General features: G+C 32.3%; 2 protein-coding genes across 2 annotated transcripts; one reads left to right on the top strand and one right to left on the bottom strand.

Moving 5' to 3' along the window:
- The first annotated feature begins 30,031 nt into the window (after positions 1-30,031).
- On the top strand, positions 30,032-36,695 carry LOC111311519 (uncharacterized). Its single transcript, XM_022910961.2, has 7 exons — positions 30,032-30,920; positions 33,219-33,257; positions 33,362-33,432; positions 35,325-35,389; positions 35,479-35,568; positions 35,743-35,835; positions 36,034-36,695. The coding sequence occupies exons 1-7, from the start codon at positions 30,337-30,339 to the stop codon at positions 36,433-36,435; spliced, it is 1,344 nt and encodes a 447-aa protein (XP_022766696.2). The 5' UTR covers positions 30,032-30,336; the 3' UTR covers positions 36,436-36,695.
- Positions 36,696-67,028: 30,333 nt separating this feature from the next.
- Positions 67,029-69,930, bottom strand: OCT1 (organic cation/carnitine transporter1). Its single transcript, XM_022899471.2, is given in 3 exon segments — positions 67,029-68,238; positions 68,241-68,441; positions 69,426-69,930. Coding segments are annotated over 3 exon segments (1,722 nt in total). The 5' UTR covers positions 69,904-69,930; the 3' UTR covers positions 67,029-67,195.
- Positions 69,931-72,089: the final 2,159 nt, after the last annotated feature.

The raw sequence follows: 72,089 nt of genomic DNA, 5'->3' as shown, positions 1-72,089 counted from the left end.
CATTTTCTCTTACCCTAGGACAAGATTTAGATTACGGTACCAATCATTGAAGTTAGACCATGTAAACTTATTAGTAACAAGTATGCTATGAAATGACAATTTATTACTCAATTTGTAACCCATAAAATTGAACAAGTATCAATCATATTATTCAATACTAATATAGATAAGGTCCAAATCTATATATTGGTTGCTCTCACTATTTTAATCAAATCAATAGCCCTCACTATCAATTCGAAAAAAATCATATTTTTCAAATGGACTAAGATCCTATTTAGTTTAACATAACCTTGAGGTTTGTCTCAACAAGCCATGATAAGTAAATTAGGTAGATAACTTGCTTATTACTCACATCTTCATGTGACTCTTGGATTAAATAGGTGACAACTCCTTGTCTAATCACATCTTATGTGATTTGCCCAATCATTGCCTCTATCATTATATAGTCAAGTTTTTGGTATCCAAACAATACAATGATAGTTAACTAAGACCCATTAACTATAACATAACCTTATTTCAAATAATGAGTGCTTTGAGTTTTGTCTTAACAAACCCCACTAGTAGAAAGTTCAATTGTTTATGTTAATGAAAAGCATCAAGACTTAATATTTTTCATGAGAGATTTTTTATTCATCACAAGTTTCATCAAGCATGTATAAGAATTCATCATATATCAAATACATGTACTTTTATCATGCATTTCAAAATTATACATGGCATTTATTTCATATAAACTCAAGCATGTATAACAATAAATCAATATAGTATACATAGTATTTATCTCATAACTAACATACATACTACAACAATCATCATGTTTGGTTCAAATTCATGATCTTCCACATCTATTCTATGATAAAATACCAATATCATATATCAATCATCAATCTAACTCAATGTGATACAAGGCACAGACATGTTTAGCTAGCATGGTTGAATATGTCTAACTATTATCTTAGGAACAAGTAATTTGCAATGATAATTTTCTAAACAATTAAGGAATTATAAGTTTACATAAATTTAAATTTAATATGGTTGACATCACTTTAAACCATTTAGGAATGCCAATTAATTAAAATCTAGTCAAAGTATTTGCATTGGGATTTTCCTAATCCAACTAGGTGTTGTGGTGAAATAGTTTCTTATTAATTTAAAGTTCTAAACAATTTAGAAAGTCCAATTCAATTTGGATTTTAAATGAAATCTTATTTCTCAAACCCAAACTATTTAGGAATCCAAATTCAATAAGAAATATCACCAATTTAGGGTTTGCGTAAAACCCAATTAAGAAGGAAAGCAAATTGTGATTAGGGTAGTTTTTATGAAAAATAGGTAGTTTTGGCCATCTTTTACTATGCCACCCCTACTAGCCACCATCCAAGAGTTATGTGGTCTTTCCCATGCTTTCTTATGCCTTTGGTCATATAAGTAACAATTACTTTGACTTTTATAAAAATAGTCCACTAAACTTGGTGATCAAGAAAATCTTGAAATCTTGGTGAACAAATTTCCTAAGATTCCCAATATTGATCACCAATTAATTTTCATTAAAATCTTAGTAAGTTTTTAAAGTCTCTTAACTTTTAAGAATGCTAACTGCATCAAGAAAACCAATTATCACAATCATATTAAAGTAACCATGCATCTTATATATATTTTACATGCCCAGCCACCACTAGTTGATTTCTGGGCTGAACTTGTTATTAACTTTTGAATGACAAAATCAACTCCAGAAATTCTAAAATTTTTACACAATGATCACCAATATGTTTATTTCCATGTTTTAAAATTTTGTAACCAAATAATATCCATAAAATGAGAAACAATTTTCAACATATTACTACAACAAAATTTTCCTTATATGGACAAATTGCAAACAAAAAATTCATTGAGCATGCAAACTATATCTATAAATCATAAAATTCAAACCCAATCATCTTGATATTTTAAACGAATCCAATCAAAAAAATACAAAAAAAAATTAATTTTTCAGCCTCTACATCACAAAAACATAATGCAATCAAAACAGTTTTGATATTATGACCAACCAAACGAACTTTTAATTTGTATAATCTATATTGACAAGGCTCTAAAACCATTTGTAAGGAATTATGCATCATTATACAGAGTTAAAGTAGTGGAATTTTTAAAATTTTAATTTCCTAAAGCCAAGATCAATCAACCAGATTATACAAATAACATATATATAAAAGCATGCATAGTTTTGGCTAAGGGTGTTACCTTGAATGCCTAAAATCCCTTGTTTCAATTTGGTGACCTTGTAAATAGATTCCAAGCCAAGAAGCTACCTAAGTGATCAGCCTCTAATGGTGATCCACATGAACTCATGAAAGAACTTTCTCTAAGGTTTGGTAAAACTCAAAGCCACACTCTAGCTAGTAAATATTTGCAAGACCTCTTATTTTTTCTTAAGTGAGACTTCTTTCTCTTAGTTTTTCTTATTTCTTCTCTAGATTCTTCCTTGGATACAAGAGGGGGTGGCTTGATGTTCCTTTTATAGGGGAAGCAATCAGCCACATTAGCTTTAATGCTTAGAATGCAAATTTTCATAATCAACACTATGCTAGCCGAATGTACCAAAGAAGGGAAACTTTTTCTCTTGTTTTTATTTCCTCTATTTTTGGTCATACTAAAATCAAATTAAGTCCAACTTAATTTATCCTAATTTTAATCTTTCACAATTGTCCTATTGTGTGTGATCCATTATGTTTTTTAGCATGTTAAGAATAAATAAAAGCATTGTAAGCCTTAGTATTTGACTATGGATGAAACAAACTTTTTATCCTCAACACCAATTCTCCAATTAGCCAATCTTATATTTATAGATCATTATTAATGCTAACTTTATTGCCACTACCCCCAATTGCTAAAGAAAAGTCAATATGATTTGACAACCTATTCATGAATGGTCTTAGTGTATAATTATTATTCTTTCATCACATAGTATCTCGATTTGAACATCGAGTATGGTTTAGTGTCTACTCAATTTTGTTCAATCATGTTTAGTCTTGTCTTTGACATTAACTCACAAATAAGCTTTAGAATAATTCTAAACTCTTATTTCACTTTAGCCGAAGATTTCTCAAGCTAATTCAATCAAGACTAGTTGGGATACTCTCTTGATCATTGATTGCACTAAAATTTTAGTATTTTCATGCTCATTTTTAGTGCAATTTTACTCATATTTTAGCTTGTTCCTTAAGGTTTTTGGCAAAACTACTCCTAAATGCATGTTTATCTCATGTGTAGGTACAAATATTGAAATTGAGGAATTTTGAACATTTTTATACAAATTTGGAGAATTTTTGGTGTAATTTGTAAAAGTGGCCTAAATCAATGTCATTGAATTTTCTTGATTAATCTAAAATAATTTTTTAGTATTATTTTCGTAGTTTTTTTTTAAATAAAATTTAGGATAGACATGATCATAAAATTTTTGAAATTTTTTTCAAGAAAAAAAAAGAAAAAAAATGAAAGATGAAAAAAGAAGGACATGTATAGTTGTATGGAAGATCACGCAAATGCTAGGCATTTCAAGTTTTGATCAAGCACCAAGAAGAGGAGCTGATATGGCAATTTTAAGAGCTGTAATTGGTCATTAAATTGACTTCTTAAACTAGCCATTACATGTGAAAATCACAACTAGCAATGTTTGTTGAAGAGGATCCAAACAACCAGTCCACCAGCCAAACAAACCAGTGTGAACTACTGTGTACCAAGAGAAGAAAAAGGCTCTAAGGGCCCAACCATTTGAAGATCTTTTTCAAAATTTTTTTAGATCTTAAGTTGTGTCTGCTTTTCCTATAAATAGGGGGAGAGGGCCAGACATTAAAGGGAGTTAGATTAAGATTTAGATTTTTAGTTCTTTACTTTCCAGAATTTTCTTTATGCACTTTTTATTTTCTTAGCTACCAAACAGATTTATTTCTAGCATTTCCTCTTTAAATTTCATTGCAATATTACTGTTTCTTAAGTTTTTTTAAGTGTTCTTTCACAATATTTCAATACAATTTGCATTTGAATTCATTTTCTAGCTCAAATATAATGATTTCTCATTGATACTCAAATTTGTTTTTGAATCTGCTAGTTTTGGCATAGTTGTAGTTTTTGGATGATATCTCATTCAAATCTTACTTTTTTTTGCTCAAATTCATTTTTTCATAGTTTCTAATTCATTTAGCTACAACATATTAAAATTCAAGCTTCAAACTTGCACCACAATGTTCTAGATCAAGCTTGGAAAATTCGACTGGATGTAGTGATAATGTAGTTCCAGTTTTAATCCATCAAGTTTGGCATGGACTTCTCTCCACTTTGACTATATGTTTGCATTATTTTCTTCTTTAGATCTTGATTTTTATGAGTTGTCTTTTTAATTTCACTTTGTACAATTTATTTCACATTTTTAAGTGCTATTTAGTTAATTTTCTTAGATGATGTTATGTTTTTCTAAATTATGCACTATTTTTTTAATTCAAGTTTGTTGAGCTAATTTCTTTATTGATTCATGCTATTTTCTTATTGATTTAGGTAGTAAACTCATAGATCTAGGTTTTACTGGGTTAAATGAATTTCATTTTCAATAGATAAATGTCAGTTGAATTTTTTTTTCTATAATTTTATGCATTTTGGTCCATGCTAGATGCCACTTTAGTTTTTTTGCACTATTTGTATATTTTCTTGCATGCTTTCTTCTGCAAATTGTTTTTTCATTTAGTTCTTTACTCTTTTACATGTACAAGTTAATTGGAGGCCCAGTTGATTAGATTAGGAGACAAAGCAAACTCTAGGTTTCATTTTCACATGTAGCATTGTATGTTTACTATATAGGTATCATTTCTAGTTTCCATTTGTTCCTTTTTCGTTGGTTCTATTTTAATGTTTTAAATCATTGTTTCTTTTATATTCTTCTTAGTTCTAAATTTTTTAATTCTTGTTTTCCATATAGGATGATTAATGGTTGTTCGAATTCATTGTATTTTCAGAAAGAATGGTCTGTTAGCTTGCTCGCATGTGGTAGATTTCATTTCCCTTTTCATGTTCATGCTTAGATGTTAATTTTAGCTTTGGTATGACCTTCAATTTTTTATGTTCACTTCACTTTTATACATGCATTCTATGTTTGATTTCAACTTTGCATTTTATTTTAGCTACTAGTTGCTTTTTGCATTTTAGGACTATTTTTAAATTCAGTTGTGATGCATTTATTATTTAATGAAATTTTCATGCATTTTTACATATTGGTTGATTTTATTTTATTTTTAGTTAGTTTAGTTCCATAGATTTTTTTTTATCAAACCAACTTTAGAAGTGTATGGGGATAATAGGTACTTAACTTAGGAACGTCTTTAACTAATTCTCATGAGATTGACATCTAGACTTTTGTAGTCTCTATTATAACTTGAACGGCCTAGACTTTTATAGTTTTATTATTACTTGAATGGCCTGTGCACTTGGAAATTTGTCTAATCAATTAGACAAGATGATAAATCCCATCTTGATTATTTCATATATCCTCATATGCCTCATGTTTTACCTAACAATACTTGATTGGAGCATTCTTGGTTAGAACTTTAAGCAAAGTCAAAGTATAACATTCATTATATAAGATCATAAGTAATCTTAAGTCAAAGGATCATTTATACAACTACCACACGAGAATGTAGCTATAGACAATATATGAACTATCATATAATATTCTCATATTGGGTCATATTCAGTGAACTTGTTCTTGTACCAAGCATTAATATGTTAGCTTAAGTTTATCCAAACTTCAACTTATGAGATCTGTTACTTGCTTTATAAGCAAGAGCATAACTATATACAATCTCAATAGCTTTTGTCAATGTTTTCTTATTGATAAAGTATCGACTATGAACAATTTTGGAACATTTAACTTTTATGCAATGATGATCTCATAATTACAATCTTATTATAATTCCCTTGCAAAGCTTTATTTATATTCCAAGGACTTTATCATTAAGCATCAACATTGAAATATATGTACACAAGCTCAATGATAAAGAAATAAGACCTTTATAAGAAATCAAATATCAAAGTAACTACAAGTATAACAATATCTTAGCCAAAATATGTTCAGCTTGAAGGACAAATACCAACACACCTATCACTAAAGTGATCTCTACCACAACTATCACAACATGGAAATGGGCTCAAAGATGGTTGCATAAGACTAGGGTCATACTGAGCTCTAGTAGCATCTATTTTATCAACTAAAGTTACCATTTGAGAGATCAAGGCTTTAATGGGATTTAATTCATGTTCATTAATAGCGTTTTTAGACATTGGACTTTAATATGACCACTGGTTTTGAAATTCAGACTCAAAAGGAAAAGTGAAATCTCTAAAAGTATTGTGCCCTAAAGGTTTCGCCATAATGTTTGAAATCCAACAACATGAGATAGGGTATAATCTCTCCAAAACCTAGGCTTAGAAGGACTTGACAGGTTATCCCTATTCATTAAAAAGAAACTAAAAGCTAAAAGGATATGTACAAAAACTAAGAAAAGAAATTATCTCAACTACACCTAAGCATGCTTGGTATTAGTATTAGAACTAAACTACGCCTACAGTCCTAGGCAACAACACTAAAAACTTGATGTTGTCATCACAAGTTTATAGGCTGCTTAAGTAATAAAATGGAAGAATTAACTCTGAGTATCATCTCTCAAGGACAACAATGGTATTTAGAGCTAACTATTAAAATAGGGCACTCTAGGTAAATTCAAATTTAAAAAAAATTAAATGGTGCTTGAAAATTTAAATGAACCTTAAATTTAAATTGCATAAAATTAAATTGAATGAAAATTTAAATTGCATAAATTTAAAGTGCATGGAAAATAAATTACATCAAATGTAAATTAAAGCATGAAATTAAATAACATGAAATTAAATTACATTAACAAAAAGTTTATATTTGATACACTATCAATGTATAGATTCTATACATTGTTAATGAATCAGATGATAAAAACTCATTAATGATGTGAATCAGATGATAATACCTCATTAATGAGTAAGTTATTTTAATTTTTGTACAATTATTTTAAGGATTAATATTTACTCACTAATGAGTTGTCATTATCTAATTCACTAACAGTGTATCAAATATAAACTCTAATATATATATATATAGAAATTTAAAGTGCATGGAAATTAATTAGGCAAGAAAGTTAAATAACAAGGAAATTAAAAATGACTGAAATTTAAATTACAATAAACTTAATTAACATTGAAATTTTAGTGCTTCAAAAGTAAATTGCAAGAATTTAAAATGCATGAGTTTTAAAGAGAACAAACAACACTTGAATTTAAAGTAATTAGAGCTTTTAATCTAAGCAAATCGGATACTATTTACAAACTCAAAGACTTGAAAATTTACACATAAAGTAAAGAATAACATAGCCCCTAATCGAATTGCCCAAGCTGGATAAAAATGTTAAGGCAACAACTAAGTAGCATAAAAGAAAAGGAAAACAATTTAGAAATTTAAAGGAGAATCAAGTGAACATTAATCATAATATCATTGAAATTAAAAGAGCAACTTACAAATAAATTCTACTAAGAAAGTAAGCTCAATGGATTGACTACAAAGCTGAAACTAAAAAATAACATAGCAACCAATAAACTCACAAATAAATCAAACACTATAAGAAAATGAAAGATTAGTGGTAGTTTTGTAGTGGCATTTCACTTACAAATGCTGCTAGTTTCCATGTTTTTATAAAACTTAAGGCATTTATTATCAAAACGCCATTAAATATTCAAATAGCAGTGTTTTTACTTATAAATGCCACCCAAGACAAAAATTAGCGACGTTTATCAACTAAAATGCCTTGAATAATCCTCTGTAAAAAATTGAAGTGATTATTGAAGGTGTTTTAGGCAAAAAACACCTTATATAATCTCATTATAAAAATAGATAAGGGATTACAAAAGGCATTTTTGGCAGACAATGCCTTGAATAATCTCCTCATAAAAAAAGTAAAAGATTATTGAAGGTGTTTTATGCAAGAATTCCTTTAATAATTTTGCTAAAAAATTTTAGAGGATTATTGAAGGCATTTTTGGTCAAAAAATGCCTTCAATAAATATTCTATCAAATTTTAAGAATCATCCGATTGTTAACCATAAGGTCATAGGTTCGATCCCTTATTTTAGCATTTTTTAAGTTTTTGAAGGAATTATTTGTAAGGGATTATTCAAGGCATTTTTTAGACAAAAACGCCATCACTAATCCATTTAAAAAAAATTGGAAAGAGAATATTGAAGGTGTTTTTGGCAAAAAAAATGCTTTAATAATCCATAGAAAACATTTTGAACGGATTCTTAAAGGCGTTTTTGGCTGAAAGTGGCTTTAATAATCCAAGTAATAAATTTTTGTGAAGAATTATTGAAGGTGGTTTTAGTTAAAAACACCTTCAAGAATCTATACAAAAAAAATTAGAACAGATTCTTAAAAGCATTTTTGGCCCAAAACGCCTTCGATAATCCACTCAATAAATTTTTATATTGGATTATTGAAGGCGGTTTTGGTCAAAAACGCCTTCAATAACATTTTGTTAGCGATTATTTAAGGTGTTTTTTGGTTAAAAATGCCTTTAGTAATCCCATAAAAAAATTTGGTTTAATTATATATATGAAGTTAGTTGCAGGTTTATGTCCAAAAAACATTTGAAATGAGTTGTAGGTTTATGCCCAGAAAATATTTGCTTTATATATGTGATACTACAAATTACATTTTGATATTTACATTATGAACATTGTTGTATTTCAATAAATTGACCACACATCTGAATTTAAAACTAATAACGTTGCCATATAAATATACTTTTCTCAAATAATCGTACTCAATATATGTGTATTCATATAAAACAAATATATACCTATAATATTAAACCAATATCCCAATCTACAAAATTAAATTATCCATTCAACATGGCATGTTAAAAACATTATAACAAATGATCCTTAGATATTTACATTCAACCAACAATGTCCAACCTCAAGGTTTATCAATAAATGACAATGCATACTCACACCACTCTTTATGGACTTCATCAAGTTCCTCCACCGTGAAGCTTTCTTTACTCTCCCACTATAAAAAATATTAGAAGTAAATGTTAATAAACGAGGATATAATTTAGCTTTATTTTTTTTAAGATATAATGATTTTATGAAATTTATACTAACCTTGAATAGTGTGATCATAAAATCATATAAAAACTACCTCCCGTATAAAATGAAGGACATAATATTCATGTTTAGTATATCCAGGTTGACGAGGTACCTGAAAATTAAATTTAGTGGGTTTAGGAAACATTTATCTATACAAACTCAGCGTAAAAGAATAAATTTCACATTTATCGATAATGACACCTAGTTTATCTTTACCTTCTTATCAAATGCAAATATTACATTAAATTGAAAAGAAAAAAATTACTTAATACATAAATAAAATTACTTATGAAGAAATAAAAGATATATAATATAATAATATGTAATAGCTCTTTATAAAAGTTTTAATTTCGGGGTTAGGCATCATCGTTTGTTGAGCTAAATTATGTAAGTATGGTGTTAAGGAATTAGTATTAATCACAACAAGCTACCAATGACAACTATAAAATAATAAGAATGATAAACTCAGATTAGGCATCATATCAGATTTAGGTAAGGTTGAAATAATTATTTGTATGAATATAACTTACTACACATTATATAGGAGCAAATAATAATCAACCCATTTTTTCATACATTCAATCACATGATTAGCACGAAATGCGACTGTGCCACTCTGCTTACTAATGAAGTTAGGGTCAATGAATCTAAATTTGTGGGTTGTTTGTCTCGCCTTGACCTTTCTATATAGGAAGTTGCACAATAGCAATCAACAATACTAGTTAGTAATACACTGTAATATAGATTAATACATATTGAGTTTGCATATTTATATTTATAAGCTAACCTCATATAAGCAACAATATCAATAGCTGATATTTCATCCAGTTCACAAAATTCTTTAACTTTATCCACACCAATGTAAGAAAATGATGGTTTATCAAATAACCCTTCCTCAGACTCAATGGTTATGCAGTTTCCTCTGAATAAATGATCGAGTAAATAATTAGATAACTTATCCATGGCAACCTAAGCAAAGGTCATACTTTAAGTCCCAAATTCCTACTACAATATATAATTAAATATAAGTATTAAAACCAAATCAATAAATATAATAAACAAATTAATATTAAACTTATAAACAAAATCATACTTCATGGTTGGTAGCAGAGGTTGGGTTCCCTGCCTGACTTGCAATGGAAGCTTGTCCTAGGTGGATGATGCTATCCAACTGGCCTACAGGCATGCTATGCTGCATTACTGCCAATATGGCCTCTAAAGCAACAAGTCTTTGCTGTTGTTCATTGAGGCGTTGCTCTTGGTCATCGAGTCGTTGTTCTTGTTACTCAATGATTGCTTCATATTGTGTATTTGTGATTCGAGAGGTTTTGGGTTGATTATTAAAAAACTTTGATGGCAATGCAAATTTACCAACCCCACGAACTCGATTAGGCCTTTCTTTAGCTCATAATGCTAAAGACAATGAATCTTCATCATACTGGGTTACCAGTTCACCAAATTTAACTTTACAGCATAATCATCCTAAAAGACAATAATAAGATGGGCTGTAACAATAAATCTATACAAGCTAGTATAAAGTCATTCATACAACTACAATGCCAATCATACGTAATTTAATTAATATTTATACATACAATATTTTTTGCTAATTCTTCAGTTGCTTCATCTGTAAAGGATACATCCTTTAGCGGATGTCTTTGTTTCCAGACATCCCATCTAGAAACTTCGATGCTAAAGCTTGCTGATTCCTAATAAATTACTACAATATAAGAATCAAAATCTATGAAATGAATTTTTCATAAATATTCATTTATGAGTATAAAACAAGTGTACAAATACTTACAAGCTCATACTTGATATTTGCATATCCTTTTCTTGCTGTTCGATGGTAATATATTTTTTTGGCCTAAATGTTCCTTTGGTTTTCTTTGATTTTCTATAAAAGAAAGAAATTACATAAATCACATATGAAGATATCGAATATATTACATAAAATCTTATGAACAATTTTTTTGGTAATGTGTTTGCGTGCTGAAAAATATCGAATAGTCCATCTCGAACAAAATTGCTCCAATCTTCAACACTTATAAAATCTACATATGATGTAGGTGGAACAGCCAACACATCACCTTGATCAACGAACGGTAAAATATATTGGGTTGTCAAATGCTTTTAAAGTCTTTCAATGCTTTCTCAGTAGATTGCATCACAAGCTTTTTACAATCAATTGGGATTTCAAACCATTCTTAAATAATTTAATACAATTAGTATGAACACATTGAATTTCAATTAAATGATCATTTAACAAATTTTATGAAATAGTTGAATAAACATACCATAACCGACTGCTATATACCATCTTTTAGATCATCAGAAACTAGTCACCAATTGGTATAGTAATTGAAATGCTACTATGGATGACGACAGCACTAACTTGGTAGCTCCATCAGACACAGGTGCCCACTTTGATTAAAATCTATGTGAATTTTTGTGTCACTCATTTTAATTTATTTATGTTGTCCCCTTTCTTTTTTTTTGGCCTACAGATGTGTCTTTGCATGTTCAGTAAAAGGAGAAGTATGTTGTTCGGAATCCATAATATCTATGATTTTGATTATAATTATACAAAATACACCAACTGACTGTCTAAATTTAATACTGTACGTAATAAAATACAACAAATATCATACTACGTATAGAAACACCCTTCAGCAAATCAATCAACAATGTGTTCAGAAACACAATTCAGCAAACCATTCAGAAACACCATTCAGGAAACCATTCAAAAACACCATTCGACAAACCATTCAGCAAACCAATATCATACAATACCATTCAGCAAAACACAATATTTAAATTAAACTACACAAAAACACCATACATGCAATGAAAAAGAGCTTGGATGACTAAGGTTACAATGAAATGAGTAACAATATATATGCAGATGTTAATAGTAAGGAACAAAAAAAAAACCTCTATTGAAGAATATAAATAATACAATAAACAAAAAATACCTTGTTATCGGTAAACAAAGAGGTGCGCGGCATTGAGTTATTGAAGGTCGGTGGCGACAATAGAGACAAAGAAACCAAAAGTCAAACTAAAAGTGTTTATGGAGTTTGGTTTGATTGATTAATGCAACTTTTAATCATTCTCTATGCTAGCAATTTGTGATTCTGAAGTTTAAGATAGGGGAATGAATATAAAAATTATAAGCAAAGGCATTTTTTTTGGCAAAAACACCTTCAATAGTCCTATTAAAATTTGACTACCAGCTTATTGAAGGCGTTTTTACTGAAAGACGCCTTTAATAATCCAAAAAAAGTTTTGACAAAAAATTATTAAAGGCATTTTTTTAGAAAACGCGTTCAATAATTTTGTGCAAAAATATTAGGAGGATTATTGAAGGCATTTTATAAAAAAAATGCCTCTAATAATTTCTTGTAAAAATTTTGAAGAAGAGATTATTGAAGGCATTGTTAGTAAAAAATACCTTTAAAAATCTCCTCATTAAAATTTAAGAAGATTATTGAAGGTGTATTATGGAAAAAATGCCTTCAATAAATTCCTCTAAAAAATTGGAGTGAATTATTGAAGCCACTTTTAGTATAAAATCGTCTTCACTGATATTCTTCTAATAAAAATGGAAGGGATTATTGAAGACGTATTATGCAAAAAACGTCTTTAATAAATTCCTTCAAAAATTTTGAGGGAATTAGTGAAGGCATTTATAGTAAAAAATGCCTTCAATAATCTCCTTAAAATTTTACTATGAGATTGTTGAATGTGTTTTTCACTAAAAGACACTTTTAATAATCCTAAAAAAATTTTAAAAAGAATTTATTAAAGGCATTTTTTTAAGAAAATGCCTTCAATAATCGACCTATTTTTTCAATACCTTGTTTATTAGAGGCATTTTATGCGAAAAACGTCTTCAATAATCCTTCCCAAACACATTACGAGTATTATTAAAGGCATTTTATAAAAAAATGCCTCTAATAAATTCTTTTAAAAAATTAGAGTGGGTTATTGAAGGTATTTTTGGTAGAAAACGACCTTCATTGATATTCTCCTGATAAAAATGAAGGGGATTATTAAAGGTGTATTATGCAAAAAATACCTTCAATAAATTCTCTAAAAAAACTTGAAGGAATTAGTAAAGGTATTTGTAGTCAAAAATATCTTCAATAATCTATTTAAAATTTTACTATAAGATTATTAAAGGCAGTTTTTTTACTAAAAGATGCCTTTAATAATATTAAAAAATATTTAAAAAATATTTATTTAAGGTATTTTTTTACAAAATGCCTTCAATAATCTAGTCCATTTTTTCAATACCTTATTTATTAGAGGTGCTTTATGCCAAAAACGCCTGAAATAATCCTACCTAAAAATATTATGAGGATTATTGAAGGCATTTTTAGTCAAAAATACCTTTAAAAATCATCTCTTTAAAATTTAAGGGGATTATTGAAGACGTATTATGCAAAAAATGCCTTTAATAAATAATCTATTAAAAATTTGAGTCAATTAATAAAGGTGTTTGTAGTAAAAAATGCCTATAATAATCTCGTAGTCAAAATTTATTACGAGCATCGAAGACGTTTTTGGTAGAAAACTACCTTCATTGATAAAAAATAAGTGAAGGCATTTTTCTAACAAAAACACCTTCAATAAAAAATTATTAAAGGCGTTTTTACTAAAAGATGCCTTGAATAATCCCAAAAAATTTTTAAAAGAAAATTATTAAAGACGTTTTTCTTGGAAAACGCCTTCAATAATCCATTTCAAAAATATTACAGGGATTATTGAAGGCGTTTGTTTGTTGAAAACGCCTCTATTTGTCAAATGTATGCGCATGTGTCTTACAAACTCCAATAAAATTATCCCCAAACTTAGCGCATCCAATCCCAAACTTCAAGCTTTATCTTTATTAATCTACTATTTCTTTTTCCAAACGAACTATAATTTACTTTCCCTTTCCTTCAGCTTTTACTATTCGAGCTTTGTCTTTTAGAACCCTATTTTGACTATTCCTTAGTTATTTACTTTAGCTTTTACTTCATTTTACTATTCCTTCAGCTTTTGCAATTTGCGATATTCTTTTTAGTTTTAAATTTTTCTCTAAAACGCACCTTTCTTAAATACCCCTTCGGAACCCATCATCCACTTCCCTTTCCCTTCCATTTTCATCTTTTTTAGGGCTTCCTTTGAACTAGTTTTACCTTAGTTCAACCCCAACTATAAATACTCTAGGATAATGTTTGGGTTAGTGATAGAGTTTTAAATGCATTACGTTAGGTAGCTAAGAAAATACTTCACAATAAAGAGTTTTGGTCTTCTCTAAGTACTGGTCTCGTTATTATTTTTTGTTTAAAATATAGTAAACTTAAGTATTTTACATGTTTGTTTTCATATAAATTATTTATATAAATTTGGTTTGATAATGTAGCAAGTATTAAATGGATAAAAGTAAGATGCAAAAGTCAAGATTAAGTCAAGAGTACAAAGAAGGAGTGAAATTTTTTCTTAATTTTGCATTTAAGAATACAAGTAAAGATAATATGATATTATGCCTATGTATGAAGTGTGCTAATATCAATTGGCAAATGCGTGAAGTTATTTTTGAACATTTAATTTGTATTAGATTTATCTCGAGATATGTTAATTAGTATTTTGATGGAGAGTTTGCACCGTCAAGGTTTTCCACTATAGTTCTTTCAACTTTAAAGGCTCCTACAATGGAAAATCTATCCCATAATGTGATTAGGTGGCAATATGAACAATTAGTTAGATTTTGGTTCTCAAGAAAAGGAGATGTACTAATTTATAACTTTGTATATTAGTTTTAAATAATGAAAGTCTTTTATGCTTAAAGTTGGTAATATTTGTATTTCTACCATATACACAATTATTTTTTATGACAAAAAAGAGAATAGATTGGGATTAGTAGTAGAAAGCAACAGAAATATAGCCACACAAATGGATCAAAAAGTTTTCCAAGAAAGCAAAAAGAAATAGTAGGTTTATGATTTTAAACTTATTCAAATAAATTAACTTTTTATGCCATTAAAAGGTAAAAATGCAAATTAATAGTTATTATTCTATTTTAATAGTTTTGATAGTTGCAATACATGATATTAAACTTATCCAAAGTATTGAACTTTGTTTCCATAGTTGATATGTATGAAAAAATTATTGTTACGTCTATTTAGGACTTTTTGTGTCGTTAATAGGTAAAATGACAAAATTGTTGTTATTGTTCTATTTTAATAGTTTGGATAGCTTCAATATATGATATTAAACTTATCTGAATGATTAAACTTGGTTTCTATGGTTGATAAGTGTGAATAAGTTGTTGTTTACATCTATTTGGGACTATTTTTGCCTTTTAAAGGCAAAAATACAAATTAAACTTTTGGATGGCTTTTAACAGTTTGGATGGCTTCAATCTATGATATTTAACTTGTCCAAATAATTAAATTTGGTTTCCATAATTAAATTTGGTTTCCATAATTGATATGTGTGAAAGGTTAAAATACTTTTATTGTTTGCGTTTGTTTAAGACTATTGTGTTGTTAAAGGGCCAAAATATAATTATACAGTTATATTTCTATTTTAACAATTTAGATAGATTAAATACATGATATTAAACTTATTCGAAATTTTGAACTTGATTGACAGCCTTGATATGCATGAATAAGTTACGTTTGATATGTATTTAACAATAAAATACGTTTTTATATAAAAGATTGAGATGGGTGGTAAAATTGGACATGTGGAACCTTTTCGCTTAACATACATAAAAAAGATAGATCTTACCTGAATATTGAAACACAAGAAATTATGGTAATTTGTAACATTTATTTTAACATAAAGTAAATATTTACTATTTTTACCATATTATGAATTAATCATTAAAATTGATAGTTTTATCTGATTAATTTACAGGAGAAAATGAAAGAGAAAATAACTGCTGAGATTGAATTAGCATATGATGATTATGTCAACATGCAAGAATTGGAGAATTGGATTTTTACAAAAGTTGCTGGAAAAGAAAGGCATGGACAGGTCCAAGTGTCACGGGCTCCGACCTCAAACTTAGAATCCGTGCGGCCTTAGGCTTGGAATCTCTTCCTTTATGCCTAAGTCAGCCTAAAACACAAGCGTGCGAGCACTAAAACAATGGGAATGGCTGATTACGCAAGTTAAAGAGAAACAGAATAACAAGGCAGAATGCTGGAATATGTTGTGTATTCACTGAAACAGAAGTGTTTCATGATGTATAAATGAAGGTGGAGTAGCCCTCTATTTATAGTTGAGGCTCCAGCTACACTTAATGGCAATATCCCTAGAATAAAAGATAAAATCAAGGGATACAGATTACAATCAATCAGGATTCTAACTCCTGATTTCTAGGGTCAACCAAATCTGCCAGGAGGCTCCTACTGATCTTGCAAGGTTTCAGAAGCTTCACTTACGTATCCAGCACCTTGGGCCCTTTTGGATGTGGTGGGAATAGCCTGCATGCCAGGCCTTGGCCTCACGGGCTAGCTTGCAAGCTGGGCGGGCGTTCTGGCCTCGTCTCTTAGGCCTTGCACGTAAATACCGCCAACACGCCTGGTCTGCGGGCCTCAACCTTTGGCTCACGTGCTGGTGCGCCTGATGTGCCTGGCGCACCTGCCCAGGGCATGACATTCTCCCCCACTTGATTGCACAACACCCTCGTTATGGTTTCTACATGGTACTGCTTGATTTGGTCCCCAAATTGCCATAAGTCCTCCGCTGGTTCCCAACTTGCCTCATTGTTTAGAAGTCCCTTCTAGCACACCAAGTACTTTTGTCTTGGTTGGTAGTTCTTCTGTCTTACCTCCCGGTCAGCTATGATGTTGTGGACCTCCTTTTCATATGAGGCCCTTGCTCCCAATGGCATACGCTTTGACTTTGCCCGTCCTGGATCTCTCTTATCCTCATGGAACGGCTTGAGCATGCTCACATGGAACATCAGGTGTACCCTCAGCTTGGGTGGCATATCCAACTTGTAGACAACCTTGCCTACTCTCTTGACTACTCGAAAAGGTCCCTCATACCTTCGAACTAGGCCTTTGTGCAGCCTCTTGTGGCGCACAATGGGATGCAGCTTCACTAACACCAAGTCTCCAACCTGGAACTACACGTCCCGTCTATTCTGGTTTGCCCACTTCTTCGACCTCTTTTTCACCTTGTGTAGACAGACCCTGGCCAAGTCAGTTTGCTCCTGCCATGCCTTGGTAAACTTGTATACTGCTGGATTCGGCCCTGTATAACCTGCAACAATCGAACTGGGTGTTAGTGGTTGTTGCCTTGTCACAACCTCAAATGGGCTTTGGTTCGTTGCCTCTCTCTTTTGCAAGTTGTAAGAAAACTACACAACATCTAGCAGCTTTGGCCAGTCCCTTTGTATGGCATTCACATAGTGCCTGAGATAGACCTCCAATAGTCCATTCACGCATTCTGTTTGCCCATCGATCTACGGATGCGTGCTAGTGGAAAAGTTCAAGTCTGACCCTAATAGCTTGAACAACTCAATCTAAAACCTACCCGTGAAACGCCCATCCCGATCACTAACAATAGTCTTCGGCACTCCCCAGTACTTAACCATGTTCTTCAGGAACAATCGAGCTGGCTCCTCAGCTAGGCACTCCTTGGTTGCCGGAATGAAGATTTCATACTTGGAAAACCTATCCACCACTACCATGATGCTTTCAAACCCTTTTGCTTTGGGTAGATCGACTATAAAGTCCAGAGAAACACTTTTCCATGGTCGTTCTAGCACTGGCAATGGCTCCAAGAGACCCCCTGGTTTCTTGAGCTCCACATTGTCTTGTTTGCACATAAGACAAGTCTTCACATAGGCCTTCACATCGTCCCTCATGTGCGGCCAGTAGTACCAATCCTCGATCAGTGCCAAGGTACGGCTCACTCCTGGGTATCCAACCTACCTTGAATAATGACATTCTTGCAAAACTTTCTTGCGAAGCTTCCCATGCTACGGCACAAACAGTCTACTGCCCTTGGTGTACAACAAACCATCCTGCATCCAAAACCGCCTAGTCTTACCTTGTTGGGCGTACTCCATAAGAGCCTTGGCTGTAAGATCATGCACAAGTCCTTCCTTGATGCGTGGCACCAGTGACCCCTCTGGTTGGCTGGTTAACTTTCCTACTTAAGGCGTCTGCCACTAGGTTCGCTTACCCCAGCTTGTACTCCATGTGAAAGTCAAATTCTGTAAGAAAATCTTACCATCTCGCTTGCTTGGGGCCAGTTTCTTCTGCGTCTGGAAGTAGCTGGTCGCCATATTGTCTGTCCTAACCATGAACCTCGACCTCAATAGGTAATGGCGCCAAGTGCACAAGCAATGCACCACTACAGTCATCTCATTCTCTTGGACCGTGTACTTATGCTCAGTCTCATTTAGCTTTCTGCTCTCGAACGTGATTAGACGTCCTTCCTGCATCAACACGCCCCCTATGGTAAAGTCTGATGCATCCGTATGCACTTCATACGGCTTGGCATGGTCCGACAAGGCCAAGACTGGCTCTTCGGTCACAACCTATTTCAACCTGTCAAAGGCTTTTTGGCACCTTGCGCTCCACTCCCATGCTCTCCCTTTCTTGAGCAAGTCAGTCAATGGCGTGGCTATTACTGAGTGACCTTTGATGAAGTGCCTATAGTCGTTAACCAACCCAAGGAATGATCTCAACTCAGTGACCTTGGCTGGCGGTTCCCACACTAGATGACGTGCACCTTGCCTTCATCCATGCGTATCCTGTCACCTCCCATTATATGGTTAAGGAATGGGATCTCCTGCTGGGCAAATGAGCACTTCTCCCTTTTGACAAACAACTTGTGCACCCGTAACACCTTGAACACCTATCTCAAATGGTCTACATGCTCTCCCAAAGTCTAGCTGTAGATCATAATGTCATCCAAATAAACCATAACAAATCGATCAAGGAATGACTAAAGTACCTTGTTTATAAGGGTGCAGAATGTTGCTAGAGCATTCATGAGTTCGAAAGGCATCACCAAGAACTTATACGAACCATACCGAGTGACACATGCTATCTTTGGCTCATCTCCCTCTGCGATCCTGACTTGGTAGTAACCCGACCTCAAATCCAACTTGGTGAACCACCTTGCGCTCCCAAGTTGGTCGAACAAGTCCGCAATGAATGGGATGGGGTACTTATTCTTGACGGTCAACTTGTTCAAAGCTTGATAGTCTATGCACAATCATAATGATCCATCATGCTTGTGCTGGAATAGAACCGGTGCACCATAGGGTGCATTCGATGGCCTAATGAAGCCAGCATCAACTAACTCTTCAAGCTGCTTCCTCAACTCCTCCAACTCTGGTGGGGACATTCAATAAGGGGCTCTAGTTGGTGGCTTGGCCTCAGACACTAGCTTGATCTTGTGGTCCACCTCCCTCTTAGGTAGTAGCTGGCTAGGTAGCTTTGCAGGCATCACATATCTAAAGGTCTTCAGCACTTTTAGCACCTCTAAGGGTGACTTGATCTCTTTTTTCCTTGGTTCCTCATACTTCAAGGCTGCCAAGAAGGTGTCTTTTTCCCTGCTTACCGCCTTGGTAAATTGGATGGCTGACACCACCCGCGACCCAACTCCAGACCATCTCTTCAATGGTACTAGGCATTGGCACCATGCATCCAGGATGCAAACATAATAGGTAAAAGGTACAAGAAAAGCGTTAATTCGAACAAAGAAATCTAACCCAATCATAAACTCATAGTCGTCAAGGGGTATTACCTCTATGGTCTCCTTGCCTTTTTAGTCTCCAAGCTGTAACTCCACTCTCCGTGCTACTCCAATGGCTGGAACCTCCTTAGAGTTCACCATTTTAATGGTACCAGTCTTTTTCTACACCCTTAGTCCGAGCTTCCGAGCTCCATCACCTGAAATAAAAAGATGTGAGGCACCTATGTCCACCAGTGTGCTCACCTTCTGACCCGTAACCATCAGATCTATAAACATCAAGCCCTTTGGCTTGTGACTCCCCTTACTCTGGATAGTATTGAGCACCAACGACCCAAGCTTTGCTGCCCCTAACTCTAGCTCCTCGTCAGACTCTTTATCTACAGCAGCCAACTTACCTTTTTATGGGTAATTATGTGCTATGTGGCTCCCTCCACATAGGTAGCATACTAGTGGCTCTCGATCCCTCTTTGCTTTTCACTTGCCTGCTGGTGGCTTTCTCTCGCCGTCCTTGGTTGAATGGTCTCAATCTCTTTCTTTGGACTTTCAATCACGGTCATTCCCTTTACATTGCTTCTTTCGGTCCCTATCATCCCTGCCCTTACCCTTGGGCTTGGAAGACTCGAACTTGTTCAAAGCTTGAACTCTATCAAGGCCTCAGTAGTAGTCATGGCTTTAGCCAAGTCATGAACTCCCCTCCGTTGTAGCTCATGCTTCACCCATGGCTTCAGCCCATCCATGAACGTAAATAAGACGTCCTTCTCGCCTAGATCTGAGATCTATAGCATTAGTTCAGAGAATTTTTGGACATACTCCCTTATGTCCCCTTACTGGCTCAGCTGTATAACTTTTTTCGTGCCTCATCATCGGCATACTCTGGGTAAAATTACTCTCTGAACTCCTTTTGAAACTCTGTCCAGGTTTCAATCTTGGCACTCCCATGCCTGACATCGTCACACTTATGCCTTTACCACAATAAGGCTACATCAGTGAGATACATAGCAGCGGTGCTTACCTTTATCACCTCGTCTTGCATGCCTATGGCCTGGAAGTACTGCTCCATACCCCATAGGTAGTTGTCTACTTCTTTGGCCGCCCTAGTCCCCTTGAACTCCTTAGGCTTGGGGACATTCAATCTGGACTTGGACATTCCAGCAAACATGCCATTCCCAATAGCAGTCTTGCAAGTAACAAACTCACTGGCAAGCTCTTCCATCCGCTGGTGCATAGCCTCTATGCCATGGCGCATGGCCTCCATACCATCTCGCAAGGTCAGCACTTCAGCCTCCAAGGCCTCATTCTTTTGGTTGATCACGTCCATGCCTTTGTTGAGAGTAGCTTGTAGCTCACCTTGGATCTCCTCCGCCATAGAGTCTAGCAATGCAATGTGAGTCTCTACTTCCTCAAGCTTCTTCCCCATGTCGCCCATGGTCACCTCCACCTTGGTCAGCCTACCATCCATGGTAGACCAGATATCTTTTGAACTGGCTTTCCTGCCTCTTCCACGCCCTTGCTCCTAGGCCTCTGGTTGTTGGTTAGCAACGTCGCTTTGGGATGCCATCTCCTCTATCACGATCTAACCTGTACAACACAAACATGCAGAACTGAACTTGCTCTGATACCAACTGTCACAAGTTCTGATCTTAGACTCAGAATCTGTGCGGCCTTAGGCTTGGAATCTCTTCCTTTATGCCTAAGTCAGCCTAAAACACAAGCGTGCGGGCACTAGAACAATGGGAAGGGCTGATTACGCAAGTTAAAGAGAAATAGAATAACAAGGCATAATACTGGAATATGCTGTGTATTCACTGAAACAGAAGTGTTTGATGATGTACAAATGAGGGTGGAGCAGCCCTCTATTTATTGTTGAGGCTCCAGCTACACTTAATGGCAATATCCTTAGAATAAAGGCTAAAATCAAGGGATTATACAGATTACAATTAATCAGGATTCTAACTCCTGATTTCTAGGGTCAACCAAATCTGCCAAGAGGCTCCTGCTGATCTTGCAAGGTTCCAGAAGCTTCACTTGCGTATCCAGCACCTTAGGCCCTTCTGGGTATGGTGCAGGTAGCCTGCATGCCAGGCCTTGGCCTCACGGGCTGGCCTGCAAGCTGGGCGAGCGTTCTAGCCTCGTCTTCTAGGCCTTGCGCGCAAATACCCGCTAGCACGCTTAGTCTGCGGGCCTCAACCTCTGGCTCGTGTGTTGGTGCGCCTGATGTGCCTGGCGCGCCCGCCCAGGGCGTGACACAAGGCCTTGGATTGAGTCCAACACCATCTACCTACTATGAATGTAGCTCTTAGCATTTTACTTTCTCAACAATTCAGTCTTCGCGAGACATTTCCATATTGAAAGAAGAGTTGCAAACTATAAAAAAACGTTTTCATCAAATAGAAGCAGAAAGAGAACGGAGCGTGCTAAAATTAAAAAAGAACGTGTTAGAGTGGACCAAGAGTGTGCAAAATTTTAGCAATTGCATAATCAATTTGATCATCTTATGAATTTTGTGCAACAATAATTTTTAGAAACTAATCTCGGTGGTCCACCAACTCAGGTATTATATTTAGTAAATATTTATATTTTTAAATATAAAAAATAGCTTATTATTAAGTTTTAAAACTTGTATAATATTATTCAGTAGCTTCTTGAGCACACTAGTGATCAAGGTAAAAAAATTCCATCATTAAATGGCAGTCTTTCAAATCTATGCAATCATTAATTTCATACATTTTTAATTTTTTGGTTAATGTATTAAAATAATTTGAATGTTATCACACTAATTATTAAACTTTGTGTTAATTACATGCATATTTGAACGTGAATTAAGTATTTATTAATTTTAGTTTTTGAATTTTAGTTCATTTTTTAGTTCTTTTAACATTTCTTGTTAATGAAAATAATAAATATTAAAAGAAATATTAAAAAAAAGAGTAAATTTCTTAATTTCGCAGTGTTTGCATTAAAAAATGCTACTAAATTTAGTGGCGTTTGTAAACGGCATTTGTCTTGACAAACACCACTAATTTAGCGGCATTTTATGATATAAATGCCACCATATTAGTGGCACTTTTGGGATGCAAATCTACTAAATAAGCGACGTTTTTCATATTTTAGCGGCGTTTTATAAAAAAACACTACTATTTTCCCTAACGCATGTATAGCCGATATTCTTAGTGACATTTTTTTGCAAATACCGCAAATTTTTTAGTGACATTTATAAACATTGCTAAATGTTGAAAAAAACACTACTAAAGACGTAAACCCTTGTAGTAAAACAAAAATTGTAAATGATTGATTAAGTACAAGGAGCTTCATAGAAGATTTCTCTACCTATTAGCTACCTTATACCATCCTTATCAACCCCCAAACAACCATGGAAAGCAAAAGAAAAATTGTGAAATAAAGCTGAATCAGAATGTAAAAGCCTGATGGAAGAAGGTGCGATTTGCTTTGGAAAATGACGGTTTAAAGCTTGAAGACTTGAACGAAGGCTTTAGCTACAAAGTTAAGAATCAAGGGAGTGAAGAAGCTCTTGAGAACTTGAAGAAAAGTAAGCTCAAAATGCATGAAAACTGTGGACAATAGCTGCTGGAAAATAGAAACAGAACACTTGGCGAAAATGATAGAACTTTGCATCAATAAACACAAGTTTGAAATCTGAAAATTTTCAAGGAAATTTAACTACAATAAAAGTATCAAATGGAAGAAAAATGACCTTTGAAATCAAAAACAAAAAAAAAAAATTTGCAAGGTAAAACTACTCCCAAAGCTTTAAGATCGAACAACCAAAGGGCTGCCAGCCTTTTGGCGTGAAAATGGAAAGGAGCCCCTCAGAAGAGAGGCGGCTAGAGGGGTGCTGCCTTCTTCCTACCGCATCTTCTTCTATTTAAGGTTCTCTCATAGGGTTTTGGAAGCCAATCAAATGGCCCTCAAAGTCCAGATCAGCTGCTCCGTTCTACCTCATTCGGAGAGTTTTAGACTGCTAAAAAAAAATCATGACTGTGCTATTGATTTTGTTCACGTAAGCAGCTCCATTCCATGCCATAAACGGAGGCTAATCATCATATATTTAGTGGCCACATCAGCAGCAAGGCAGCCACAAAAATCAGCATCCAGCAGCGTTATTTTTTTGAAAGGAGCAATACGATTCAGCTGCTGTTTTGTCTTCTTCGATGGCCAACTATTCTGTCCCCCATTTATGCTAAAACGTAGCAGCTGTTTGGGTGTCTTTTAGTGGCCATTGGACTTGCAAGATGGAGCCATGTCAGCTGCCAAAGTTTCAGCAAGATGTGCTCCCCATTCAGGAAAATTCTGGACTACCACCGAATACCATAGCAGCTGCCAGCCGCTTCTCCCCTTTCTTGTCCTTTTGTCCAGCAAAAATTCTCCTTTAAATATCCAGCTACTATACCCAATGATGTTGCATTTTGGGCCAACTCGACAGCTCTAATCAGCAGCTTTTTTTTCACCAAAAATGAGAAGGTTCGAGTATAGAAGCTACCACCCCGTGGAGATTAAGCTGGTCCCTCTGTGAAGAAAATGTGAGCTTCTATGACTCTCCTAAGTCAGCCAATCCCATGCATTTAACAGCTAGATTAGCTGCTAGTTCCTTGAAGATGGGTCGGTTTGCAGCCATCTCATGACACCCGTGCATCTTGGCAGCACATTGCATTGGCAGCTGGCTTTGTCCTCTCTTAGGCCTTTAAGGAATGGCATGTTATGAGAAATATCATATGTCCATGCAGCAACCAAAGAGCCCAATGAACAGCTCATTTTTTCCTTTAAGCAAATTCGTCCAGCTCACTTGATTTGTCCAACTCAGCAGCAAATGGTATCTCCTTTCAGCAACACGTTGTGCACAATTTCAGGGGAAAGTTACGGTTTGCAGTAGCCCAACAACAGCAAATCTTCTTCCCTTCTCATGCAACAAACGTGGGGTCTTTGGCTTGGTATTAATCGCATTCCTTACGTGCTCCTTTCTTCCAGCTTCTGGTCATGCTATCTGCTACATACCACCATATCACTTGTCCAAGTATCTTAGCCTTTAATCTTCAAATTTACCTACACAATAGACAATGCAAACAAATTAGATGCCATTGACTTAAATTTGCTAGAGATCAAACAAAATTAGTCAAGTAAGTGACATATTAATAAAATAAATCACATGATAATTCCATAAGAAATAGAACTATCAAAAGATTAAAATCCTAGAAAATCAAAACTAATTTCAAATATGAAAATGTAACAATTTCAAAATTAAAACCTAGATCTATAATCTTAGAGTCTGAATGAACTTAAACTAAGCTAAGGCGACTTAGATTTACAAGTTAACTACAAGATCAAACAAAAAAATCAATCAAATCAATGTATTAACAAGGTCAATCAACTTCCACAAATATCAAGTGCAGAAAATGTTAAAATAGAGCAATTGAAAAGAAAATAGCCAAACAGCCATGTAAAACAACAAATTTAGTGCAGGGAATTGACATAAAGCAAATGAACAAGTGAATTAACAAGCTCAAATCAAGGAAAGAATGGACCAAATGCCAAGCAATGAGAGAAGACTCCATAAGTGCTGCCACCAATTGCTGCCATCTCTGTTACTAGATCTCCAGCTGAAACTTTCAAGATTTTTAGAAACATTTGTAGAATGAATTTGCAAATGAAAGTTTCCAAATTTGAAGTACTATGAATTGAAGGTTTATAAAAAAAGTTTGGATCAATGTTCGTAAGAAATCATAGAGACCTAGTATGGAAACTGAAGGTAGTGCAGTGCTGAAAATAGCCAAATAACTTTTAGAAAGTAAAGGAAAAACTTGTCAATGTGCAAGAAAACTTAAAGAAAAGTAAATTTCATTACTTGAATCTTAAAGTGTATCAAAAGCAAAGAAAAGTAAATTTCGTTGAAAGATTAAAGGAATTTTCTCACAAATAGCCCTTTGAAAGAACAAGAAGGAAATTATTTGAGATTAAATGTACAAGAAAAGTAAATGCAAGAAATGCAAATCTTAAAATCTACTCTAATCTAACTCTTCCTCGTTGGCCAGCCACTACTCTTATTTGTAAGCCGAGGATAATGTGTTCCAATCAATCAAATTACAGAAAAATACCAGCTAGGATGTCACATGTGCTAGATATTTTCATGTCATGAAAGCTTGCTTCATAAGCTTCTTAGTTTGCTTCTCTTCATTTCACTTCTCTTTAAGCTCTCTTCCTTTGATTCATTATGCTTTAAAAAGTCAGAATTATAACCGATAAGAAGCCTCCAAAACACTAAATCAACTGCAAGTTATTGGTATTCTATTTAAATCCAAGGAGTGTCGCCATTTCCACTTGATCACACCACGTTGCATCCAATGGCTAGAAGTACTTCCTTATCTTCAATTTTAGAATCCAAACATCCTTCATTTGATCTCCAATTTCCAATCAATTGAAACCCATTTAATTGCCAATTTAGCATTGTAAAAATCTAGAAATTTTCAACTCTAATGGAAGCTCCAGAACCGCACCTAATGCGTTGTGTTCAACTCATACAACTTTATTACACAGGTGAAAAAGGTTTAATGAGCCAAAAAATAATATTTAAACAAGGAAACTATGAAAAATGAAACTTGAATTGAAGTTCAATTGAAGCTCAAATAAGCAAAGGGAGTAATAAATGAAAGGTAGGAAAAATCTCCCAAGTGTGGCAATTAAGCAATGTTGACACTAGGTTTGGCCAATTATGGCCTTTTGCACAAAAATGCATCCAAAATGTCCAAAAAATACGTTTTTCCTCTTTTTCTATATCTTTACCTACACATTGAATATTTAAGTAATTAAGAGTATTTTTGCCATTTTTTTTAAGGATCAAGCAAATATTCACCATAAAACACCCTAAAAGGTATAATAAATCACCAAAATTTTAGTGCAATCAATTATTAATTAATTGAATTAAATTTATGTAACTATTATTATAATTATTCTAAGTAATATTGTGTATTCAAAAGAGAACTTTTATTTTGCTTGGTTAATCGCAAAAAGGACTTTGATTATTATGAGGGACAAACTTTGATCCATTTGAAGACGAATTTTAAATTTCAACAAAATAAAAGAGAGAAATGTTATTTTTGGTGAACAAAAGCAATAATATTGTGTATCCCAATGAAAACTTTCTATTTTACTTGATTCTTTGTAAAGAAACTTAGATTGTTATGAGTGCTTAACTTTAATCCATTTGAAAGGCGAACATTGAAAAAAAATTATTTTTTTGGTAAACAAAAACAATAGTATCATGTATCCAAAAGAAAACTTTTTATTTCCTTTGATTTTTCATGAAAAATAACGTAGATTATTATGAGAAGAGAAATTTGATCTATTCAAAAGACGAATTTTAAATCCTAACAACGTAAAAGAGAAAAATGGTTTAATATTGATACACTATTATAATATATAAATAAACATGTTACCTTTATTTAATTATACTAGTTTAGGATTATAATAATATAAGGGGAAAAGGATATATATTTTTTCTACCTTAAAACTAGATACAAGCAAGGCATATGAAATGTGCCACTTCTGTTCCCACTCTCTGTTGTAAATCGTGGTATTACTAACGAGTTTTATAAAGAAAGAAGACTTCGTCAAGAAGATCCTCTATCACCCTATTTGTTTCTAATTTGTATTGAAAGTCTTTCAGCAATTGTTAAATGAAAGGAAAATATAGAAGTTGTTACATGGAGTGCAGGCTAGCCCGTAATGGTCCTCAAGTTAATCACCTATTTTTTGCTAATTATAGTCTTTTTTTTCTATGGCCAATAAAAGCAAAAGCGAAAAGGTGAAGCACTTGAAGCATGTGCTAAAATGATATGAAAAAAGTTCAAGCCAAAAGATTAATTTTGATAAATCGACATTATTCTTTAGTGGTAACACGGGAGAAGAATAAAGGGAAGCAATAAAAAAATATATATATGTTTGGAATCTAAGAAACCGAAAATTTGGCAAGGTACCTAGGCCTACCTTTAATGGTTGGAAGAGATAAAAGAAAGGCGTTCAGATTCTTGAAGGACCGAATGCTAGAATGAATGGGAGTTGTTAAAGAATGTTATCACACGGTGGGAAAGAAGTGTTCATAAAGTCCATTCTACAATCTATTCCCACATATGCCATGAGTTATTTTCTCCTACCAAAGTCTTTATGTAAAGAAATGAATAGCTTGTTTAGCAACTATTGATTGAGGCATGATAAGGAGAATAAGCGCAGACATTGGCAAAGTTGGAAGAAAATGTGTTGTCTTGAAAAAGATGGAGGCATGGGCTTTCAAGAAATGCGAAATTTTAATAAAGCTATGCTAGCTAAACAAGGGTGGAGGATTCCCACAAATCCGGGCACGCTGGTACACAAGGTTTTAAAAGCTAAATATTTCCCGCATGGCTAGTTCCTTGAATATGATCTTGGAGCATACCCCTCCTTAATATAAAAGAGCATATGGGCAATAAAAGTAGTGTTGCATCAAGGGATGAAATGGCGTTTAGGTAATGGAAAATCTAGTTGAATAAGGAAGGACAAATGGCTTCCTTTCACTAAATCATCCAGACCTCAAATATCAAGGGGAAACTATGATCAGAATGGGTTGGTGTTTGACTTAATTGATGAGCAAATACACAGCTAGAAGTGGACTGTTATACAAGGCATGTTTACACAAGATGAAATAAAAGTAATCTGTGCCTTATCGTTAAGCAAGCTTGATCTGCCTGATAACCTAGTTTGGCATTTTGGTAATAAAGGCATATATATGGTGAGGAGTGAATATAGGATGCTTTGCTGGACATCACAAGAGACTAGTTTTGAGGTAGGGAGTAAATTAGGATGTTAGAAGAGGTTGAGAAGTTTGGAAAAGGATATGGTCAGTTCAATTACCAATGAAGATAAAAATTTTAATGTGAAAAACAAGGAATCGGCAAACTTGGCAAGGAGACAAATTCCAGTGTCAACAATGTGCAAGAGATGCGAGAAAAGTGACAAAATGGTGATTCACACGGTGAAAGAGTGCTGTTGGGCGAGAGAAATATGACAACACCTTAACTACCAATGGAAGAAGACAATGAACGGCAAATGGAGCCCCTACACTAGTTCTCTAAAATAACAAAAAAATTCACTAAAAAACAACTATAGTTGTTTATGATAGGTATATGGACACTATGGAATGACAGGAACAATGAGTGTCATGGGGAACAGAGGAGGGAACCAAAAGCATCAGCTATTTTTGATAAGAATTACATGTAGTTTAACAAAGCTCAGCAACAAAATTCTATCTTGAATGTAGAATGTGGTAAGCGATGGAAACCTCCTGACAGGGGTTCATATAAGATGAACTTTGATGGAACAATCAATAAAGTGATGAAGAAAAGAGGGTTAAGCGTGATAATAAGGGATGAAGAAGGCATAATTATGCGAGCTCACAGTGATAACTTGCCCCGGATAAAAAAATTATTATACTGCTAAAGCCCTTGCAGTTGTCCAAGCATTGGAGTTTGCCAAGAAGATGGGTTTTAATGAAATTTTGTTAGAAGGAGATGATTTAACAATCATAAAAAAGCTGCAGACAAGAAATTAAGATATGTTTCCTATTAGTCTAATTATAGAAAAGGCTAGAATTAAATTTGTAAAATTCAAGTCATGCATCAAACACTCAAATTCAAAAGCTCATAAGTTGCCTAAGCATGGATTATACATTGATGAAATAATGTACTCGGTTAAGAATTGTGGTGATTTTCTACAATTAATTGTAGCTACTGATGCACTTAAGTTTATGAATGTGATGAAGTAAATTTATTTTTAAAAAAATAACATTGCATTCCGCCGTAAGGTACGATTCCGTTGTCTATTTTTTCACGTACGCCTGTCAGCAATTGCAGATGCCACAGATTCACTATCTTGCGGTCTTACTGTTCGGTAGACTTTTTCCTCCTGCTCGCTGCACAACCGGCATGTGCTTTTCATTACCTTCGACACGTGTCATATGAATCATGGCTAATATTTTTTTCCAAAATTAAACTTTTCTTTTCTGTTACTATCCACCTCTAATTTGTAACCGTCAACTTAAAAACTTTAACGCAGGTTTTTTTTTTGTTAAATGATTAAATGGCTGAGGCTGAGCCTGACGTTTCAAAACACTTTTTTTTTTTCATATTTTTTTGTAAGTAGTAAAGCAAACAGCAAACAAACTAAATTTGATTTTTGCTTCTTCAGTTCTTCTTCTTCTTCCCTTTCCTTTGCCAGAAATTCTTATCCTTTACTGGATTATGATTTTTTAGATGGTTTCTGCTCTAAAAATGGTAGAACCAAAGACAGCTAAATATAGGAAAAATAAAAGACAGATTATTTAACGATTTTCTTTTTGTTTTTCTGTTGTCTCCGTTTATGATCTGTTCACCAACTAGAACGATTATAATACCCAGAGAAACCAAATTTCAAAAATTTCCATTTAATAAACATTCCCAATTTCATGTGAAATCTAACGTTTATAACCAATACCATTGCAAACCAAAAAGCCGATTCAAGGATTTCAGTCCCTTAATCTTTTCCACTGCTAACAGAATGGCGGTGGAGCCCTTAACCTCTGGTGCAAGTGGTCGCATAAACGCCCTCTTCTCCTTACGTGCTTTGAGGAGCCTGTTGGTGCTGCTAAACGCCGTCCTTTTGTTGCTGCTGTTGCCATTCCGGGGACAAAAACGCGCATCCGCGAACACTTCCGTGGATGAGAAAAAGGAGAGCGGGAGGAAAGGGTCGGCGGCGCCTGCGGTGAGGGTGCCGGCGGCGGTGGTGCCGTGGAGAAGTGTGACGTTGGCTCTGGACCAGGAGGCAGCAGCGAGGCGGTCACTGGCGATTCGGAGGGTGGTGCAGGACGATGATGACGCTACGGTGAGAAAGTTTTCGCTGTTTTCTAGTGCAAGAGTTGACACGTTATTCACTCAGTCTTGGACTCCGATTTCTGTCAAAGTCAGGTCAGTTTTAGATTAAATTTTCATTGTTTTTTTTGGTTTAAGAATTTGCTATTATTATTTGTTTTTGTTTTCGCATTTAATAAATGTGGCTTATTAATAATACTAGTATTTGGTCCCTTTTGTTTAAGTGGATGTTTGTGATTTAATTTCATTTCTTAGAAGATAGCTCATGAAATGGGATTTTTGAGATGGAGAATGGAGATTTTTTTTTTTTTTTTTGGTCTTTTCCATAGCTTAATTTAGGTCGGAGTTATTTTCTTCTACACTTCAAGATTGGATTAATTATTCTGACATTCTAGAGAATAGAAGCATTGCTTTTTTAAAGAATCATCACACCTGTTCATTCAGCTCCCTTAAACAAAATTTCAGCTTTAAGGAATGGAACTTATGGATTACTGTACCTTTTTTTTTTTTTGTTTTGTTTAATCTAGAAAAAAGATTAAATTATGTTAGTTTCTATGTATCCTTCGATTCACCTCACTCCCACATCTGTAGAAAATGTCTCTATTATCTGTAATATAGCAATGTTGTCAAGAAGTTGTTGAATGGAATTCTGCTTCTTTTGCATCTTTGAATCATCTTGACGTTGAAATAATTAAAATGCAACGATTAATTTACTAGGTACATATCTGAAAACTGTGGTGAAATGTCCTCACTTGGTATGTTGGCAGAAGCCTCTGCATAAATGGCTGAGTTTCCAGTGACAATGAATATTTAGATGGCATATTCTCGAAGACATCCATATCATCACTGTCAGCTAGTGGTTAAAACTATGTATGATGTATGGACAAAAAGAAATAATGTCTTGTCCCCATTTCCGCCCTTGTAATTCCCTGCAGCAGGACCGTGCCCCAAGGATTGCTGTACCCAAGTAAAAAGGCAACCTATATGTTTTTTTTTTCTTGATTATTCCTGCCCTGAGTCTCTCTATGTTCTGCTTCTGGTCCCATAACTTCTCTTATCTGCATTGCGCTGTGAATGTTGGTGGAATGTCACTTGCAAAGGAGAGAATATGTCCGATATTTTCTGGCATAGTCTATCATGTATTTGTCAAATGTTTTGGCAGTCCCTTTTCAGATCCTTAGAAACTCATCAGTTGGCATATTTTCCAATTGAATTGAATTTTCAAAATGAAAAACTGTTCAAACAAAATGCTTTTATCACTAGTGCTCAGTGTGTAAAATCGTCTTGCTAATGCATAGTTTAAATTTAGGAATTGATGTTCTTGATAATTGCCTGAAAATTAGTAAATTTGAGCCAGAACTTTTTGAAGTCTGCTGCAGACTATGATGCCAGTGGAAACTGAAATAAGCAAATGAAAATGTGAAAAGAAATTTTACTAAAAATGTAAAAATAAAAAAAAAAAATGATCTTTGATTGGACTGAAAGAAGAATATCATCTGTGAGTGGAAGTTTCAATTCATTCTTTGCTGTAAGTGAATTTTTCTGTAGTATTAAATTAAATATTTACCTCGCTGGAGGCTAACACATTTTAGATTATGGTATTAAAGTCTTTGTCAGATTACCTTATTGAAATTTGATGGTTAAGGTGGGTTTTGATAACAATGATGGAGTTAGTTTAGTTAAATGATTCGATCTAATTTAAAATAATTTGAGCCAAAGGAGTGTCTTCCTAGATGAAGTTCTGAGTTTAAGTTTGCCAGGACCATTATAAAGGACTGATTCCATACCACATAACCTTTTTCGCTTGATAATTCTATGTTGCTATTTCAGCAATATAGTGGCTACCTCAGGCCTCTAAAATTAAACTGGCAAGTAAAGTTGTATCACAGCATTATGCTTAAACTACATACCACTTATCTTGGCTGTCTCATGTTCTTATCAGAAACCCAAAACTGAATAATTTTTTTTCCATTTTCCTCTTTCAAGCGACTTGCTGCAATATGCTTCATGGGAATTGTAAGGGAAACTGGAAAATATTAGCCATATTGGGCACATTTGTTATAGTGAAGCCTAGTGGGATAAGAATTTACTTGTGTTATTTCCTCTATAATCATTTTTTTACTTTTGTATTTTACATACTGAAAGTTTAAAAAGCGTTATTAGAAATTCCATTTTAGCTATGTTCTATCAATTAAATAAACTATTTTTTAACTAGCTTCAAACTATAGTCTTGTACAATATCTACCAACTCCTTTTGATTTCTCTGTTTTCCCCAATCATTTAATTACTGATTACATTTTTTTTACTATTAAATTTTGGTTTGATTTTCTTGTAAAGTTCAAAATTCCTACTTTATTCACTTTGATAGTGATGTTATTTCCATGTCTTTTCCAGGGGAATAGTTGTTCTTTTGCATGGCTTGAATGAGCACAGGTTTGTTATTTGGACCTAATGCTATTTTGGAGGTCATATTTAATTGATTTCATAGCTTTTCGTATCTTTTGCCTAAGAAGTTTACTTTTTTTTTTTCACAACAGTGGCAGATACAGTGATTTTGCAAAGCGGCTTAATGCTAATGGATTCAAGGTCTATGGAATGGATTGGATTGGTAAGTTTAAGTTTTGTATGCTTACTATTAAAATCACATTCTGCTTGACCCAAAAGTCTGTCTTTTGTTATTCATGTTGTGTGTCATTTGAGTGACTATTTCATATAAGTGACTAGAATGAAAATCAGATGCCATATCGTATGGTCGACACATTTCTAATAAACTAATTCTTACCACAAAGAATGTCTTCCATTCTACTTCTCCAGTTGCATTCTTCAGGATCCCTCTTACTTAGTACATTTATATGTGTTTTGATAGTGATTTCTGTTCGTTGTTATCACAAGTGATGAAATGTTGCCTAAGGGGCATATTGTTCTTGTTTTCTCAAAATCCTTAAAATATTCTTTCTATTGCTTTTTCAACCCTAGTCATATCCATGTGTCTGTTCATTCTCGCTGTCAAATATTATTTCACATCAATGGAAAAATATCATATTTAAAAAGGAATTAGAACCAGAATAGGAAAAGTTAAAACTGCAGAATAGAGTCCTACCCATTTGTCAGACATCACGGACACAATGACAAATTAAATAAAGAAAAACCTTCATCTTCTTTTGACAATTTCAACATTTTTTGTGAAGTTTTTGAGTAGCAAAAATACAGCTGCCCGTTGATTAGATTTGTGGTGGAAATGTATTTTCAGCTTCAACATCATGGAATTATAGATTGGTCTTGTTTATTGAATGTATTTTGTAGGTGGTTTCACAATAATCAAAATGTCTGGCTCCAATCAATATGTTAAGAAACAAAGGACTATTTAAGGTCCTATATTAGTTCTAAGAGATAGGATTGGTTGTCCATTTTTTTTTTTTTTTTACAAACATTCAAGTACATTCTTTTTACATTCACGGACAGGCATAAGTTTCTCGCTTAGAGCATCATGTTTCTACAAGTGTTACTTGCATATCACTTGTACAATCAATCTGACTGTGAACTAGGGATGGAGAAAAAAGACTGCATAGTATTTGTGACAGAAGAGAATGCACAAAGGGTAAAAGAATGCTGTTTTTTTCGAAGGCATTTTTGTTGCTTCTGTTTGTTTTGTTTACCCCATAGTTTTCCATGCTGGTGTAAAATCAGTTCTAAAAGAACTTTCTGCATAGTCAGTTTGGTCTTGTCTTCATTTTTTCAGATAATTCTTCACAGATTATCTTCTATTTGTTGTTGTTCATAGTCTAGAGACACCTTTCTTCAACAATGCAACTATATTTGGATGTTGCAGAGCTTGTGTATTTCTATTGGGAAGACCATTGGTGCCAAAAAGTAACATTTGAAGCTCATCATAATAAGTAAGCTTATTTTTTAGTGTTTATAGTAAGCAAGACCTGAAAAAACTGTCTTCCTGTTTTATATGACCAGTAGAAACAGGAAGTATGGTTTTTGATGATATTCTCCTCATTTTGGCTTCTCAGATTTTGGTTTAGATGAATTTTCCACCATTCATGAAAGTTTCCTTGGTAGAAAATGTCAAAGGGAGAAACACTGTCTTGCACCAAAGTTGCATCTTGCATCTTGCAACTTGCAGCATGCTAGCATATGCCTCAAATAATCAATCTCTGAAACAATGTCTGTGATAACTCAACTAAGATTGGGGTTCCCCCCCTCTACTCTGCACTATTTGGAAGCATGCTTGGTATTTGTAGTTGGAAAAATGCTTTCCTAACCTCATTTACCTCCTGTCATGCATATTTGCTTGCAACTTTCTTTTTTAACTGGCAGTTGTTTATAGGCTTTTATATTTTTCTGGTTCATTGTTGACAGTCACTTCTATTTTTGATCTCTGACAGCATTCCTTAGTAGTTTCTCGTGTAACTCAGTAGGTTATAGTTTCTGGTCACCTTCACTTATTTATTTTTTTCATTCTTAAGTTTATTTGCTCCTCATATCCTGTAGGACATGGTGGAAGTGATGGGCTACATGCATATGTTCATTCTCTTGATGATGCTGTTACTGATATGGTATGTTTTAAGGTTCAGCTACAAAAATATATTTAAAGTAAATATTTGATCGAATTAACCTGTCTTTGTTTATCTTCCCAACTTTACAGAAAATGTTCCTTGGAAAAGTTTTAGCTGAAAATGCTGGGCTTCCATGCTTTTGCTTCGGTCATTCAACAGGTGGTGCAATTGTCCTTAAAGTAAGGTTTTATAAAGAATGATTGTTCTCCAGTGGTATTTTAAATCATATATTAATTTCAGATCTTTTGCAGTTTCTTCAATCTGCATGTTTATTTGCTGATAACTTGTCTCCTCAATCTGCACTTGCATCTTCTGATTTTGTTCCTGCTAAACTCACTTATTTTGCATTATAGGCAGTACTTGATCCAAAGGTTGAAGCCCAAGTAGCAGGCATTATACTGACTTCACCAGCTGTAGGCGTCCAGCCATCTCATCCAATTTTTGTGGTAAGAATGTCCTTTAGTCATATCTTCTTTTCTAACTGACTTCTGGGATAATATTTCTCTTTCCTTTTCTTGTTTGAAAGAACAAAGAACATGGTGTAAAATTGTCCAAACCTGAAATACCAGCTTGAGTTTAAAATGGTGAATAAGCCGATGCATTTTTGTCATTCTTCATCTCCATGTTTCATCTGCCTATGACAGGTACTTGCCCCAGTTATCTCATTTCTATTGCCAAGATACCAAGTCCCTGTTGCGAATAAAAAGGGCATGCCAGTTTCTAGGGACCCAGAGGCTCTGGTGGCAAAGTATTCAGATCCACTGGTGTACACTGGATCCCTCCGGGTAAGAACTGGTTATGAAATTCTTAGGATTACATCCTACTTGCAGCAGAATATGAACAGATTGAGAGTTCCTTTCCTAGTTCTGCACGGCACTGATGATACTGTAACTGATCCTCAAGCTTCTGAGAAACTGTATGAAGAGGCTGCCTCAACTGACAAAACGATCAAATTATTTGAAGGCCTGTTACATGATCTCCTCTTTGAACCAGAACGAGAAACTATAATGGATGACATAATCCAGTGGTTAAATTGTAGAGTATAAAAAGAGAGAACACTGAATTCTTCTACCGTCGAAGGACAAAATAGAAAAGAAAGAAACTCTTAAAGTGATTAATGCTGCTAGAATGTTTCCAGTGAAGCAGAAGATAGCAAATTGCATCGCCAAATAAGATTCAGCATTTCAATGTTTCAACCTGACTTTTTGTTCTTACATTGATAAAATGTTGTAATGAATCTCAAGGATCCTTCTTGACAGCTACAAGCTTATTAAGTTTACCGACTATACTAATATTTATATTTTTGCCTTTGATAATTTTTGTTTTACAATCTGTTCACAGTCGCGGTATATTGTACCAAAATCTAAAACTTTTATATAATATTTTATTTTCGTATCATAATCATTTTAGTTCAATTTTTAGATCCACAATTATTTAAAAAATTTTCAAATTCATTATTTCGTCACTCGTTACTAAAATAGGACAAGAATTTGCAAACTCAGTGTCATGTATACATCTATGCAGATGTGATTGTGAGTGACATGAATCACCTCATTAGGCTCTAATACAAGTTCAAAATTTTACTAGACTCAGGACATGCCAATTAAGGCAATTTGAGAATCGTCATCCGGTTTTTAAGGCCACAAGTCCTGTCTTTACCAATAAACTTTGTACGAAAATTTGGGTACAGAAAATAAAAGGAATCAAAACTTCCGACTCTCTTGAGATAGCTCAACATCTTCTAGCCCTTCGTCTTTTTAAGCAGGCCATCACAATATCATCTTCTTCTTTCAAAGTCTTTTTATGGTTTTTACCAAGGGTTTCCATTTATCTACAGAACGATCCCCTTCCAGATAAGCGGGTTTAAACTGCCTATCCTTTCTGGTTAAGCGCATCAATTTAGAGCACATTTTCGCATCCAAGTTACCGATATCTTCCCACAAAACCATGATTTCAACAGGTTGGATTTTGTTCGTGATATCTTCCTCAAAGGTATGTGTCTCGGCTGTTGGAGCAAATATTGAAAAACTAGAATTATTGCTTCCGGTAAATTTGGAATTTTGAGAAAAGGTTTTAAAGCATATAACAGTGTCACTTTCCTTAAGGTTTTATTTGTCCCTATTGTATTATTTACTTTGTATGTGTATAAAAGGGTTTCAGGCAATAAATCTTGAAGATACGATAAAATTTAGTGACTGATTGTATTTTGTTCTAACAAAATCAATTCACCAAGCAATCATTAACATATCACAAGATCATTGAATTTTTATATAGGTTTTCTGCAACAAAACTTTTGTAAAAGAAATATGAAGTTTGAAGAAAAGGGAGAGTTCCGTGAATTGTTTCTACATGTTTTTAGAAAACTAGAGGAATCTTTTATAAACAAATAAGTGTCATTCTCCTACAGACATGATTGTCTATTTGGAATAGACAAAAATTGTCTATTTTTTAACATACTTAGTTATTTGTCTTTATGTTTTTCTTTTCCAATGTGAGATTGTTTCCCATATTTTATTTTGAAAATCTCTAATAATCCCTAACCATTTTAAAAATAATCTAGATTTATGATGATCTTGGAAATCAATTGCATAAATCAAGGCATCTTCGAATTTAAACTTTCACTTAGTGAAAACAAGTTAAAGTTAACCGAAATCATATGATAGACTATACTTTGGACCAACTATTCCATTTGGTTAACCAAACTTGCCGCACACAATGATTTCAACACCCAATGAATAATTGGTATCCGGTGACACATTTATGACCAAGTGTCGGCATCATTTTTTCATAAGTGTTGTTAGAGCCAAGCTCTTAAACTCCTAGTTATTGCCACACTTCACACTCACATAAGTAGCTCCCATCAAGAGTCTTCCTGTAATTATAGCACTCTAACATATTTATGTTATGTGTCTATTAAGAGTATATTACTCATCCTTCTTTTACCATTATGGGTACTTCGCATTTTACCTGGATGGCATTAAGCATTAGTATAGTGCTACCAACCACTTACAGATGATGTACTTTGTCTCATTAAACTCAGGATTTGATGTTATACCAAGTGTTGAATCAAGTTTCCATCATGGGTGACTTTACTTCATAAGCTTAAGCCCATCCCTATCGAGGTCTTTTTTACTAAGTTTTTAGCAAACTTTTTGTTAAAAGATCCACCAAGTTTTCATTTGATCCCGTATAATTAATAATGATCACTCTATTTGAAATTAATTGTCGATTATAGCTATGTCTCAATTCAATATGTTTAAACTTTCTATTATATACTTGGCTATATGCCATTGCTAGAGTTACTTCATTATCACATCAGATAGAAATTGGGGACATTGGTTTAGGCCATAAAGGTACTTTATATAATAACTTTCTTAGCCATTCAACTTCTTTAGCTATTGCAATTAATTCAATAAACTTGGCTACCATGGTGGAATCCATTATGCATGTTTATTTCTTGGAACCCCAAGAAATGGTACCCTTACCAAGTACAAAGATCCACCCACTTGTAAAAGCATGATATTCTATATTAGAAATCCAACTAGCATCAAAATATCCTTCTATAATTAAAAGATATCCATTATAACACAATCCATAATTGATTGTTTTCTTCAAATATCAAAGTACTCTTTTAATTACTTACCAATGCAAGTTACTTGGATTACTTGTGTACTTACTCAACTTTCCAATAACGAATGGTATGTTTGGCCTTGTACAAGTCATTACATACATCAAACAACCAATTACTCTTGTATATTGCAATTGATCAATTGCTCACCAATATTAGATACTACTTTTAGTTGAGAATCCATGGGTGTAGATACTGGAATATAATCGAAAAAATCAAACTTTTTAAGTACTTTTTTAATATAATGCAATTGTGACAAGGTTATGCCACTATAATGCTAGATTATTCTAATTCCAAGAATAACATCCGCTACACCCATATCTTTTATTGAAAAGTTATTTAATAAAAATTTCTTTATTTCCTTAACTTGTTTTGAATTAGTGCCAAATATTAACATATCATCCACAAATAAGTAAATTGTGACTCCTTTACAATTTTCAAATTTGTTACACATGCACTTATCTGACTCATTAATTCTAAAATCATTAGCAAGAACAATTTCATCAAACTTTTGGTGCCATTGTTTTGGTGCTTGTTTAAGTCCATACAAGGACTTTACAAACTTACAAACTGTATGCTTTTGACTTCGAATGATAAATCTTTTCGGTTGTTCCATATATACTTCCTCTTCTAATTCACCATTTAAAAATGTCATTTTTACATCCATTTGATGTATAATCAAATTATAAATTGAGGTAAGTGAAATTAGAAGCCTAATTGTAGCAATTCTAGCTACTAGAGCATAAGTATCAAAGTAGTCTATCCCTTGCTTTTGTGTAAAACCCTTCGCTACCAACCTTACTTTAAATTTATCTATGGTTCCATCCATCTTCATTTTCTTTTTAAAAATCCATTGAAAACCTATTGGATTAGAACCTAGTGGAAGGTCAACCAAAATCCAAGTGTTATTTCTCATTATTGTGTCCATTTCATCATTTATTGCTTCTCTCCAAAAAGTAGAATCTTGAGACTTCATCTCCTTTCATATGAAATAGGATCAGACTTCACATTAAAACAATAGGAATTTTATTGTTTATGCTTTCACCAGTCCTTTCCACAAGGAATATTAAAAAATCTAGTCCAAAATCTTTTGGCTTTTTAACCTTTTTGCTTGTCCTTATTTCTTGACATGATTCGTCACTAATTTCAGTTTGTTCCAATGAATTTAGAATTTCTTTTTCACTTGTAAGATAAATTGCTTGTAGTTGTCTCTAAAGAGATTTAAATTTATTTTCACCAAAAATTACATCTCTTGATTCAATAACAATGTTAACTGAAATTGAATCATTTGGTTCAATAACCATGAACCCATATACTTTCCTATTTTATGCATATCCTATAAATATGGATTCTATTCCTTTTTCACCCAACTTTTTCTTTTTGGGTTCTGAAATTTTAATTATAGCTCTACATCCATAAACTTTTAAATAATTAAGATTTGTTTTCTTTTCTTCCAGTGCTCATATAGGGTTTTTTTTTTCTTTGTTAGGAATTCTATTTAGTGTATGATAAGCTGTTAATAAAGCTTCACCCCAAAATCTTTATCTAATACCAGAATTTGATAACATTGCATTTACCATTTTTGTTAAGACCCTATTCTTCCTTTTAGCTACACCGTTCTATTATGGTGTATAGGGAGCAATAACTTGGTGAATTATTCCAGTGAATTCAAAGTAACTTGGACTATAATATTCTCCACCCCTATTCGACCTTAAGCACTCGATAAAAGATTCACACTGAAGTTCACCTTTAGATTTATATATTTTAAACTTATCAAGTACTTTATTTTTGGAATGTAACAGATAAACATAACAATATCTAGTATAATCTTCTATAAATGTGACAAAATATTTCATTTCAGATAATGTAGGAGTGCTATGCATATCACAAAATCACTATGAATTAACTTAAGTAATTTTGTATTTCTTTTAACCTTAGAAAAAAGACTTCTGATAATCTTTATCAACATACATAATGTCGGGAATTGATGGTTGAGATGTTAGATTAATAGCAAACAGAAAAACTTACAAAAAAGATAGTTCACAAGAATTTGAATAATGGTAGAATAATTATTAGATTAAAAATGATAGAAGTTCACCACACAACTAAACATTAAGGGATACAAAAACATCACCCTAAGAATTCTAATCAAGGATAAAAAACAATAGAAGTTCACCACTCTAGGAAATCCACCTAAGAGATATAGAACTTGAAGAACAATCTAAAATATTTCTTAAGGATAAGGAAAACTCTATTCTACCTTTTATCAAAGAATAACATAAAATAAATAGGCTAGGAACATCCTTCCAAGCATGGGAACTTCACAGATTGAATTGCTAGAATCGTGTCTAAAATCATGACATTTGCATGTGAACACAATAATCTGTAATGTGAATACAATTATCTACCCATTTACTCCTGTAAATTACATGATAATGAATCTACCCTAATTTCATCCATCTTTATGCTTTTTTTTTTCAACTAATATGAACACAATCTCTCTATTTTAGCACACCTTATTTCTGCATTTATTTAGTAGATTTGGATAAAAAATAAGCCATCTTATTTTTGGATAAATCTTCCTTAGTCTTAACTCAAGTTGTAAGATGAGTTGACATTCTGAGGTCAATCTCCTCTGGTTAGAAAATACTTGTCTTCAAGTTTGAATTAGTCTTCTCACAATGGTAGGTTGACAAATCAACAACATTGAAGATGAAAATACTTCATAAGTGTCAAGAAGCTCTATCTTATAAACGTTTTCCCCAATGCATTGGAGAATTCTAAATGGACCATCTACCTTAGGTTGTAATTTGTCAAACTTCCCTTGAAGAAATCTCCCTTGAAGAAATCTCCCTTTTTATAAGTTAATCCACACCAAATCATCTTCTTTAAACTTTACATGTTTTCGATACTTGTTTGTTGCCTTTTCATATTTCTCATTTTGTTGCAAAATCTTAGCTTTCACCGGTTCATGCAATCGTTTGATACCCTTAGCCATTTCTTTTACATCTCCACTAAATTATTTATTAGTAGGGAGGAAACTAAATCTAAAGGGTTAATTAGTGGTTTAGCTTGGTGAGTGGTTATAAGTAAACTCTACTTGAGGTAAAACAAGATCTCATTGCTTGATTTTTTTCCTACATAACTTCTTAGAAGGTTGCCCAAGCTGTTATTGGTTACTTTTGTTTGACCATCTATTTGAGGATGATGAGAAGAACTATAATTAAGATTGGTGCCAAGCTTTTTCCAAATGGTGCATCAAAAATGACTAAGAAACTTGGAATCCTAATCAGACACCATAGATCTAGGAACTCTATGTAGCCTCATAATTTTCCTGAAATATAGATAAAAAATATGAGAAGTATCTATAGTTTTGGTACAAGGAACAAAATGGCCCATCTTAGAAAAACGATCCACAACCACCATGGTGAAGTTTTTATTCCTTTGAGTTTTAGGTAGTCCAACTACAAAGTCCATACTAACATCCTTTCAAGAAGCCTTAGGTATGGGTAGTGGAGTATACAATCCAACGTTTTGACCATGACTTTTGGCAATGTACCACACACTACATCGTTCAAGGTGTTTCATCACATCCCTCTCTATTCTCGGTTAATAAAACCTATCTTGCAAAAAAGCAAGTGTTTTGTCTCTTTCAAAGTGTCCACCTAATGCACCATCATAAGCCTCGTTGATTAAGGCCTGTCTTAAGGACAATGAGGGAATACAAAGGCTATTAGCCTTGAAAAGATATCTATCATGCAACAAAAACTAGTTGTGTGGTCTTTGCTTGCATTTTTCCCAAATTTAGCCAAGGTAAGGGTCTGCCTCATATAGCTTTTTGATCATATCAAATCTAATAACTTCAATAGCCATATTCCTTAATAAGGAGTGCTTTTGACTCAAAGCATATGCCATCACATTCTGAGTTCCCGATTTGTGTTTGATAGTGAAGTTGTAAGCTTAAAGGAACTCCACTCAAGCTGTATGCCTTCGATTGAGCTTGTACTAGCTATTGATAAACTTTAAGGCCTCATGGTCTGAATATAAGACAAATGGCTTGGCAAAGAGATACTGACTCCAATGGAATAAAACTCTATATATGGCGTAGAACTCCTTGTCATAGGTTGAATACTTCTTATTGTAATGTATCGATCTGGAAACTTAATCGCTAGATGTAAAATATTTAAAAATTGTAAAAAACAATGAGAGTCACCACCAATCTTTTTTAGGGTGTGATTAGCCACCCAAAAATTTATCCTTTTAATAAAACTATAAAAATGGGTTTAAAGTTTATCAAAAAGATAACTTTTGGTCTATGAAAAATTAAGTTGGGTTCAGGAGTCAGTTATGTATAGGAAAATATTAGCACCCTTACAACACCCATAAATGGGTACCAATTAATCATGTATTATTTTTGTTGTTGGATAAAAATGGTTTTTTATATGAAATTTAATTATAATTCCCTTTGTTTGTAAGAAATAAAATTAGTTTAAAAAAATCATTTATTTAGGAATATTATGAAAATATTCAAATTAAAGAAATGTCTTCCAAGTTTTTGACATAAAGGTAGAACTTGAAAATAGTCTTTTCCATTTAATATTTATCATAACATTCATTCTAAAATAATAAAATAACACTATTTGTAAATGATAATCATTGATGATTCTCCAACATCTAGGTAGAGTATCAACAATTGTATTTCACAGAATGCTATTTTAATTTTATTCGTTCAAAACTAAAGAATTTTAAGAAAACTTTTTATATAGTAAGAAAACAAAAAATATATAATTTATATTAAACATCCATAACTAGAGCAAGCACATACATATATATATATATATATGCATTATAAATGAAGACATTAATCTAAAAATGAAATGTATACAAATGATTATCAAATATGAATTTAAGAATCAAGTTTAAATATAAAGAGCTCACATGGACTCTCCAATGTCTAGGCAAAGTTTCAGTGCAAATATTTATATTTAAAATCACATCATATTATTTTTATTATTTTGTATTTTTATAATCATGGTTTTAACGAAACAAATTTATTTTGAGTTCATGAAAATGTATGAAAATTCTTAATGAAATAAAATTTTACTTAATACCCCAACATTTAGGTGGTATTTGGGAACAAATTATTTCATAAAAGGCTTTCATGCAAATCTTTAAAAATTTAAAATGGATTTGAGGTTTTATGAAATTATGCACATGACAAGAAAAAATTACATAAATGTCATTATTGAATGCATGATAAAAGCATGACCAAAAAACAAACTAATTACAAGGCTATGCATTTATAAAATTAAATTACAAACAAGTTTCGTATGAAAATTTAAGAGAAAAAATGGATCAAATATAACAAACTTTTGAAATTGCTTTGAATGTTCCACTATTTTGTTCTTTAAAACAAGCATAAAAATCAACCAAACACCTCATTCAACTATCATTTTTCCATTGAAAAATTAATCCAACACATTGAAAATTTAATGAACATAACAAACACAAAAATCAAATACATAAGATCGAGCAATATTAGGCTACAAATGGATGAGTAAGTTTCAGCCAAGCAAGGAAACTACCTTGGCTGAATACTCTATGGCATTTCCCTATGCAATCAACATTTCATTTCATTCAAATATCCATTAAACATCACAATTTCCATCATATAAAGGCATTTACAATATTTAAAGAGTTTAAATAAGCATATGACGAAATAAGAAGAGAAGAAAACATGGAGTTAACAACAATATCCTCATATCACATTCTAACTAAAATTTATGTAAACAATAAATAAACTTGTCATTTAATTATCACAAATAACCTTCAAAAACAAGGGAAACATCAATGGAAGACCTAAGAAGGTTCGGCCATGACGATGTTGTTTGGCTGAACCTCCAAAGGCCACAATGGTGGATTGAAAATTCTTTGTTTCTTGGTTTTTTTATTTCAATCGAAACTATTAACTAGTTGGATGATCCAAGCTTAGTAAAAAAATCAACAAAGAATAACCACTTTCTTAAAAAAAATAAAAAATTAAAAAAAGTAAATGATATGGAGGATGTGATAAATGTTATGAAATTTTCATCAGGGGCTAGATAAACTGAGCTTAAAATTAGATGAGAGCTAAACTGGACTTAAAATTTCATTGGGTGCTAGCTAAACTAGGCTTTAAAATCTTCATCACGTATTATGTAAATTGGGCTTAAAATCTTTCTCGAGTGCCAGGTAAATTGGGTTTAAACTTTCACTGGTGTCAAGTAGATTGGGCTTAAAATTTCTATAAGGTGCTAGGTAAATTGGGCTTAAACTTTCACTAATGCCAGGTAAATTACGCTTAACATCTTTTTTTTTGTGCTAAATAAATTGAGCTTAAAATTTCATTAGGTGCTAGGTAAACTGGGTTTAACATCTTTCTTTTATGCCAAGTAAATTGGACATAAAATCTTTCTTTAGGTGCCAGGTAAATTGGGCTTAAACTTTCATTGGTGTCAAGTAAACTGGGTTTAACATCTTTCTTTTGTGCCAGGTAAATTGGACATAAAATCTTTCTTTAGGTGCCAGGTAAATTGGCCTTAAACTTTCATTGGTGCCAGGTAAACCGGGCTTAAAATCTTTCTTTGGTCTAGATAAACTAGGCTTAAAATTTCATTGGGTGCCAGCTAAGCTAGACTTAAAATTTTTCTTTGGGTGCTAAGTAAACTGGGCTTAACATCTTTCTTTGGTGCCAAGTAAATTAGGCTTTAAACTTTTATTAGTGTTAGGTAAACTGAGCTTAAAATCTTTCTTTGGTACCTGATAAACTGGGCTTAAAATTTCATTAGGTGTTAACTAAACTGGGCTTAAAATTTCATTAGTACCATGTAAAACTAGGCTTAACTTTTTGTGTAAACTTAAATTTTTTTTGAGGAATTAACAATTCCTATTAGAAATAAAAGAAGTGAATAATCTCTCTCTCAATGGATCAGATGATTGTGCACCTAGAGATACCTGTTGATTCAAAAAGACTTTACCACTTAAATGAGATAAAAAGGATGTATACTTTTTAGCTAATCCAGGTTTATATGCCAACTAATTTGGGCTTATGTGCCAATTAAACTGAGCTTATGTGCTAGTTAATCTAGGCTTAAATATCATTGATACTAGATAATCTGAGCTTAAAACTTCATTGGTGCTAGATAATCTAGGCTTGCATACCAGCTACACTGGGCTTAAGATTTCATTGGCGTCAGATAATTTAAGCTTAAGACTTGGGCGCCAGCTAAACTAGGCTTGAATTTTTTAGAATATGACAATCCATATCAGAAATGAAAGAGGTGAGAATATTCTTTTTCCAAATGGATTGAATGGTTTTGTAGACAGAGATTCCTGTTTATTCAAAAGGGTTTCAACACTTGAAGAGAATAAAAGAGGTATATAATTTTCCATGCAAGCTTACAAATGAAACATAAGCTTTTTTAAAAACATTAATTTCTTAAAAATCAAACATATTCAACATTTTCCTTAGTCTCCAAATGCTACAATTTGATATATGCCAAGGTTAGCTATAAAGGTTTGAGATTTTGAAAGGTTATTTGGAAAAGGACAAAGGTTGAGATTTTCAAAATCAACTCATTTTAGACTTGTGTGACTTTGATATTTCATATCTTTCAATAATGTTTGGCTTATCTTAGTTCAACACCTACTATATTTAGCATTAGGAGTTGCCTTCGAGGTTTGCTCTAGAATGCCTTTTTTAGGGTTTTCACCTTAAAGTCACTTTTATTTTCATTTATTTTCTCTTTTTTTTATATTTTTATTAACACACCATGCACTTTAAAAAAATTCAAAACTAATCAAAAAGAGGAAAGAATTTTTTTAAAAGAAGTTAATGGTCCAAACAGAAAATTATGTAATAAATGGGGACTCAAATGATTCATGGTCATTTTTTCAAGAGAAACTCTTCAATCTTAAGCCGTCATGTTTGATCTAATATGAAGTTTTTAAAGGTTATAACGTCGGTTAAAGTTTTGGGTTGTCAAAGAAAAGGATAAAAAGGCCCAAAATAAGTATTTAAGGGTATTTAAAACCAAGGATCATTTTTCTGTCCAAAGGATACACTCTAAGGTTTACTTTTTTTTGCTTTTCATTGATTCATTTTTTTTCTTTTTCCTTTTTTTATTCTTTCTTTCCTTTTTTTTCTTTTCTTTTATTTTACATTCTTTCACTGAGTGGATTTAAAACTTATTATGAACTTTTATATTGAGCTTTTACCCCAACATATGGGATTCCATTTGGACATCCCTATGTTTAACCCTTAAATGTGTTCTTTTTTACCCTCTAGTGTGAAAGGTGATCCTGGGTTAGGGTTTATTTTGAAAAAATTCAATTAGGTTCAAAGGGGTAATAAGGGATAAATTTTTACATTTGTGAAAAGATAATGAAAGATGGTCATTTGTCATTTCAAGTATAAACACTTAAATTGAAGAGTAGTTTCCTTTACAAAAATGATCTCGAAAAAATGTTTCCATTTAAATAGTTTTTTTTTGGCCTTTTTTATTTTGGGCTTTTTCCTTGTCTCTTTTCCAAAACTTTGAATTTGTCAAGACCTTATTGGAATTTGTTCAAATTTCCTTAGTGCATAATGTCATAACCATTTTTCTTTTCTTCTCATTTCTTTTATTTTTTGACATGCCTTCTATAACTCATACCTAAATTCATTTTACCAATAATGCATTCATGGAAGATGCCCCATTTTAACAAACCACCATTAATAAAAGTTGTTGCAAAAAGAAGATCATGTGAATGAACGAGGAAAGAACCATGTGGAATAAACCCATTTAAGGTATCAGATGATCAAAGTTACTCCATAAAAAGAAAACAAATGAATTGCTCATAACTCATGTTATCTTAAGGGCAATGAGGTCTTTCTCTTCTAATCAACATGCCCTCAAGACACATGAGCCAGACTAATTTTAGGATAAAGTGCTAAAAAGGTTGATAAATTTGAGGTCTTTTTATAGGACTTGGGTTAGCTTTGATTTCAAAAATTTTTGGAACTACAGTGTAATACTGACACATCAAATTATCACATCTAAATTTTTTAAAAAAATGCCACATTTGCCTGATCTTCTACGAATTCATATTTCTTTCTTCCTTTTTTAATTATATGTTTCATTGTTCATTTCCTTGGAAAAGAATTTCACATTTTGATATCATAATGTTATCAAATGAAAGCAAGGTTCAGAAATTCAACTTTATGGCTTTTGAGGGGTCATAGCTATTGAATGGAATCATTTGAAAGGCTTAAGAAAGAGAATTTAGATATTTGACAATTCCCTAATTGTGATCGCCAACTCATACAAGACTCAAAAAATTTTTTTTTTCTCTTTTATCTTTTTTAACTTTTTTCAAAACACTTTTTTTTATAACCTTGAAACCTAACTATGTAGGGTTTTATTAAAATCTAACATTTTCCCCCTTTTTACCAATTACAAGTCTAAAATTTAACAAAAATTAAAAATATCAAATGATGATATAAATCCATGGAACACTCCTAATGCACAAGATCCATTCATGCAATGCTAACACTCAAACATGACCCAAAAATTCATTTTCCCAATAATATTCTTGAGATGACACTCTAACTTACAAACAAAAGTTTCCTTTTTGATGATTCAATTTTAGCATCATTGACTCGCAACTCTCCCACTATAAAAAATCACTAATCAATTATTTAAAATTTATGGGATCTGCATCAACCAAAGCTTGAACTATATCTTTCAAGGCAGTATAATCTTTTATGAAATGTCCTTTAACCCCATTATGAAACTCACACTTAACATTTGGATTATACCACTTTGGGTATAAAGGCTTTTTGGGTCTTGTAGGAATAATAGAGATCATATGATTCTTGACTCTAAGGTGAATAGCTCAACATAAGACATTTGAAGTGAATGATACATCTTGACTTTCTTTCTCTTATAGCTTCGTGAATGACTTGGGTTGATCTTTTATTCTATAAATGTTTGTGGCAAAAGAACTAGAGCACACAGATGAAGTGGTTGAGGAAAATCTTCAACCCAAAATGTCGATTAGGACCAATATGGTGACCATTAAAAATAAGCATTTACATGGTCTTTTTGTATCATGTAAAGACTTTCTTGGCTTTACCCTACAATAATTGTTTCTTGTGCTTGTTTAGCAAAAATATCTCTCTTCTTTTCATCACTAGGATCTATAATTCTTTCTCTTTTTATCCCATTCTCAATTTTACCCATAGCAAATAACAAATCTGTAAACTTTGATGAAGTATTACTAATCAGCTTATCATAATAGGGAAAAGGAAAGTAATCCATAAATAGGGAATTCATTTCCCTATTGGTAAGAGATGGTCATACTTGCAATGCCACTTCCTTCCATCTAGCAGCATATTTTTTGTAGCTCTCATTAGGACTCTTTCTTATATTTTGAAGGGTTAATCGATTTGGAGCCAACTCCAACATATGCTGGTATTGCTTCAAGAATACCCACAATAAATCCCTCCAAGTACGAATTTGACTACGCTCTAAACTATAATACCAATTGGCTGCTGCCCCAGTCAAACTTTCTTGAAAAATATGAATAAATAGCTTTTTGTCACCAATATACCTAACCATTTTGTAATAGTATTGAGCCAAATGTGTCTCAAGACATCCAGTTTCATTATACTTTTTAAATGTCAAAACCTTGAACTTAGGTGGAATAACTACATTTGAAACTAGTTGATATTCTTTTACATCAAAAGATTCATCCTTACCTTCAATAGCTTAAACTTTTTCTTTCAAGAAATTATACCTTCTCTATTCATTTAGATTCATTAACTCCTTCCTTATGGGTCTTAAGCTAGATCCTTCAAGTTAATTATTCTTTGAGCACAAAGTCCCTTGATAATCTTTTTTATCTCTCATTTCAAATCAAATATTCTCTTGATCTCAATAAGAAATCATAAGAATTATTTTTGAAAAAATTTCCTATTTTGGAGCACACATGAATTGCATTATATAGATACATAAATAGATGAATGGATGAATGAATGAATGAATGAATGAATGAATGTGCAAATGACAAAGCTCTTTAGTGGAAAGTATGAAAACTGGTAAAAAAGTGATGATAAAAGACAAACCATAATTCACATATCTAAGTTCAACAGATAACGTCATGTCAACATAAAAACATTTTCAAATAGAAGAAATTCATAAACCCATCACTTGAAGACCTCTTTTAAATAAAAGTCCCATCTAAGTTCATCATCTTGCTATCCCCTTCTCATTATTCCTAGATCTTTTATTCCCATATTATAGTTGGATCGAACCATTTCATATTTATGAGTGACTACACCTTGTGCTTGAAACCCTCATAATTCTCAATAGAATCCCCATATTTCCATCGTGGTATTTGCATCTTGCATTTGGGTCAAAATATTTTGGGTATGGAGGCTTTAAAGGATTTGAAGGCACAAGGACAATAAAATGTCTCTCAAACAAATAGGAAAAAAAATTTTCATAAGAAATAGGGAAATAATCTAACTATTTCTTTTTCTTAGGTAATTTTAGGGTAGCAGGTTGACTAGGAGTCTAGGATTTGATGGTGGTGCAAAGGTTTAGATTTAAGCAATTGGCTAAACAAGTGGTTAGGGAATGAAAGGTCAAAGATTTTGGTTCAGATATTGACTTCTCAAAGATTGTATAAAGTTTTAGGGCATAATTGTAGATGTTTGGAAAGAAGGCCAAAAATAGTATGAGAAGGATTTGAATGCAAGTTTAAGTTTAAAACAATTAGTGAAGGCTACATACAACCTAGTAACCTCATCTTGAAAATCAAATTCTAGAGCTTAGAGACTTGAATGGTTAGATCACTTATCCTTTTTGTGATCTTGTCTAGACTTTCATTATTGCTCAAACCATTGAATGATTCAGCATGCTCTCAAAGTGTGCTAGGCCTAGCGGGAGTTGGTTCATTATGACTCCATGAATTCATAAGATTCACTTAGGCTAAAATTAGTAAAGACTCTTGAGAAGGCGTTAAAATAAATTTCTTAAGTCTATTCAAGGTCATTGTCAACTCAACAAGCTATTTTGTCACCTTTTAAATGCCATGACCAAACTTCTCTTGATTTTGTTATAACACACTAATTGGAGCCTCCAATTGATCTTCCATATCTTTGGCTTCTTATACCCACTAACAAAAATATTATCTCAAGGGTTTAATACCAACTATACTTATGCTATTATTCTTATTGAATGAATGACACAATTCCTAATTTGCATACGACATGTCTATGAATGCTTGAATATGATAACGATGCAAAAATATATACAAAAATGGAATAACCCAAAAGTATACAAACCAACTTAATAATGAATGGAATGACAATATTCCAAAAAAACAATAAACTTCTTACCTATCCTAAATTTTTTTGCTCTTTTTTGCCTTTTTTATCATCTCTTTTTTTATCCTAACTTTATTTGCACTATTATTACCCTTAAACACAAATTGTATCAAAGTGCCCCACATATCCTACTTTGGGTAACTTTTATGAAAGAAAAAGTGGCATGGCTTTGGACATCGAAATAATTTTTACAAAAGGTTAACACCATTAATGGCTCCATGAGAACTCTTTTTTTTTGCCTTTTTTTATCTCTTTTATCTCTTTTTTTCTTTTTCTTTTTTTGTCTTGTTGATGATTGACTTAAAACAAATATCCCCTCTTAAAATATAATGCCTATATAATGTAAGCAACGAAATCAAAGAATATATAAAAAATAAAATGACTCAATAATTCAAAACAAACAAGTAATAGAAACAATGTAGGAACCATACACCAAAATAATAGAATGTATATAGTGTCTTAACTTTTGGTAATTTTCTACAAAAGTGACATGGCTCTACCCTAGGTAGGCTTCCTATGGCTCTCAATATGCCAGGTTAGGATGTATTTATCCAAGGTTCCTAGACTATTCCTCACATCATCATCCGTTATAGACTAGTAAGGCTCCCCAATCCTCACCCATTGTAGGCTACTAATAGAAAAAGATTCGATCTGAGTGAAAATATTTTGCTAGCAAATGCGAAGGTTCTCACCTCATGAGAGTGTGGCTACTTCACTCATCCTAAAAAAGATAGAGCTCGGGTTTAGAGCTTATGCATGTAAGTGTACATGCAAAAGTGGGTAAAATGACATATTAATCAAATATCATAAATAAATCATAAGCACAAAATCAAAACAAAATAATAACTAATATACAATTTATTTTATTTATTAACTTGTATTTTTTTGAAAATTTAAAATAAAAGGAATTAAATTAAATATAAAATAAAACTAATTAAATTTAGCAATTATTAATAGCGTATAATTAAAATTTTTGGCCTAACTCTCAAACACTCCCTAGTAGAGTTGCCAATCTGTCATAACATATCAGTCTGGGGACTCGATCACTAGACTTAAAATATTTAAAAATCGTGAAAAACATGAGGAGTCACCACCAATCATTTTTAGGGTGTGATTGGCCACCCAAAAGTTAATCCCTTTAATAAAACTATAAAAACGGGTTTAAAGTTTATCAAAAAGATAACTTTTAGTTTACGAAAAGCCAAATTGGGTTCAGGAGTCGGTTACAACAACGCCTATAAATTGGTAACAATTAATCATGCGTTATTTTTATTATTGGATAAAAATAATTTTTTATAGGAAATTTAATTATAATTCCCTTTGTTGTAAGAAATAAAATTAGTTTTAAAAAAAATCTTTAATTTAGGAATATTATGAAAATTTTCAAATTAAGAAAATACCTTCCAAGTCTCCGACTTAAAGGTAGATCAAAAATAGTCTTTCCATTTAAGATTTATCATAACATTCCTTCTAAAATAATAAAATAACACTCTTTGTAAATGATAATAATTGATGACTCTCCAACATCTAAGTAGAGTACCAATAACTATATTTCGTAGAATACTATTTTAATATTATTTGTTCAAAACTAAAGAATTTTAAGAAAAGTTTTTATGCAGTAAAAAAACAAAAAATATAATTAATATTAAACATCCATATCTAGAGCAAACATATATATATGCATTATAAATTAGGACGTTAATCTAAAAATGAAACGTATGCAAATGATGATCAAATATGAATTTAAGAATCGGGTTTAAATATAAAAAGACCACCTAGACTCTCCAACATCTAGGTAGAGTTTGGGTAAAAAATTTTATATTAAAAATCTCGTCCTAGTATTTTTATTATTTTACATTTTTATAATTATGGTTTTAACAAAACGAATTTATTTTGAGTTTGTGAAAATGTATAAAAATTCTTAATGAAATAAAATTTTTTAAATACCCAATATCTAGGTAGTATTTGGGAACAAATTATTTCATAAAAGGCTTTCATGCTAATCCTTAAAAATTTAAAATGGATTTGGGGTTTTATGAAATTATGCACACAACAAGAACAAACTACATAAATATCATTACAGAATGCATGATAACAACATGACCAAAAAACAAACTAATTACAAGCCTATGCATTTATAAAACTAAATTACAAACAAGTTTCGTATAAAAATTTAAAAGGAAAAATGGATAAAACATAAAAAACTTTTAAAATTGGTTTGAATGTTCCACCATTTTGTTCTTTAAAACTCTAACCAAACAAACATAAAAATCAACCAAACAACTCTTTCAACAATCATTTTTCTATTGAAAAATTAATCCAGCACATTGAAAATTTAGTAAACATGACAAACACAAAAATCCAATACATAAGATTAAGCCACATTTGGCCACAAATGAATGAGCAAGTTTTGGCCAAGCAAGGAAACTGCCTTGGCTGAATACTTTATGGCATTTTCCTAAGCAATCAACATTTCATTTCATTCAAATGTCCATTGAACATCAAATTTTCATCATATAAAGGATCTACAATATATAAGGAGTTTCAACAAACATATGATGAACTAAGAAGAAAAGAAAACATGGAGTCAACCTTTAAAGCCAAACAACATCCTTATATCACATTCTACCTAATTTATGTAAACAACAAATAAAGTTGCTATTTAATCATCACAAATAACCTTTAAAAGTAAGGAAAACATCAATGAAGGACCAAAGAAGGTTCGACCATGGTGAGGTTGTTTGGTTGAACCTTTAAAGGACAAAATGGTGGATAGGAAATTCTTTGTTGCTTGGTTTTCTTGTTTCAATTCAAACTATTAACTAGTTGGATGTATGTTAATTGAAGCTTAGTAAAAAAATCAACAAAGAATTACCACTTTCTTAAAAAAAAAAAATTAAAGAAAAGCAAATGATATGTAGGTTGTGATAAATGTTATGGAATGGAAAAAAGAAGAAAAAAAAAAAAGAATTCTATATACTCCAAGCTTTTTACCACTTTCTTTTTTTTTCTTCCTTTCCCCTTTTTCCCAACTACTTCCCTTCTCTAAAAAATTACAAAAAACCCTCATCTTTGCCAAGAAGACCTTTTAAAAATATTTTTTTTCTTGGTGAGTATAGGCCCTAGGATTAAATCTCATCAAAGGGCTAAAGTTCCTTTTTTTTTTTCAAGGAGCAACCTTTAACCATTGGATCAAGATTTAATAAGAGATCTAATGGTCCACATTATTCACTGCAAAAAGTTAGATTTTTATAGCCTCTAAACTCATGAAAAGATCATTTTAGTCTTAGTATAAAATTTTTGATATTTAGGCCATTTTCATAGAAATCAATGTTCCCATGCTCATTTTTTGAATTTTAAAGCACAAAAAAACATGAAACATTATAAAATTGAGATTTGAAAAGTTTTGTGAAAATCCAAGCTCAAGAAGATCAAATTATGAGAATACCCTTAAAAGATATTTTGGTAATTTCACACCTCTTGAGGTATTGTTGTGATTTCAAATGCGTCAAAAATCATGAAATATTATGAAATTGAGATCTGAAATGTTTCTTGAAAATCCAAGCTCAGGAAGGCCAAATTAAAAAAAATCCCTATAAGGGTATTTTGATAATTTCACACTTCTTGAGGTATTGCTATGATTTCAAGTGCACAAATACCCCATAAATGATATTTTGATAATTTCACACTTTTTGAGGTACTGTTATGATTTCAAATGCACTAAAAATCATGAAATATTATAAACTTGAGATCTAAAAAGTTTCATAAATATTTGAGCTTGAGAAGGTCAAATTATGAAAATACCTTTAAGGGCATTTTACTAATTTCGTACTTTCCCAAGTGTAATACAAAATTTTAGTGTTATAAAATCTTCAAATTTAATTTTAAACCACATTGATTCCAATTAGGTTGTGAATTTTGAGAATTAACCCCAATTCTATCCATTTTGATGAAGGTTTTACATAATTTTGACTTTGCTTGACTAATTTTAATTCTATTAACCTAGTTTGATCAAACTTGACCTAAGTTGACTTTGAGTTTCTAAATGGGCTACTTTGTGGGCTCTTTACGGGTTGTAAATGATACTCCTAAATGGTTTCGGTCCATGTTCACAAAGAAGCCTAGGTCAATAATATTAAAAATGTTCCAAACAAAATTTGGTGTTTACACTTCCTCTTGGTTTCATTGAGCTTCTCACTAAAAAATGCTATAAGCATTCCTACTTGACTTAATATAGCACTGATTCCAAAATTGGATGCATCACATTTCACCTTAAACACTTGATCAAAATCTAGTAAGGGCAAGATGAGAGCTTCAGTGATCCTAGTCTTGATGAGCTCAAAGCTATGTTTGGCTTCTTTGGTCCATTTAAAGGTTTCATTCTTCAAACATTCAGTGATGAGAGCCATAATAGAGCTAAAACTCCTAATAAAGCTCTTATAAAAAAAATGCAAAGCCATGGAAGCTTCAGATATCATGCAAAGATGTTGGTGTTGGCCAATTTAAAATTGCTTCAACCTTACTGGGATCCATCTTTATTCCTTCATTTGACACCATAAACCATAGAAACATAAGGCTAAAAGTAAAAAAAATATAGTTTTTAGGTTAGCATAAAGTTTTTATTCCCTTAATATACAAAATAGTTAGTGTAGATGATTCAAGTGTTAGTCTTTATCTTTACTGTACACCAAAATATCATCAAAATATACTACTATACATCTGACAATACAAGGTTTAAGGATATAATTAATAAATTTCATGAAAGTACTAAGAGCATTAGATAACAAAAAGGCATTATGATCCATTCATAGAGACCATCCTTTGTCTTGAAGGCTATTTTTCACTCATCTCTAGACCTCATTTTGATTTGATGATAACCACTATATAGGTCTGGCTTAGAGAAAATAGTTGCTCCAGTAGTTGGTCTAGCAAGTCATCTAAGCGCAGAATAGGAAAGCAATAGTCAACTATGATTTTGTTGATTGCCCTACTATCCATACATATGTGCCATGATCCATCCTTCTGAGGAACTAAAAGGGCTGGGACTACATAACGTTCATGCTTTCACACACCATTCCTTTTCTCACTAATTCATCAACTTGGCATTGCAACTCAGCATGCTTTTTAGGACTTATCCTATAGGCTGCCTTATTGGGTAGAACAACTCTTGGGATAAGTTTTATATAGTGTTGAATGTCCATCATTAATGGTAGACCAGTTGGTAACTCTTCTTGAACAATATCTTGAAATTTTACAAAAAATGGTTGTATCACTGCAAGGGGCTCCTCACTATCTTCATTCTCCTTACTGAGCACTAGTGCATAAATAATACCACCCATCTTAATTTTTTTTTTCTATAATAGGCCTAAGTAAACGAGCTCTTTCCTTCCTCTTTGGTTAGTTTTGACATTACTATAGGCTTGGTAAGGCATAGGATGATTTTGCATCCATCATTTACAAATGTATAAGTTTTGCAGTAACCATCATAAATAACCTTCTTGTCACAATGCCAAGGTCTTTCGAGCAGTAAATGGCAAGCGTCCATTAGAGCTACATGACACCACACTTTATCCTTGTATTGCTTTCTTATAGAAAAAAAAACCAAACACCTCTTGTTAACTTTGATTTTATTCTCTTTTTGGAGCCAAGACATCTTATATGGTTGAGGATGATCCACTGTTTTGAGGCCTAATTTTTGCATCATAAAAATAGAAACAACATTTTCAAAACTTTCACTATCAATTATAATATCACATACCTTCTCATGAGCAGCACACCGAGTGTGGAACACATTTTTATGCAACCAATCTTCTTTCTTAGTAGGTGCGGTACTCGAGCTACATTGTATATCTAAGGATGCTTCATAATTGCCATAGGTTACCTCTTACTCCTCTTCAAGGTTTTGATTCTCTTCAACTAGTTCATTTTCATTTTCCTCCAAGTCTTCCTCATCTAAAGTCATAATCTTTCTATTTAGGCATTTTGAGGCAATATGTCTAAACCCTTAACACTTAAAACACCTTCTAGTTTACGCATTAGATTGAGGCTTGCTTATTGAGGTTTCATATTTCTTTTGGGGTTGTTTTCAAATGGGCTTAGAAGGAACAACAATCTTGGATGAGCCACTTTTATTGATATAGCCTTTTCAGGACCCAAATCTCAAGTTGCAACCATGAGCCTCTTTTTATTATCTCTCCACCTTAAGGGCAAGCTTGCATACATCATTGAAAGTCCAATAGGGTTGTAATTGTACCATATTAGCTATCTCGATTTTCAACACTTTAGGATATCGTGCAATAGTCTACTCTTCTTATTCCTTTAATTCACATTTAAAATTAAGGTGGTCAAACTCAATCATATACTCTTCTACTGATAGATATTTTTGCTTCAAGTTATGAAGCCTAAAGAAAACATCTTGATGAAAGTTGTCTAGGAGATATTTCCTCTTCAACTCTCATTTCATCTTCTCCCAAGTTGCATATTTTCTCTTGCTTTTTTTTTCCTTTGCTTTTTAAAATTTTCCTACCAAAAAGACACATGCTTTCTAAGTTTGATGGCTACTAGCTTCACTTTACGATGTTCAAGGGCATCATGATATTCGAAGATGAACTTCATTGTGTACAACCAATCTAAGAACTCTAGGTTGCATCTTCCTTTTGAACTCAGGAATCTCTATTTTCAGGTTGAATATGCTATATTGAAGTTAGTTTCTGTGTAGATAGTCTCTGACTTGTTATGGGTGAGGTGGGGTGCTATCATCAGAATTGTTGTTATTTCCATGGTATGGATTGGTTTCTCATTCATCTTCTTCGTTCCTCTTTCCTTGCCTCTCTATCTCCTCTCTTTTTCATTATATATGTAGCCGTTGTTATAGTTGAAGGATCTATTGTTGCATCTCCTCTATGAGGGCATCTTTGGGTCAACATTTGTATTTATTGCAACATTGGTGTTGCCTTCAACATCTTCTACTGGTGCTTGATGATGATGACTTACGATAGCTCTAATACTAATTTAATGCTGAGTATTGCTGGTTAAGATGTTAAAGACTAATAGCAAACAGAAAAACTCACAAAAAAAATAACTCACAAGAATTTGAATAATGATAAAATATGATTATTAGATTAAAAAGAGATAAAAGTTCACCACCAAGACTATACACTAAGGGATACAAACATGCCACTATAAGAATTCTAATCAAAGATACAGAACAATAGAAGCTCATCATTTTAGGAAATCTACCTAAGAGATATAAAACTTAAAGAATAATCTAAAAGATTGCTTAAGGATAATGAAAACTTTATTCTGCTTTCTACCAAAGAATAATAGAAAATAAATAGACTAGGAACATCCTTCCAAACATGGGAACTTCACAAATTAATTTACTAGAATCATGCCTAAAATCATAAGATTTGAATGTGAACATAATAATCTATAATGTGAACACAATTATCTGTCCATTTACTCCTGCAAATTACATGGTAATGAATTTGACCACAATTGCATCCATCTATATGCTCTTTTTTTCTAGCTAACATGAACACAATCTTTCTATTTTAGCCCACCTTATTTCTGCATTTGTTTATTGAATTTGGACCAAGGATAGGCTCATCTTATTTTTGGATAAGTCTTCTTTAGTCTCAGCCCAAGTTGTAAGATGTGTTAACATTCTAGGATCAATACATGTATTACATTTATTGATGTCTTGATTAAATTTAAGAATTAATAGAAGCTTATTCATATCATTTAATTTTCTATAATTTAAATGACCTAATCTATAATGTCATAAATATGAAGATTCAACCATGTAAGTAGAAACAACATTCTTATTTTTATTAATAATATTGAGTTTGAGCATTCACTCATACATATACCTTTTCCCAACAAAAATTTCTCCATTAAACAAAATAAATTTATCTACCTCAAATACAAGTTTAAAACCAAACTTGTTCAATAGACTTCCAAACACCAAGTTCTTCCTAACTTCTGGTACATAATAAAGATCATTCAAAGTTAGAGTTTTTTCAGAAGTGAATTCAAAGTCAACAATCCTTTTGCCTTTGATTGTTGTTGTAGAAGAATTTTTCATGTAGAGGACATTGCCATATTCACTTAGTTTGAATGTTGTGAACATGCTTTTATCTTTGCACACATGTTTTGTTACCCCATAATGAACTCACCAAGATTCATCATTTTCAAGCATGTTGATCTCGAAAATCATGGTAAAAAATTTTTCAGAAGTATCCTCTTTTAAGGAATCATTTTTTTTGTAACAACCGACATTCTTTCTTGAAATGTCCTAGCTCACCATAATGTTAACATGAGCATTTCTTATTCTTCTTGAATTTAGGCCCATTAGTAGTCTACTTGAACTTGAACTTCTTTTTATCAAGCTTTGTATTCAGTCTTTCCTTCAAAACATAAACTTTGGCATCATAAGAATTGAAATTATTTTCTTACTTTCTATATTCCTCTTTAATTCGAAGATGATTAGCCAAAGCTTCAAGATTGATTTTTTTTTTTATGTTTCAGACTTCTTTTAAAGTCTTTTTATGATGGAAGAAGTTTGTCTGTTATAAAGGATACAATAATTGTTTCATCCATACTCATATTATATTGTTTAAACTGATTAAGCATTTTTTAAATTTCATGCAATTGTTTAATCACAGAACGTCCATCAACCATATGATAATTATTGAAATGACTAATGAGAAATTTCTTGTTCCATTCTCAGTCATATGCCTGGTCTCTAATTTGTCCCATAACTCATTTACAGTAGCCTCATTTTGGTATGTATCAAATAGACTATCAGATAGACCATTCAGAAAATGGCCTTTACACATGTAGTTTACATTATTCCATTTTTGTCATCTTATTACAGCAACAGATTCTTTTATTTCATTTTTTTGGCCTGAGAGTAGTTAAAACATATGCAACTTTCAATGTTGAAAGCAGGAAATGCATTATTTTACTATTTTAAAAAATTACCACCATCGAAACGATCTAACTTGACAAAACTAAAAGCCATTTCCCTAAGCGTTGCTTTAGTAGCCATTGTTGAATCGAATAAAACCTTAAGATTGTTAGAGCAACTACTAAAAAACTAGAATTATTACTTTTAGTAAATCTGGAATTTTGGGGAAAAGCTTTAAAACGTATAATGGTGCCACTTTCCTTAAGGTTTTATTTGCTCGCACTGTATTATTTACTTAGTAAATGTGTAAAAGGGTTGCAAAACAATAAACCTTAAGGATACAATGAACCCTAGTGATTGACTGTGTTTTGAACTAATGAAATCAATCTGCCAAGCAATCACCAGTGTATCACAAGATCACTAAACTTCTATATAAGTTTTCTATAACAAAACTTTTATAAAAGAAATCTAGAGTTTGAAGAAAGAATGAGAGTTCCAAAAATTATTTCTATATTCAGAATATTGAGAGCCTCTTTATAAACCAATAGGTGTCATTTCCTATAGACATGACTGTCCATTTTGAATAGACAACAACTGTTTATTTTTGAATAGTTGAAACTATTCATTTTGAATAAAGTTATCTCTCAATTTTGAACAAACTTAACTATTTCTCTTTTTTTTTTTCAATGTGGGATTATTTCTTATATTTTATTTTGAAAATCTCTAACATTGGTGATTTTGGTTGATTCAAGGAAAAATAAGGATGATCACTTTTAAGGTTTCAGCAATGATAACTAATTGGTTTCCACTTGACTCTCATCGTAATGGTTTTCTCTAGTTTCCCTTCATTGATAGCATCTTTAAAGTTTATCCTAGAATCATATAGTTGTTCAAAGGTAACAAGTATACCAAACAATAGGTTATAATATACCAATAACAAATTCTTCACAACTATCCTAATTGAATCCTTTTCAATAGGCCTAGTCCCTATAAATGCAGTTTTCAATCTTCATTTAGTTAGGAATTCAACAAAGAGTTCATGTTGTTTTTATTTGGTGGTTTCTAAATCCCTAATATGGTCATGTCAAAGGCCCAAGCAATTTCCTCCCAATCTTTAATTATGGTTTCAATTTAGTTATAGAACCAATTATATGGCACTTTAGTTCAGAGCATAGAGAAGACTATTGTGAGTTTGTTGTTTACTTAGGCCTCTATGCTGTAAAAAAATTATGAATTATCTGAGATGGACTTTAGAATCACTAATTTCGCCAAACTTGTCAATAATAGGTGTGAGCATTGTGGCCTTTCTCTACTAGTTCTTGTTTTAGTATTGAGATTCATTGTTTGACTAAAAGTTGTTAATCTATTTATCTATATTTTGAAAATTGATGTTAGTTTTAAGGTTACAATCTCGATTGTACCAAAAAAACTTAGCTTAGTGATAGTAAACAGAATTGGAGGAACCAAAATTCAAATCCCATTTAGAATTTACCCAACCTCTATGTTTCTTCTTCAAACAATACTCCCACTGCTTATAGATTATAGAACAGGGAAAGATTTAGATAAAGTTCCTTATGTGAAGTTCATGAAGTTTCCAATTAAAAATGATTAAATAAAAACTACAATAAAAAATCAAAACCAATAGATTGAAAGGTCCATTACATATATCAAATGTGCAAAATTTGAAAAAATTTTAATAAATTTTGATATATATTTTTAGATAGATATTTTTAATAAAAATGTTGACAGAATTTTTATTGTTGAATAAATACCGATCAAATTTAAATTATAAACAACATTTTTAATAATTTTTTTTATATATTATTGATCTTTACATTAAATTTTATCAATCGATCGGTTTGGATTTCTTATTAAAGTTATTATTAAGTCATTTTTAAAAAAAAAAATTTTCACAAATTTCACCTAAAGAACTTCATATAAGTTTTCTCCTATAGAACATGTCTTTCTGTTTTATTTTTAATGGCATGCATTTATGTATAATTTATATGTCCCATGCTGTCATGAATGCATCTAAAAAGATACATGTGGGTTGACTACCTCGAGTGGTCTATCGAGCATTAGATGATGCAAAACATCGTGTTGTCAAACAATTACATCAAATAAAGCAGTTCATTCTATTATTGTGAAGGCATAAAAGAAAACCAGAGAAAATATGTGATACAACCTAGTCTAAAATGGCATACTTAGACTTTAGTTTAATACATGCCTCAAGGGCATATTTAATATAATCCAGTTATAGACCTAAATTATATGGCAAGATTATGCATAGTATGCTAGACATGAATTTACATTATAAAATATCCATCACCTTTAATAATAAGTAAAATCCTAAAAATAATTAAATGGCATACATCATTCATTCATAAGACTACATGAAGCGTAATCATGGATGATATGTCACATGCTCATTATGATAATAAGAGACTTAAGATGCCTAAAGGTTTGTAGGAATTATACTTGAGAGAGGATCTGTTTGGTACAAAATCCAATATAACAATTATAAGTATGGACTTATGAGTTAGGTTGAGTGCCCTATCTTTATTTAAAGGACTATAGTTGCCCTTTTTATAGGTGATTGGATACAATTTGCATAGAGTAGTCTTACTATCATCTCATACATTAACACCAAATTGAGAGCAAACACCAAAAAAGGGTAAGTGACATCTTACTAGCCTATGTAGCTAGACTTTTTCCCATGTCTTATATAGGTTTTTCCTTTCTTATTTGTGTTGATTATTGTTAGAGGTTGAAAATTTAGACAATTGTTGGTTTGCTACAATCAAGCTTGAGGTTTTTGAAGAGTTCTTGATATAATCACAAAGCAAAGTAAGTCAAAAATTACTCTTGCCAATTTTGCACATATGTTTGTGCTAGTTCTTGTCAACATGATCCATGGCTTAAGGGATTGAAAATTATTAAGTTTCACTACATTATACTCTATACATGTATGTTTAAATCCCAACAAGTTAAGTGTTAGCCATGTAGTGGAACTCTATCATATGAGAAAGATAATCATGTGGATGAATTATCAAGAGATATTTTGAAGAAATAATCACATTTATCATCTAGATTATGTCCATGTAGGATTTATTTTGGATTTTATCTCCTAAAAGCCAATTATCAGCTGGTAATATCGTTTTTGAAGAATAAATCTCGAAAATATAAAATTAATCATAAATTTCAACCTAAAATATGGTCGGTCAATCGGCACATGCAATTGCCAATCAATATTCCATTTTCAGTCCCATTTCATTTTTTATTCAAAAGATAGCTTAAGTTATTGGGCTTGTAGGCTAGATTGATTTGGGCAGAGTTTCAAGTCCTATTAAAATTGTGAGTTCCTAAGAAAAATTAGGTAGAGTCTAAATTGTGGTTAAATAATATTTAAGTTTCAATTATATGGAATTTGGCTTTTAATTTGATGAGTAATCACAAAAGAGACAGGAATTGATAGAAAAAATGGCGAACAAAGAATCAAAATTTGGTGATAAGGTATGAAGAATCAAAATTTGGTGATAAGGTATGAGAGACTGCCAATTGGTAATTATGATTATTGATATATAGGTAGTTGAAATTTGCCTTTGTGTAAGAAAGTTTGAAATTTGAGGAGGCAAAGGTGGTTTGAGGTTTAGGCAAAGGCAAAAAGAGGTTATAGCTAACTATTAAAAAGTTAGAAGTAGAGGTTCGAAGGTTGAAAAGACCTTACAAGCAAGTAGGTTAAATTGTTTTGTGTTGATGATGTGAAACAAAAGAGTGAAGGATGTATTTATAGGCAAAACTATGGTTCAAAAGCTATGTCCGGGAGAAATTTTTTCTAGGAAGTGATTCAAGAAAGAAATCTCCAATTTTTAGAATAAAAAAGGTGTGTATCATTCAACAATGAGAAGTGCTAATTTGAACTAGTTAAAGCCTCCTATATTAAGTCGACACATGTGCTTAAACTTTACTTAGGTTCCAAACATGAAAGGTTGATTGGAAAAGGATATGTTTATCGAAAAAAATGGAACATTGCTAATGCCGATTAGCAGTCTCATTGTAGGTACTAAATTTTGTACTCAAATTAATGAACAATTGGTTAATTTTTTAAATTAACAAAATTAGGGAAAAAAAAGGTTTGCTGGCTTATCAATAGTCACTAGTCAATTGGCAGGCCCATTTCAACCTCAATAGTGGTTGAATTTAGGCTAACTCAGGACAAGATTGTAAATTGGTTTTATTTTGGTCCTAGAATGAGGTCTAAAAAATGCCATCAATCGACATGCATTCGTCGATCAGTTGTAAAAAGTTCAATTTGAATTAGGAATAACTTTAACCTTTTTGAGTAGAGAATGGACCCAGTCAATAGGTAGTTATATCAATTGATCAATTGACACATGCAAATAAAGCTAATGTGATAATTTTGCTGAATTATCTCTCAAATAAATCCTAGATATTTGTTTGATTTAATTATCTGATAATTATTTTGAATTAATTATCTGATAAAGGGATCATCTTTTATTCATTCCCAAATTGCTCCTAATCTTTATTATAAATAGCACCTTCCAATTATTCATTCCACACACCTTAAGCACTTATTTTCTCTCTATCTATGAAATTTAGTTCTAAGCCTCCCCAAGCTGTTTCCCAAAGATTTAAAAAACTTTCCTCAAAACCTCTATTTCTAGTCTCCAAAAGTCTCATTTAGTCATTTTTAGTCTTTGGAGTAGCCTTGAGCCTTGGCCAAAATCCCCAAAACCTTTTGACCCTCTATCTGATTGTTTACCAAAACCTTTAAAACCACTGTTATGACTTTTAACCAATTGGCACATCTTCTAACTGATCAACACCACCTTACTAGAACACCTAACTAGTTTCATTTTCATATATTTCTTCGGTACTAACTCCAAGCCTTGCCCTCACCGCTCTAACACATCATCCATAGCCTAGACACCTAATCAAATGCTCTTTCCTAAAAGTCCTAGTCCAACCAAAACTCTTTTCTAAAAGTCTCAATCCTATAAAAATTCTTTCCTAAGAGTTTTAATCCTTGAAAACTGTTCTAAAAAGTCCCAATTCCACCAAAGCTCTATCCGAAGTGTCCCTATCTAACTAAAATTCTTTTAAGAAGTCTTGATCCAGTTGAAACTCTATTTGACGATTTGAAGAATTCAAGTTAATGTGAAACTCTGATCAACACCAAGCTCATAGGTCTAAACCTACCACTGTTATATTGGATATTGTATCATGCAGATCTCTCAAGTATAATTCTTACAAACCCTTAGCCATCTTAAGCCACTTATTAAATTATGAACATATTGACATATTGTCCATAATCACAAATCATGTAGTCTTAGGAATGTATGATGATATGCCATGTAATTGAAATTAAATTTTATTTTTTTGTTTAAGGTAATGAATTTTTACCATGTAAATACATGTACAATACACCATGCATTATCTTATCATTTAAATTGGGTAAAACAATAGGTTGTATTAAATATACCCTTAATACATGTTTTTATATAAACTATCATCTAACTATGCCATCTAGACTAGGATGCATTTTATACTTTTATGGTTACGCTTCCTTGCTTTATAATAATATGGTATGAACTGTTATATTTTAAATATTATTGACTGATAACATGGTTTTTGCATAATTAATGGTTATAAATTACTCAAGGTTGTCAGCCGATATATATCATTTTAGATGCATGCGTGATAGCACGTGGCATATAAATTGTTCATATGCATTGGTTGTTACCAAAAATAAAAAGGAAAGACATGCTTTTTAATCCGTAAGCAAGTCAGAGTGTTGGTCTGAAATGAATAAGTAAAGATTGGGTTTATCTTAGACAAGGTTTAGTGCTTGATTCTTTTAATATCCTATTTACTATTTTGGAATTAAATTTTTGGTAAAGATAGACTATGACCTTGAAATGGACATCGATTCCAAGGATATAAATAAATTCATTGGTGACTTCTAATTCAATTTTGAATCTCAACACTAAAACGAGTGCTAGAAATAAAATCTGCATCGTTCACAACTATTCTAATTTTTGCTTAATTTTATTTATTTTTAAAATCAAATTTATTTTTTCAATTTTAATATGTAAAATTTGATGCTTATGCATGTAACCTCCCACATCCTTTCTCTTCTCATCTAATTTTAGGAAATTACAAGTATGTGATAATTTATATTTTTGTTTGTAATTTGGAATTAAGGTTCAATTTGTAACCATACTATTATTAAATAGTGAGTTTGACCACAATTGCATTTTAGTTTTATTAACTTTTGCCTTTACAAATTTAATATTTTTAATTTTAGACATAAAATTAACGAAACTGAAATATTTTTTAAAAAAGTTTTTTTAATTCAAGTGATAAATTTTCATAAATTTTGTTATTTTATAAAATAAAAATGAAAACAATTGAAAATTAAGGATAGTTGTAAAATTTCAACAAAATCGAAGTATAGTGACAAAATTCAACGTGGACTCATAACAATCAATGAAACTTTGGTTTAGTGGCAATAAAAAAATCCTAGAATCTTGAGATTTTTTATTCAAATTTCATTATTTATGGGTTTGATTGTCTAATTATGTTATAATTTATTAACTGATTATGATATAATAGTTTGAATATTCAATTGATTATATAGATATAATATTTAATTATGATTGTAAGAATTAAAAAAAAATAAAACACTGATAAATTTTAATCTATAATTCTCATATTTATCTTATCTTATGTATTCAAATTTATTAAAGATACATGCACATTTAATTGATACGTGCGAGTATCATTTGCGCGTATCTTAGAGTTACCACTTAGGACCATATTCCGAGGATTAGATTATACTGGGACGATATTCTTCTCATTTGCAGGCTCTAGAGCTAGGACCTCTGAGTGATTTGATGGAGAAGGAAGTTTCTCTCCCCTTTCTTGTTGCTTTAGGTTCTCATAAAGAGAAGAATTCCTAGTCTCAGGAAGCCATAGACTTAGAATTCTGCTTAGGATGGAAAAAGCCCCAAATACAAGGAAGGAAAGAGATGGGCTCACGCGACCGAGAACGACCAATAAAGGAGATAAAGAAGCCCCTAACATCAAGGCTTGGCGCAATAGCGACACTGCAAAGTTTCTCACGTTAGTGGGGAAAAGCTCAACGCAGTAAATATACATGACATCAAACGCGATAGAAGCAGCCATGAAACCAATTGCTTCAATTATCAACTGAGGCCAGCTCCTACAGGATCTATCAGTCTTTGCTTTGCCTCCTCTGGTGGAGAAAATGATGCAAAAACCACACGAAACGCCAGCTAAAACTGCAGACATTGAGAAAAGGAGACGTCGGTTTATGAAACTCAATAGTATGCTACCAATAAAAACAGCAGGAATCTCCATCAGGGCATTAAGCACAACTGTGAAGTAGAGATTAAAGTTGAGGTTTTCGACATTTAGCTGGATTCCATAATAAACAAATCCAACTCCAAAACCAGCCACCATAATCGTAATCATCCTCTGAGCAGCCCATCTTACAGTCCATAGATTTTCGTTTTTGTTAGTCGTTGCATCTCTTTCACCTTCTTCACTGCCTGTTTTGGCTTGTGATGGGATTATGAGCTGTAGGTTGTCAGCTAGTTTCTTCCCATTGAGTCCTGCAAACTTTTGTAATGCATCGAATGCTTCTTTTCTTTTCCCTCGAAGAAGGAGCCAGCGGGTTGATTCTGATATAAACGGGACTAATAAAAGAGTATAGAGACGAGGAGGAAGGGATATGATCTTGTAAAAATTCCTCCAATGGGTTCTGGTAGGTTGGGCAATGAAAGGGAGAGATAGAAAACCCGCCGTGAAGACAAAGAAGCCACATTGGCCAACTTGGCCACGCCATTTGCGCTAACAGCTTCTGTTGAGAGAACAAGACAGCATATCCCAATCCCAGAACGGGCAAAACCGTTTGCAAATCGGAGAAACGCATATATCCAAACATTTGGAGAAAGGGAGGTGATGAAAGTGGTTGTAGAGGTTAAGATGCATGCCAGCAACAATGTTTTCTTTCTACCCAACCATGCGTCGGCAAGGCGACCATAGAAAGCACATCCTATGCATGGAAGTGGGCAAAGATCATTAGTTTCTCACTCATTATTGACTTTTGGTTTGAAATATATGTACATGTTTCCAAGCGTTAAAAAAAGAAATAGATCAACATATATATTCAATTTTACTTGTCGCGCCTAAAAAAGAAGAATAATAACAGAGTAATAAGTCATACATGATATAACACAACTAACAAAAACTTGAAGAGAGAGACAGAGATCGGTTAAGGGGAATTGAGATCGAAAGATGAAAGTAAATATTTTTAGCGAGTTTAAGATAACATAGATTTTAGAAAACAATGCCATAAAAGTGTAGAAAAGATGTTAAAAAGAAAAGAAAGTATTATTTTACATTGTATGTTCTCTACACAATGCTTCTTTAAATCGGTGAATATTTGTATGAGATTGCATTTAGTATTTTACTTAAAACTAATATTGTTTCAAAATTGCTTCAACAAAATTGAGGGTTATTTTATTTTATTTTGTAAGAGTGAAATATTCACCAAATTTATTTTATGAATATAGATAATTATATAGATAGTAACTTCAAGTAAATTTGGTAATTTTAAACAGAATATGAAAAATGACACGAGAGCGATATGATTTAAAATTTTATATAATATCATATATAAATTTGATAAAAATAAAAAAATATATATTTTGTATTTGATATGTCAACACAAATTATGATAAGATAATTTTTATATTTTATATGTATTTAACATGTAATAAACTAATATAAATACATAAATTATTAAATCTAATTCAGTTCTCATCACAAAGCTTATTAACTTCTTGTTTTACAATTCAATTTAAAAAGAAAACGAACGAAAAGGAGACCGACTCTTCCCCAACTGCGACTAGTCCCATACAAACCAGTAGGAACAGATTCATTTTAGACTACAGAGTGAATATGAATGAAGCCATCGGAAAGAATGGAGAAACTAAAACTATAAAAAGGAGGGAAGAGATATTGAATAAAAATTTACCAAAAATCGAACCCATAAAGAAGAGGGAAGCAGGAACAGCAGCAAGAAACCTGCGGTCGCATATAAGACCCCACTCAGCAATAGTGGAGGTCGTATTTCCTCCAATCCACTCCCAAGTGCCCGCTTCCAATCCACAGACAGAACCGAATTGCCCTTGGTTGCCGGTACTAGTCTTGCTTATGCACAACGACGAGGATATTGATGCACTAGTACTATTATAATATTTAGATTTAGGATCAAGGGTTTTGCATCTCCAAGCAGCTAGTTGGGCATCAGTAAAGATGGTGGTTACGGTATTCTGCGAATCAAAGATCCATGCCAATGACACCAAGAGCACATGCAGCAGCTGGGAGAACCAAAAGGATACCACATACCCTTCTACCACCTCATCCACAGTGACCTCTAACTTGGCTTCTCCTGGATTGTTTCCTTTGTCATGCACAAGCTCCTGCGCTTCTTCTTTTTCTTCTTTTTCCATGCCCCTAGCGCCTAGCGGATTTTATGTTTGATGGTTTTGTTGAAGACCGTGGTCCATTCCAATGTGTTTCTTGCCAGACCTCGATGCCCCTAATCTATTAACAAGGATTTTTTTTTTTTTTTAAATTTGGGTTGTTTTAGGTGGAAACCAAAAAGACAAGAAACAGGAAATGAATGATGATATCATGATCATGAGTGGAGGGATATATCATTACATATCGGGAACGAACATTCATGAAGAAAGTTTCCGGGGCAGGGATCCATTAATTTGAAAATGTGCCGCGTGTTTGCATTGATAGAATGCTGAAATAAAATTCTTAAATTCAATAATTGAGTTAAAATTCTGACTCACACAAGTATCAAAAGAAAAAAATGTGATGAATTGAAAAAATGGAAAACCTTAATTATTAGTCACCAATTTGATCGGCTGATATATATTTCACACACTCTGCATAGTTCCAGTAGGGCCGCAGACGTGTGGTGGTGGTGGTGGTGGTGGTGGTGGTGGTGGTGGTGGTGATAGGTGTTCAACAATCATAAGTTGTATATTTACACAGTCTGCACCACTAAATTGCTTGCTGATTCAGCTAAAGGATGTTCATGTGTTGTTTATATATTTTCTTCCATTAAAGAATACATTAACAAAAAACCAGTGGCCAAGCAAGTTTTAAGAAGACAAACCCCAGCCTCCCCCCCTCCCCCTTGTTGTAGGGTTCTGCCCCCTTAAAAAACCAAAAAATAAAAGTCAATATGTATTTTATAAATCAATCAATCTCACATTTCTTTTTAATTGTAAAAGGGTGTCTTTTATTTTTTACTAAAAAAGTTCATTCATACTAAATTAGAGGAAACTAAAATAATGAATCCCAAAATTTTCATGGATAAATGATATACATGATCTTTAATTAGAAGTATTGATGAATTGTAATATATTTTTCATCATAAACTTAATTCTCAAAAGACTTGCCTAATTACCAGTGTAGACATACTCTTTGATGTCTAATAGGATTTAGGTATTTTATTTTATTTAGTTTAAGTTTATTTATTAATTTATGGTTTTTTTTTTAAAAAAAAAGAGTTTGTCTCATATTGAATTGGTTTGGGGAACAATGGATTTTAATTGAGGTGATTGAATTTAAAGTTCAATTTGAAAAGGAATATATATGGGATGAGAAAGATATTTGGATTAAAAAATTCGAGGTTGAGTTCAGATAGGAGAAGTAATCAAGAAAACCTTATTCTATTGAAGTTAGGATTAAAGACCTATTTAAAGATCCATAATTAATGCAAAGGACATAACAATTAAAGAAAATAAGCAAGAGAGCAAAAAAAGTATTTGTGAGTATTAGGCAAAAAATTTATTTTTGGGAAATATGTTTTGGTAATGTTGCCTATTAACCCGTTCCCGTTGCTACAAGTCGAGCCACCTATCAAGTCAAGCCGAGTAGCAAGCCACTTCTTTTTGTCTCTACAGCCAAGCTAAGCCTCGTCTTTATTGAGTCAAGTTGATTCCTTTTGTATTTGTTTAAAATTTTTTATTTTATGTATTTAAATTAATTTTTTTGATATAAATTTTATATTAAAAATATTTTTAATCTTATTAAATTATTAGAAGATTTAAATCTCAAATTGAACTTTACCAAACTATTTGAGGGTTTTATTATCTCTTTTAGAAATAAAATAAAATTTTAAATAAAATCAATCCTATCAACCTATTGAAAATTTTAAATCTCAAATTAAATCTTACCAAAATATTGAAAGATTTAATGATGTTTTAAATAAATTCATAAATAAGTTTTGCATATCAATCTTACTAAACTATTGGAGAATTTAAATCTTATAATCAAATATTATCGAACTATTGAAAGGTTTAATTATATTTTTTAATCTTATAAAACTATTAAAGGATTTAAATCTTAAAATAAAATTTTACCAAACTATTGAAAAATTTTATTGATTTTAAAGCAATAAATTATTTGATAAATTTTAAAAGGCCAAATGCTCAATTTAGAATTAAACATTTGGGTGATTGTTCAATTAGGACTAAACTTTTCAATTTATACAAATAAGGATTAAACGCTATTGACTTATAATAACGTAAGGTCTTTTTCAACAGAAACTTTGCTGTGAAATATACACACAGTAATAACACGTAAAAAGAATAAAAGCCAACTAATGTAGCACTTT

This window comes from Durio zibethinus, chromosome 9, assembly GCF_047325235.1.
Source record: "Durio zibethinus cultivar Kanyao isolate XHJ-2024 chromosome 9, ASM4732523v1, whole genome shotgun sequence".
Taxonomy (NCBI): domain Eukaryota; kingdom Viridiplantae; phylum Streptophyta; class Magnoliopsida; order Malvales; family Malvaceae; genus Durio; species Durio zibethinus.
Note: the sequence above shows the minus strand (reverse complement) of the source record. Positions and strands in the feature narration are given on the sequence as shown.

Coding starts and splice junctions, on each gene's coding strand:
- LOC111311519 (XM_022910961.2), top strand. CDS start 30,337: ATGATCTGTTCACCAACTAGAACGATTATAATACCCAGAGAAACCAAA. Junction 35,390..35,478: donor ATGATGCTGTTACTGATATG/GTATGTTTTAAG, acceptor CCAACTTTACAG/AAAATGTTCCTTGGAAAAGT. Junction 35,836..36,033: donor CATCTCATCCAATTTTTGTG/GTAAGAATGTCC, acceptor TGCCTATGACAG/GTACTTGCCCCAGTTATCTC.